This window comes from Chenopodium quinoa, unplaced genomic scaffold, assembly GCF_001683475.1.
Source record: "Chenopodium quinoa cultivar QQ74 unplaced genomic scaffold, ASM168347v1, whole genome shotgun sequence".
NCBI classification, from domain to species: Eukaryota; Viridiplantae; Streptophyta; class Magnoliopsida; order Caryophyllales; family Amaranthaceae; genus Chenopodium; species Chenopodium quinoa.
In genome coordinates, this window is record NW_018742204.1 from 13,667,711 (window position 1) to 13,739,799 (window position 72,089).

Consider the following 72,089-nt stretch of genomic DNA (forward strand, 5'->3'; position numbering starts at 1 on the left):
TCATGTTGGATCTTGTAAAAATCGTCTCAATATATATTTTACAATATCAATTTATTATATTATTATTTTGTAAATAATTAAACATATCGATCATTAAACATATGTGTTGGCAAACAAGATAAAAGAAAAATTGGTCGTAACACCCTGAAGTATGGCTTAATTAGGTGCACTAAGCACTCTGAACTTTTCGTAGTAGCCAAAACAAAACACCACCAAATATGGTGTAGGTGCAATACATGCCTTAAATGAAAATTTCCGACCACTTATTTCATCGGATTAGGTGAATCTTCACTCTACAGAACAGTTTTAAAAAATGGTGAACAACTCTCATCCACTTGGCAAGCTCGAATTCACCTCATTCGATGAAATAAGTGGTCAGAATTTTTCATTAAAAACACACATCGCACCTTATACCATAGTTGGTGGTGTGTTGGTTACTAAGCAAAGTTCAGTGTGCTCAGTGCACCTAAACCATGCTTCAGGGTGTTATAACCAATTTTGCTAAGAAATTAAACATGCCAACTAATAAAAAACAGATGATATATGTTTTTTAGACAATGTATGATCTCAAAATTTTATAAATAACCAACTAAGCCAGTTGGCTTTGTCACACTGTCTCTATGTTCTTAGGTGAAATAAAATTATTTACTCCCTTCATTTTAGATTAATTAATACAGTTCGAATAGACTCACGTGTCAATACATAAGTTTGAGCATGAACATATGAAAACATACATTATTTAAAAAAAAAAAAAAAAAAAAAACAAAAACAAATCGGGCCTCAGACTGGCTAGATGATTATGGGTTAAGTTAGATCATAAATGGGTTCTTTTGGAGGCGGTCCCGAAGGACCTTCGTAGTGCTATTTTATTAGAGGACTTGGCAGAAGTTGCTTGGCCTTGTTTGCTTCCGAATAATGCAGGGAATGAAGACTAAGAGCAGCTGAGAACAAAGGAACGTGAAGTTTTTTTTATTATTTTTTTTTTCTCTGATTAGTTTCTATTTAGGTTAAGCTTTATTTTGTTTCATTTTATGTTTTGTTCTTGTTTGCGTCGTGCTTGGGGCTGTTCCCCTCACTTTCACCTAAAAAATAATAAAATATAAAATATAGCATTATGAAAATATATATATTAATTGTAACACCATGTCCTTATCAACAGGAGATGTCGGTGCCTCGGTGGAAATAACATCGGAACGGCAATGTCACTCAAATAAAACAAGTGAAATGGGGTTGAGATAGAGAGAAACAACTAACTTGTTTAGCTCATCGCAAAAAGAAACCAACACTAGGTTCAAACAAAGCTAGGAAACTTAGTAATTCACTACAAAAATAAAAGCTTTTTAGCAACTAAGTTTGGCAACAGATTTTTAAAATGTTGCTAAATAGCAACGAATCTAAATTTTTTCATTGCCTAATTAAAAGCGACGTTTTATGCTTTAGTTTTTAATAAACAATGGCTACATATTTTTGATTTGTTGCTTTTTAAAACAAATTGTCTTACTAGTTGTTACTAGACGACGTCATATTTTTCTCTTGTTGCCAAATAGTAACAAACTATGACAACAAATATTTTATTTGTATTGATTTAGAAACAAACAAATACAATGAATTTTTGAATTGTTTCCATTAGAAACAAGTCTTCTAAATTATTGTTGCTAATTGATAACGCATTATTTTGTTTGTTGCCATTGGAAACGAGTTGTGTTACATATTGTTGTTAATTTATATGTAAGCTACTTTTTGCTGTAATGTATAAAATTATTTGTTGCTAAAATGACATCAAATAGAGACGAATTTCAATTTCGTCTCTAATTTAGAGACGGATTTTTTATTTTGTCCCTAATTTGGAGACAAATTTTTCAATTTCGTCTCTAATATTTTGTTCACTTATTACATAGAAGTAAAAAAATAGTACTTGGTATAGTTGGTAAGAGATTTACAATCTGACTTTGAGGTCGCAAGTTCAACTCCTACCAAATGCGATTCTTGAGACTAGGGATTCAAAGAGCCTTACGTGCAAAGTCGAGCCGAGTTGACCTAACCTGAGTGAGATTTCAGATTGGTAAAGGCCGAGATCGGGTTGAACTGAATTGAATTGCTAATAGGGATTGGGTTTTTGTCTCGTAGTGTTGATAGCAACCAATATTAATGATTTGTAGTTATTTTTATGAATCAACTTTAATAATTTGTTGCTATTTTTAGGAACCAACATTAATAATTTGTTACTATTTTAGGACCTAACATTAATAATTTGTTGCTAATTTTAGCAACAACCAATGGTAATCTGTTGCCAAAGTTGGCAGCAAATGCACCAAAAACAGCAACAATCATGGAAACTATATTTAAATTGATGCAATATTGCAACAAAATTGCTTTGCAACTAGTTTCCAAAATCCTATGGCAACAAGCCTTTTAGCAACAACAAATTTTTGTTTTCAACCCGTTGCTAAATAGAGTTGGCAACGGATTTTTGGTGAATTGCAACAAATTTTAGTTGATGCTATATTGATTTTTTTTTTTTGTAGTGATTTAGCATGCCTATAATACAAAGCCCATGATTGCATACAAAATTCAATGGCCTTGTTTGGTAAATAGCCTTGTTTGAACAAAATAGCTTATTTGACCAACAATAGCTTATTGGCTACGGAGTATTAAATAAGCTTACATAAGCTGTTTGGTGGAAATTGGATGGAAACCTTATTTAAAAAGCTTATTCCACTTAATAAGCTCTTTTTCAAAAAGCTTCTTTCCACTAAATAAGCTCTTTTTCAAAAAGCTTCATTTAAGAGTTTTTTCAATTAGCTTATTCAATTATTATGGTGAAATGACACTTATTATACTCTCATTTAATATAAAATCCTTTATGAACTACCGACCCCATTACTCCCTCTGTTTTTTAATACTTGCTCCATTTCTCCATGCGCGGAGTTTTAGGAGAAATTGGAGATAAAATATGGAGGTAGTGGGTTTTGTGGAAAAATAAAAATTTGTAAAAAACCATAAGTAGTGGAAAGAATTGAAGGAGAGAGAATATTGAATAATATTGTTAGGTCCACTTGGTGAGAGAAATTAATAAAATATTGTAAAAACATTCTTGAAGAAATTAATAAATTAATAACTGGCGTTTGGCGCTGATTAAATTTCTAACGCATTTTCTAAAATCAGATAAAAATTAAACGTATAGGAGGATAAAATCGTATTATCCTCAAAAACATTCTTTTATTCTGATTAAAACTCTAAAAAGTCAACAAAAGTCAATTTATCAATGCTAATTGAATTAGGAATGAAAAGAACCTTCTACAAGAATCTAGAAGACTAAAACCATTCCTAATTGCATTAGGAATGATAAATCCATATTAGGCCCTCCCCTAGATCATTGGGCCGCACATAAGGCTCAAACCGGGCCCAGTTTAGTAATTTAGCCATAACTTCCTCAATATTCAACGGAATTGGGCTTATAATATATCGTTGGAGAGCTCATTTCAAACCCTATCCAACTACACTACTATTGGACCCATATCATGGACCAACCAAACTGGATTGACTGTTTTCTTAAAATAGATTTTCAAAAATAGAGAGAAGAGAAAAGAAATTAAAACTATCCGCAACACTAGACTTTCCACACTTTCACTTCATTCGATTATGATTCAATGTGAAAGGTACTCATCACCGGGTTTGGTTTTGGGGAGACACAAATGGGTGTCTACAGAAGCCCCCACTTTGACTGAGTTTGGAGAAACGCAAGTTTCGAAAATAAAAGCCAAAGTATCGATAGGGACGGAGAATGATTAAGAACGTTCTGCGATCCTAAATTAATCTTGTAACGCCAATATCTGAAAACTAGCATAAGTTAAACAGATAAAAGAGTTAAGAAACGCGTATCTTGCACCGTCGAGCACACGTCTCTGAAGGTAACTGATTTGCTACTGTATCCTTGTTGTGACGACTTTCCACAATCTAGGGAATGCCATCTTGTTGTTTGTTTAACGATCTTCCGCAATCTAGGGAACGCCGTCGATCAATGCTGCTACATCCCGAGCCTATTTCTTGAATCATAGTGACAACCTTTCCACTCATAGCAAAAGTCGTCGAAGACCGCCTCATCACAAACCGCTCTTCTCAAATCTCGGTGACAACCTCCACAATCTTAGCGAATGCTGTCGAAGACCGCCCATCTTGTGTTATCTTCTAGAATCTTGGTGACAACCTCCACAATCTTAGCGAATGCCGTCGAAGACCGCCCATCTCGTGCTATCTTCTCAAATCTTGGGTGACAACCTCCACAATCTTAGCGAATGTCGTCGAAAATAATTTCACTTGAAGTCATCCTCAATTGTTGCGATAATATTCCGAAGAAAATCACCGAAGACCAACGCTTGTCGATCTTTAAAGCTCGCTTGAACTTTGCTTTCGCTGGTGCGTCGGCGCTTCTACTGCTTGTAAACCAGAATGTCGGTACTTTGAATTGTGAACATGTATGTCGGTGTTGTTAATCATTACATCGGTGCCTTTGTGATGAGCCAATGTTTAGGCGCTTTAAGATAAGTGAGACGATCTTTCGTCAGGTCGATCACTTAATTGCGGTGTAATCAAATCGACTACTCAATCATGTCAAATTGCTTATAGGGGATAACTGGCGTACCAAGGAACCCAAAATTGCTGTTCTGAGAGGCTTCGAGCTCTGTCGCAGCTGAAATATCTCTGGCGCTGCGATTTTGCTCTGTCGCCAGACGCTAGGATCTAGCGGCAGGCGCTAAAATTTATTGCCCGACGCTGGATGTTGTCGTCTGGCGCTGGATTCGGGTCTTCCTTATTCTTCTTTTGTTGCCACTGTTCATTGCTCGGTTTTGCTCCGAACTTTGAACTTAGTTGTTTCCTTTCAACCAAATCCGCTCAAGTCTTTAATAAATTAAAGCTCTTCATCTCCAATTTACCGATCAATGTGATTCCTCTTATCTTGGAGGAATCTCCTATGTCATATTCGCGGTTTTTTTCGAAAAAATCCGGGAATGTCCTCGCTTGCTAGGATGCACCTGCATTTATATCTTTGGCTATAGGACTTTTCTTATCTTTCTTTAGGGTTGACCTAAGACTTAGTGTTGCTTGACTCATTGACTTGACATGACTCAAGGTATAAACTTGACTCGCTGTGATTGACTCGAGGTTGACTCGACTCAAAGTGTTTGACACATGTGTTAGACTCAAATCAAGGTGATATGACACACATGACTCAATGTGTACATGACTCGTGTGTGCATTGTAATGTGATTGTGCGACTCAAAAATGCAAAAAAGCAAAAAATTTCCGTCATTTTTGTGGAGGGTACCGACTTTCTCCCGAAAAAGAAAGGCGCGAAAAAAGAATCGAAGTGAAGTTTTTTGAAGATGCATGTTGAATGAGCTTATTCAAATGTCGTGTGATACTATCTCAATTGTTGATTCCATGATGAAAGTATTTGGGTAACTTAGGCATGGAGGCTAAGCACTTCGTACTTTGTGATGCAATGATGAGTGATGAGCGATTTTGACATGACAAGGCATGCTTCAGCGTTACGTTGAGATTTCATGACAAAGGGTTCCTAAGGGAAAGTATATTTGGTCATGTATCTGTGCGGTGTCTGAAAGTGATACTAAAGTTAGGCCGCAAGGGCTAAGTGTGTGGGAAGATATTATTTTAAGAAGAGTCAACTGATGGTGACTCTTTAGGCTAGGCAAGCTAATGATGTAAGGATCAAGCCCCCAAGTCTAGCTCTAAGTAGATAGGGATGAGCATTGGAGATCCCTTGATATGATCATGGTGTGTGAGTGTGTGAATGTGAATATGAAAGCATTTTTATTACAGTCGCACCTCGATGTGAGGTTGCCTACGTATCTGATGTGTCTATTTTATATAGTATTTTACCCCCGTTCCTTGGTCATAATTAGTAGTGTTTTTGGCTCTTTAGAGCCACTTTTATTACTAATTGGTGTTTTCTAGTGTTTTCGTAGATTTGGTTGACTTTTGCAGGGATTTACACTTTTGGAGTATTTTCCCGAGATATTTTGGAGCAATCACGAACATTGGAGAAGCACGACCAGATTTTATAGCCCAGGGCCGGTTAGAGTCATCGAACCGGTGATTAAGGGCTTGGTATGTGTGATACCGGGGCATTTGGACCGAGTATTCAAGACCAGAAGAGGAACCCCAGATTTGCCCGAAGAATTGGAGCCCAATCGTAGTTCAAATTGTGGCCCAAGAGAGCCGCCCGGCCAAAAAGGTTGGCGCCCGGCCGGGCGGGAGAAGCAAAGGTCGGCGCCCGGCCAAAGAGGCTGGTGCCCGAAGGCGCGCCCGGCCGGGCGAGGGAAGCAAAGGCTGGCGCCTGAAGGCGCGCTCGATCGGGCAGTGCCTCGCCCGATCGGGCGCGTGTTATTGTTAGGAGACGATTAGCGTCGTTTAAGTTTGTTTTAGTTTAGGATTCTTAAGGAGTATAAATACTTCTCCGTAAAACGAATTTAGTACTTCTTTACCTTCTTTTTACTCTTTCTTAATTTTTCTGAGACTTTCTCTCTCTAACTCTTTTCTCTCTCCTCTTAAACTCTTAGTATTATTTTCTCTCTATATAACTCTTGGTTTAATTTTAGTAATTTATTCTCTTTCTTTGATCATGTCTCCTCTAATTGTCTTGATTAGTTTAGTTTTAATTATGTGTGAGTAGTTTTATTTCTAGGGTTTATGGGGATCCATAAATAATATGAAGGGGTAATTTATTGTTGTTAATTATCAATGCTAGATTAATTTCCTATTGATTGGTTTAATGCTCTGTGACTAGATTTGCGCAGATCTTTTATGCATGAGTTTAACAATATTGATTCGAGATTCGACATATGAGAATTGATGTTTAGGTCTAGTTTCAATAGGCAGGTTAATTTATAACTGGTTAGGTCGAGATTCGAAAGATGAGATTTAATACCGGTAAATTAATTGTGTGAGTATAATACGTAGCGAAATCCCTTTATAATCTGATTAATTTATGCATTGATGATTGATTATTATGTTTTACCCTGGAGTATTATTTATTGGTGAACCTATGCCCTAGATCCTTTTATATATTGTTTTCTCCCTATTCTCAATCTTCGTAGTTTAGTTTCTTATTCAAATATAAATATTGGTTACTTCATAATCTAGATTATTTTAGTTAATTAGGAATAGAAAGACTTGTTTCCCTGTGGAGATCGACCCTACTTCCCTATCTACTTTAGTTACAGGACTTAGGTATTTACTTTTGATTTGGGGATACGACTTTACCCTGTCAGTATCCATTAGGAATCAGGCCGAACGTAGCTCTAGCCGAACCTCGCACAAGTGTATGTATACCTCAAAAAGGTCTTTTTAAGGGTTGTAACGTGGTTAGGCTAAAGGTTGAAGAAGAAGGGGACAAAAGGCTCAAGACCCTAGATAAGCCCCTAAGGTGTGCAACTTTGCTTTTGGAATCTTTATATTTTTATGCTTGAGTTTCTATTCTTTTTTAGATCTTTTTTGCTTTAGCATTTATTTTATTTTAATAAGTGTGGGCAATCCCGATCATGCGGTCTATCACTCACTTGGCATTCATGTTTCTCAGGCACGGTACCGAGCACTCAATAAGAGACGCAATCTGAGACGTGTTCATATCAAAGACATGTTCATGTCAAAGACATTGGAACACTTACCCTTTTGTACACTTTTATTTATTATTGTTATTTATTTACTTATTTTTGTTGCTTTTTATTTTATTTTTATTTTTTTGAAATCACTCTAGATTTTGTAATTGCATAGGTTGCACACTATCCCATCCCAAGGTTAGGTAGATATAGGTTGAAAAATGACAGGTCTATCGTTAGACGAGGCTCAAAGTGGTTTATGAAGAAAGGATTGTAAATTAGAGAGGTGAAAGGCAATATGATGTGGCTACAAGGGGTGCCTCAAATCATTGGTATACCTTGTGCTTAATTCGACAATGATTTTTTTTAATGCAATAAAATGATCATATGCAAGAAAATAAATGCTCATTTTATTAAAAGGAAAAAAAGAAAGAATCTACAAAATTAATCTAAGGGAAATAAAAAGGTGCCTATGCTAGACTTATTGGGGGAAGGGTAAATAAAAAGAAATAGAAAAAGAGGCCACGAAATCTTGTCGTTGAAGTTCGCCTCTTGTCTTTGTGTCGTTTGCTTTATCATCACTCGCTCTTCTTGTTAGCTGGAGGCATGGGAAGCTTGTTATTATCAATCAAATGTTGGATAGCCTCCTTTAGCTTCCAACAGCTCTCAGTAGCATGACCCCTACCTTGATGGTACTTGCAGTGTTCATCTGGATTCCAAGTAGGAAATCTCTTTTCAGGTGCGGGATCTTGAATAGGTCCAATGGGAGTAATGAGTCCTTTAGCATTGAGTCGATCGAAGGCAGTATCGTAGCTCACCCCAATGGGGGTGAATTCAGTCCTTAGTTGCTTCTTAGATCCTTGGTTATCCATGGTTAAAACTTCACTGAGATCAAAGGTACTAACATTGTTACTAGAGTGGGCATTTTCGGAAGAAGAAGGATTGTCGTTCTTTTTTCCTTTCCAGCCACCGTGGTTACTATTGTTAGTAGCTTTTTGCTTTGCGAGGTCGTCTTCGATCTCGATACCTATGTCATAGACGGCTCTGAAAGTATTCAAGTTGTGTTGATATTTTAAGTGCTTTGAATACTTTTCTTGGAGATTCTTGATAAACATCCTCATAGACTCCTTTTCGGTGGGGACCTCAATCATCTTAGCGGAAGTTTCCCTCCACTTATTGAAGAAAGAAGTAAAGCCTTCATTCTCTTATTGTCTTAGCATTTCAAGTTGTCTATAATCAGTTTCGACTTGGATATTGCATTTATACCTATCAATGAAAGCGTTTACCATCGATTCTCAGGTACAGGTTTTCTCTTTGTCCAGGGAGAAGAACCATTGTTAACAAACGGTTTCAAGAGATAAGGAAAACAAGGAATGAAAGACTTTCTTATCAATCCCCTTAATGTTCATCATAGTTTCAAAGGCTCTTAAGTGAAGATAAGGATTATCTGTTGCCTTGAATTTCGGGATGTCGTTGGCATTGAACTTATGCGGAAGAAGTTCTTTGTCCACCAAGACCCCTTGCGAACTAATGCCTTGAAACTTGTAGTCACTAGATAACTTGCTCAAACTTTCTTGCATGAGGTCCATCTGTTGTTGCTTCATAGGGTCATTGATTTTGAGGGTTAAAACCTTCAATGCCTCAGCCACGGTAGTCAATTGATCCTTAAGTTCGTTGACTTCTTCTTGAGTTTCCATTATCCTTTTAGCTTTCCTCTTTTGACGAATCGGTTTTTCAAAAAGTAAGACTTGAATAAAGAGATTGTCCTTGATTAATCGTCCTTCTCTCCTCGACCAAGTATTGTGGAAAAGGAATTTAGGGATATTCATTGTTAATTATTTGACTCAAATCTATTCAACATGCATAGATGAAATAAGGTAGGAAGAATGAAGGTCGTGATGTGAAGAAAAATGATGTAGATGGAGAGATATGAAAAAATTAGGAATAGAATGTACCCCCAACTCGAACGACGGAAAAAACTGACTCATGCATGAACCTAAGACATGGTCATGGTGACATATACTCAAAGTGTGTGCTAAGACTAGTGAGTGTAGGTGACATGTTAAGACTCTTGCCATGACCATGTGGCTAGACTATGTGACTAGATTCAAGCAAAGACTTAACGAGGCATTATTATTAATAAAAATAATCGAATTAATTAGCAAACTATTCAATTAGACACAAAGTGATGACTCGAGTAATATACCGAACTGTCGCCAAAACGACAGGACTGGCGCCGCACTGTGTAGTGTAGCGCCAGACGACAGAGCTGTCGCCAGGCGCTACACTCCACAGAGTGGCGCTGCAGTCCAAATCTTGGCGCCAATGCTGGAACGTTGATCTGGAACTGCTTTCGGTATTATTACTCTACAGGGTATGCCCTAAGTCGTACTAAGTCAACTCTGATTAAATTATTAGACTCTAATTACCAAAATTAATTAATTAATTAATTAAGCAAAGTCTTTTTAGCCATTAAGCAGTTTATTTTGTTTTAACACAAGTCAAACAAATGGTTAGGAAAAAACACATAGAGTATGCACAAGCAATAATGCGCAATTAGTCAAGTAGGCACAATATGATGCAATGAGTTTGCAACCTAACCATGGCTCTAGTTCTCTAAACTTCGGGATATGGGTTAGTCAATAGAGGGTCCATGGTTAATTGTCCGGATGCACCGTGCGGAAGCCTAACCGTGAAGGGTTGGTGCGAGTGGATGGGACACCGCGAATTTAAAAAAAAAAAAAACTCGCTTCCATGGTTTGGTGAATTCAACATTCTCGGATGTACCCTTTGTTGCTCAAAGCGTTCAATCAGGTAGATGGATCATGAATTCCCAGAGGGTTATGTCCATATGTAGAACACATATGGGTTTCAGAAAAGTGAGAAAAACTTAATCACGAAGTAGGATCGAGCAAACAATGCTAAAAACTGGTCGAAATTAGAACGCATATTTCTGGCTCGGTATTGGAAAAACTTGGCGCCAGCCAACAGAGGCTAGCGCCACTTTTTGGCTTTAGCACCTGGCGATAGAAGTTGTCGTCTGGCGCTAAAGTCAATAAATACTGGCGCTAATCTTTGTTTGCTGACGCTAGTTCCTACATGCCTCAGCAGCTTTCTGTGCTCGATAAAATTTTCCAGTTTCGCGCAGTGTTATTTCGATCCTAGTTGTGAAAGATATTCCTCAAATTTCCTACGTGTAAAAATCCTATGTTTTAACTCATTACGGATGGTCTTTCCAATGAGATCTTTTTTATGCATATGACAATAATGTTAATCAAAATTACGCACATGAAATACTTAAAAATTTTCGAGTCTCATCCACTCATTCTAAATCATTGCCGAAATAAATTTCAGGAATTAAAATAGAAATCCTCCCCAGTGGAGTCGCCAAAAATTGTAGGGAATATTTCAAGCATTACCCCTAGCTTGAACCCCACTATGATCATACACTAAAGTACAGTGGCGTCCAAAGGGAAAGATGATAGAGAAAAAGAGTCGCCAACAAGTTTTAGGAACTTGTAAACCGTTCATAGGGTGAAGGTTACACCCCTTAACGATCCAAGAGATCGTTAACTCCAATAGGTCTGGAACCATGACTGGTGTTCGGGGATGAAGGTACAAATTCAACCTAAAAGAGATTGAACTTTCCCTAATAATAGGCCTCTACTTTATTCTGATCGTATTCATGTGCGTTTTCTGACTAACATGCAATCAATAGGTTTACCCTAAACCTGTTTAATCTATGTTGGTTGAATATTAATGCACAAATAAAACTATTATCGGCGATCACTTGAACTATAATCAAATTAACCCTAAGCAAGATTATTAATTATCTTATTAAGCGTGATTACAAATACCAATTCCCTTTAAACATGCATAAAAGGTGTGATCAAGCAATAACAATAAAAATCAAACAACATAATAATCATCATAAATTAATTATAATCATAAAATTATAATAACAATAATAATCATAATAATAATCATCATCATCATCATCATCATCATCATCATCATCATCATCATCATAATAATAATAATAATAATAATAATAATAATAATATACAATCAAGCAACATAAATAATAATAATAATAATTATTATTATTATTATAAAAATAATAATCATGTTAAAGCATAACAATAACAAGATCCTATGCATGATACTAACAAGATTAATAACAAACCCTAGCATGTCACTAAGCAATAAAAATCAAAGTTTTGGCCCTAACATGATACTAACAATCATAAATATTAGGAAGAACATAAAAGGCATCATACTTTTAATCATACTTGATATTAAAGTTACCTTAGACATGATATTAGGAATCAAAATAACAATCTAAGCATGATTTCTACATAATAACATCAATAAAAACCATTAAAGTACTTACTTGGATGTCTCGTACCTCTTTCTAATAACAAAATACACACGTTAGTAACTTCAAGGAAAATAATAATCAAATAATTAAAATAAATAATTGAAATAGAGATTTGGGATCATACCCTCAGAAATTAAAACCTTTCACGTCTAGAGCGAAAGCAACTTCGAACATGGCTAAATGTGTCTAGTGCTAATGTATTAGGAATTGTGTTTGTGAAAAGCTAGGCTAGAAAGAGAGAGATAATCAAGAATTTCTTGATGAGAGTTGGTGAGAATGGGTGAAAACTGATGATTCAAAACGGAGTTTTTAGAAGGCTATTTATAGAGAAAATCAGCCAAAAAGATAGAAAATCGAAACAGAGTTCTGACGCGCAAAAACAAGGTCAGCGTCAAACGCTGACGCTAGCGCCAGGCGCTAATAACTGGCGTTTGGCGCTGATTAAATTTCTAACGCGTTTTCTAAAATCAGATAAAAATTAACAGTACTGGAGGATAAAATCGTATTTTCCTCAAAAACATTCTTTTATTCTGATTAAAACTCCAAAAAGTCAACAAAAGTCAATTTATCAATGCTAATTGAATTAGGAATGAAAAGAACCTTCTAGAAGAATCTAGAAGACTAGAATCATTCCTAATTGCATTAGGAATGATAAATCCATATTAGGCCCTCCCCTAGATCATTGGGCCGCACATAAGGCTCAAACCGGGCCCAGTTTAGTAATTTGGCCATAACTTCCTCAATATTCATCGAAATTGGGCTTATAATATATCGTTGGAGAGCTCATTTCAAACCCTATCCAACTACACTACTATTGGACCCATATCATGGACCAACCAAACTGGATTGGCTGTTTTCTTAAAATAGATTTTCAAAAACAGAGAGAAGAGAAAAGAAATTAAAACTATCTGCAACACTAGACTTTCCACACTTTCACTTCATTCGATTATGATTCGATGTGAAAGGTACTCATCACCGGGTTTGGTTTTGGGGAGAAACAAATGGGTGTCTGCAATGGTGGATCCACTAGGTGAGAAAAATTAATTAAATATAGTACTCCCTCCGTTTCACTTTATTAGTCCCCTTTGGAATCAATCACTGAAAATAAGAGAAGGAGGAATCTTAGTAATTTGGAATTTGATTGCAACTTTGTAATTAATGTTTTGTCTCTTCTTGTTTTATTTATGTTTATTGGATATAATTAATCGCCTATTATAAATTTTGATTGGAAAATTTGCCATGTCAGCAATTCACTAGCACATACATTAACTAATCAAAATTATTTGATTCTTTAAACACCCAATTAGATTAATTGTTCATGGATTATGAAAATTATTCACTTTATAATAAGGTTAGGAAATATTCAATATGGGTACATCATTTTGAAATGCCCAAAATACTATATGGGACTAACAAATTGAAACGGAGGGAGTAAAAGTTTTCCAAATAAGGAAATGGAGCGAGTATTTAAAAACGGCCGAAAAGGGAAAGTGGAGCAAGTATTTAAAAACGGAGAGAGTATTTACCAAGCACTTTTATATAATCAACTGATAAAATAAGTTAGTCAAATCAGTTAATACAATCAGTTAGTTAAAATCAGCTAACACAAATCAGATTCAGCTTTCAGCTTTTCACCAAACACGACCAAAAAATTAAGTTATAAATATCATATATTAGATTAAAAGTGTCAAAATTTAGATAATAATGGTTATATATTAAGTTATATTTATCTGATATTAGATTAAAAGTGTTAGAAATTAGATATTATTGGTCAGATATTAGACGATATTGATTAGAAATTAGACAATATTGATCAGATATTAGACAATATTGATCAGATATTAGACAATATTGATCAGATATTAGACATATATTCGGTAAATACACAGCTAATGCAATAGAAAGCCTTACTGCATTTAGTGATCTGAAATCCAGCAGCAGAGCTCATGACCAAGGGATTACTATGCCAGGGGCGGATCTACGTTGGTGCAAGGTGAGTCACGTGACTCAGCAGTGTAAAAAAAACGAAGTATTAAGTTAAATTAAAAAAAGAAAAAAAAATTAAGAAAGACACATGATGGCGTGAATCCGTGAAGCACTAAACTGACATTATCTCTCCTCCCTTCTCACTCCTTCCTCCTTTCTCTCTCCTTCCTTCTCTCTCCTTCTTCCTTCTCACGTTTGTGACTTTGTGCCCTTAGTCCTCTCCTCAACACTAGGACATGAGAATTGAGATTCCTACGAATCTATGAAATTCTTCATCACCTACCTTTTTTTTATTCATTTTTTCTCTTCAAAGTTAACGGTTTTTTTTGTCAATCTCGACCATGAAAATTCCAGATCTGGAATTTTCATGGTTGAATTTGACCATGTAAACCCAAAAAAGGTGAAATATTTCAAGGTATGTTGATTTTTTGGGGTTGATTTGGTTTTAGGGTGGTTTAATTTTGATTTTGTTGTTTAATTTTGGTTGATTTTGTTGATTGATGTTTAATTTTTGTGGGTTTTTGGTGTGATTTTTGTGGGTTTGCATATGTAGTATTTTTACGTTTTTTCATGTTTTTTTGTATTTAGATCTGAAATTTTTATGTTTAATTTTTCAAAATTTTGGTGATTTTGGTTGGTGGTTAACGGTGGCTGGTGGTGGTAGGTGGTGGCTCAAGGTTGTTAGAGGTGAAAAGGGAGGTGGTCGGGGCAGGAGTAAGGTTTTTGGTGGTGTCAGGGGAAGGGGGTTAATATGGCTGTATGGGCTATGGTCGTATGGAGTAGGGGGTTAGTATTAGGGGTGAAAGTAGTTTGGATAAAAACCGAAAACCGATCCAAACCGAACCGAACTAGAAATTTGGTTCGATTTTTTCGGTTTTCGGTTTGGATTCAGTTCCAAAATTCTGAAACCGAATTATTTTGGTTTGGATTCGGTTCTGGGTCCTCAAAAACCGAAAACCAAAATCCAAACCGAAATGTTTAAAGCCCATATAGATTCTAGCCCAATTCCCCTACATATATATAGCAAACCCTAATTTCCTCCTTCATTTTTCTGACTTTCGGCCATCTTCACTTCTCAATTCCTCTACTTCCTCACCAAAACCCTTCATTTCCTTCACTCCGGCCACCGTATCTCACTCCGGCCACCATATATTGTCTCCTTGGTCGAATATCAGTTCCTTTCTTCAGATCTGGTGTTCGTAGACTTCGTACTCCCTCAAATTCGCGATGCACCACCACCTTCTGTCGCCACCACCTCTCTCAGTCACTCAAAGGTAAGGATTTTTTATTTACTCCTCTTTTCCTCTTTCATTTGTTTTTTTGAATTGGGAATTTGAATTATGTTCGAATTGGGAATTTTGAGTTATTTCTGGGTAATTAATTTATTATGTTCGAATTGTGAAATTGGGTTATTAATTTATTATGTTCGAATTAGGAATTTTGAGTTATCTCTGGGTTATTATTTTTGAATTGATTTCATTCAAATTGGTGATGTTTTGTTCAATCTTTATAGTGATGTTTTGTTCTGTTATGTTCAAATTGGTGAGTACTTATGTTATTTTTGATAGATTTATTATTTTATGAGCCTTATTTTTGTAGTATAATGATTAATTATCATATGTTTTTTTTTCATTATGTCATATATATTATGTAACTTGTTTATTTTTTGAATGTTAGACTTGAAAAACATGAAAATTAATGATCCAATCAACCCAGACTTGGTTGAGCTTGATTGAATGCATGAAGAGTACGCTGCCAAGAAGAAGAAGCTACTGCCAGATTTGAATGAAGCTGCTGCCAATCTGCCATACTGTCATTTTATGTTTAAGACTATTGTTGTGTTTGATTGTCTGTAATTTTTATTTTGGCTGGACAAACTTAAGTGTTGTAATTCATGACATTAATTATGGTGGTGGAATCTTTGTCTAAAAATTTATGTTTTGTTCAAGAACAGGTACAAAAATTAGGTCTTTAAAAGGCCCAAAACTATTTGTCCAATAACAGCCCAGAATTTAAGGCCCAAAAAAACAGCCCAAAGAAATTCGGTTCGGTTTGGATTCAATATCCAAAACGAATTATTTCGGTTTGGATTCAATATCCAAAACCGAATTATTTCGGTTTGGATTGGATTGGATTGAATCCAAATTCGGTTTGGATTCGGTTTCAAAAATCCAAAACCAAAATAATTCGGTTTGGGGTATAATCCAAACTGAATACCGAACTTTCACCCCTAGTTAGTATGGTTTTTGGTATGTATGACCATCGGTTTACGGCTCATTTCTTATAGTGTGTTAGGCTACATCGGTGGCATTGGATTAATAATTTAGGGTGACTCACAAGCTTAGAAATCCTAGATCCGCCACTTCTATGCACTGTGAAATCAAGTGATGAGCAAATGACAGTCACACTACCATCTCAACCACGTTTGCAGTTTGCACGAAGGACTAAGAGAAAATGAACATCTTTGAAATTAAAATTTTCCATCAACAATCAAATACAGAGCATAAACCAAGGCAATAAAACAGATTAAACAAGGGTGTACATCAATAATTGAACAGAAAGAATTAACATTTGAAGCAAGGGTGGAGTAGCGACTAAGAGTTGTTCGATTGGTGCGTGCTGTGTGCGATGGATGGAGCAGTGAGTAGGGGTTTTGGCTAGGCGAGTGGTGGACAATACTACGGGTAAGGAGTTGGGGATGGGAGGGGGAGGGTGGTCGTCGGCCGCCGACAAATGGCTAGATAGATAGTGGTAGTGGCAGTGGTTGAGGAATGGGTGTATGCATTATAAACCGAACTCACGTAAAACGGTCTCAAGCAAAACCTCCTCTAAATTTATGCCTTGTACTATATAAATAACTTGTTAGCCATATGATAGCCCAACAGTGCCTCGCTCCTTGAATAGCTCAAACACATCTTTCGGTTTAAATGAGGGAGAGGTTATAGTTGGGATCTTTTATGGTGTTTTGAAAGCTTGTAATACTTATTATTCATCATCTAATTATTTCTTTATTGTGTGTGTGTTGCTGGATCTGATTTTCTCCTACCACTCATGTTCCCATCTTTCCTTTTTTTCTATTGTTATATTAGTTTAATCACACTCGTTAATTATAATGTTAATTATTTGGTATTTTGATAAAGTGGTCAACACAATTCTAATTTCCCATCTTAACATCGATGTTACCGAGTAATATTTTTTTCATCTATTATAAAGAAAAAATCTAAACATCAAAAAAAAATTATGAAGAAAAAATATGGTCAACATATACATACAATTGACCACATGTCATTTGCCAAATGATGGTGACACGTGACATAATGAAACGCCGTAGTGTAGAATTTCAATTTCTTTTTGATTACTTAAATAGATGTCTTTATTAAGCATTATTAGTTTAGCCCTATTATTCGTCATTAATATGTGACTGCACAAGTAGATTTGGGTTGATTACAACTATATCCACTAGCAATTTCCATGCATCTACCATTAATCCCACACTCTTACAAGTCTCACAATCATCCTCTTTCAACATCAATTTAAGGATATGTTTGCTAACACCCTAAGTTATCATTGATTTGAATTCCTATTACAAGTTGGGCTGTCATGAATTGTAAGTGGAATGAAAAAATAATAGGGCCCGGATAATGGAAAAGGGAATTGAGCAACTTTCATTATTGTAATTTTGGATTATGCGTGTGCTTCTTGTTCTTATGCTTTTCATAAACCCATTTTTTGTACCCAAAATATATGAAAATTAGAAGGAAAAAAAAAAGGGAATTGAGCAACTTGATATGGTAATGTGACAATAATAATTTTTATAATAAATAAAATAATTAATGAATTTGAATTATTATTATTGACTAATTTCTAGGAAAAATTAAATTTTAATTAATAGTATTAATAATTCAGTTTAATTCCCGGTCATTTCAGTCCGTTCAACTCAAAAGAATGGGAACTAATTAAATAAATTAGAAGTTGAGAGTATAGGGAGGAGATAAGAGAATCTCATACTCCCTAGTATAAGTAGATAATAAAGCTTGATTTTATAAACTCAATATCATATGTTGGGTTTTCCAAAAAAAATTACCAAGTATTATATTTTGGTATGAACTGTATCAAATTTTTAAAATTTTTTACTAGAAGAATAATTTCATTAATAATTAGCAATACAACATCTATAATAATATGATAATAAATCTGTAAACCACATATTAAGAAAAAGAAAACATTGATGTTACAATCAAAATCGGAATTTTTCTGCAATTTCGATACAACACATAATACTCCACTGCTTGAAAATTGGGCGGATCGATGTCTTTGCATCTTTCTTTTATTGTATGCATCCATGCTGATGTTGTGATTGTAGAGTTGATGACGAAACCTAAACTCATGTACATCAATCCAGGTTATCTTCGTAGGGCCTGTTCACTTCAGCTTAATTTCAATTCAGTTCAGTTCAGCTCCTAATTTCCTTCTATCATAAAATATTCATTTCAGCTCAGTGTAGTTCAGTTAAGCTCCAATCAGTTCAGTTCAGTTCATTTCAGTAAATGTGAACAGACCCTTAATTATAAAAAACCTAGAATAAAAATCGCATCCATATATATAGAATAGAAAAAAAATAAAAATAAAAAATAAATAAACTATATATGGGAAGGAAACTCTCAAAGATGAAGAGAACAAAGCAAAATAAATAAATGGATTGAATAAAATTAAAAGGGTTGAAATTAATTTAATTTTTGAAGAAGTTAGACGATTTTTTTTACTAAACGGTTAAATGAAACTAAAACCCTAGAAGAAAAAAGAGAGGAGAAAAAAGGGAGAATAGATAAAAAAAAATTAAAAAAAAGCCATCCAAACAATTTTAACAAACAACTTCAAAGAAATTTAGAATTCCACGAGGGCGAATCCAGGATTTTCGAGATGGTGAGTCACCATCAATTATTGATCACTTGTGAAGTACAATTTTTTTCCCCCAGATTTAGTTCATATTAATTTCAAGCCAAAAATTATAAATAACCAAATTGATTTCAGTCTAGAAAAGGAAATCCATACTACAACCAAATAGTAAATAATAAAAATTCCAACTTACAAGCCGAAAGTAGTACAAATGACATATTACAAACAAATGGTACTATAAAACTATTACTTAACTTTATGATTTTTTTTTTAACTTAATTGAGAAACTTTACGGATAAATTTAAAAATTAGTGGCACACATAAAAGATATAAATAGAATCAAGAAAAAGAAAAGGAAAAAATAAAGAAAAATAAAGAAGGAGATAACTTAAGAGAACGGTTATAAAGATAGTTGTTCTCTTTAATTATAAAATGATCAAAGAGACCGCTTATTACAGATGACCAGTCTCTTTGATATTGCTACTATACTTTCAGAGTTTCAGTGCAAGTTTTATGCTTGTAGCCTAAATTTTTTTTTTTTAAAAAAAAAAGAAAAAAAAACTGAATTTATTTTTATTTATTTTCTTGTGATGCACGTGCACCACCATGCACACATATAGATCCACCAATAGAATTCCAACACAAGTACATAACAAATTAGAATTAAAACTAATTATATCGCAGATTCAATCAACGATCGCCTTAAAATAAACTTTAAATGCATAGTCGTTCGGTAAATATACTCAAGTTTCTATTGATTCTTACATTAATAAAAGGCAATAATAACAAAGTCCCAGTATAATTAGATAAAAGAGCTATAAATGAAAATATTAGGGTAAAATAAAAATTAATTACATTGATGAACACATTGATTTTTGATATGCGTCCCAAATTTGATAATCGTATTATTTCAATACTTTCTCTGTCCCCTAAGACTAGGGTTGTTCAGAGTGCGGTTTGGACCACACCAAATCGCAAACCAAACCACAATTTTGCAGTTTGGTGCATTTCTTGTTTGAAAATTGCGGTTCGATTTCTGAAAATGATCAAATTGCACTTTTGCGGTTTCGTGCAGTTTCCCAAATATTTTACACCAAACCGCACCGCCACTTTGATGCGGTTTGCAGTTTGGACCATCAAATCGCAAACCGTTATTACAATTTTATAATGTTTCTATTAAAAAGTATATAAAATAGCTTAGAAATATGATGTAATTTTTTACTATTAGCTAATTAAAAGTTTACAAAAAAAAAGTTAATGATAATATTATATAATAATAATCGCAAAATAACATAAAAAGTCTTTTTTTTTAACAAAATATTTACAATTTTTTAAAAAATGTAGCTAAATCGCACCGCCAAATCGCAATTTGCGGTGCGGTTTGGTTATAAGTGCGGTTTGAAAAAAATGCAAACCGCAAGTTTGCGGTTTACCGCACCGTGAACACCCCTACCTTTTAATACCCCTCATGATTGCTTTAAAGAGATTTGATATACTACTTATATCAACAAGGTGCATATTCCATTTAGGGAGCTCATATACTAAGATACTCCATTGTTAAGCGTGCTTGGCTGGCAGTAGTCTTGGGGTGGGTGACCTCGTGGGAAGTTCTCCCAGGTTGCGCAGGAGTGAGGACAAAATGCACCGGAAGGAATCGTGTTGATCTGTAAGAACAGTTGTTGGCCCTTGATGTGCATTTCGTGACAATAGAGGGTCAGAGAGAGAGATAGAAAGAAAAAGTAGTTGGGAATTATAAAAAAGATAGAGAGAGAAGCGTTGAAAATTGATGTTAAAAGTACAAAAATTAAAGGAAAAAAAAATGATAACTCATAAAAAGAAAGTAATAAAATGTAAAAAAATACAACCTTTAAATAAAAAGAGGCATTATATTTTGATTTACCTAAAAAGATTTGAGACTTTGTAATAGGGGAGGGAGGGAGTACTAATTACTTATCTAATACAACAGGATCAAGCTACTCCCCCCCCCCCCCCGGTTCATATTAATCGCAATAGTACGCTTTGCACAAAGTTATAGGAAATTTATAAGGTAGGGATCATAGGGTGAATTTTATAATATAAGTATAGTTTGTAGGAATATATTGTATTTTATTATTAGTATGAAAGAGAAATAATGGAAAATGTTATATATACGTGTCTCTTAGGGCTACATATAAGCATTAAATTATACTTTAGAAAATTGTTTAAATTTAGGAAATCATGACAAAAACACACTAATTACACTGATTTACGCGTGTATTTATCATGAATTTCTAATTTTTTACATTTTCCAATAATATATTTAATGCTTATATATAATTGTATAGTATTACACTAAAAATAGTACAAGTGGGGTTTATAAGAGAGAGAAATAATTAATTAAATTTTTGTGCAAGTGGGTAAGTGAGAGAAATAATGCTCGTACTTTGTAGAATAGTAGTGAGTCTTTACTAAAATAGGAAGTGTTGCAACTTTTATGAATTCAAAAGTTAGTACTACGGAAAATTAAAAATAAATAAGGGTAAGTGGTGCCGCACACAAGACATACTGGGACAACCGCACACAACTATACAAGACATACTGGAGCATTAATTACATTGATGAACGCGTGATTTTTGACATGCATTTCAAATTTGATATACTCGAATTATTTAATATTTTTTACAAAAATGACTAATTTTACAAAAATATTTACTAAAACGGCTAATTATAAATTTTAATTCCCAAACTAGCTAATTTATCAACTTGGAAGGAATTTATCTACTCCGTATTTTCTTATATTTCTTTGAACTGGTTTGCTTCACTTTATGGTTTTTTTTTTGGGTTTAATTTAAAATATGATAAGTTTTTTTTATATAAATTTTGGTTTTTTCCCATTAATTTGAACAATAACATTCAACATAGTATTTTTGCAACAATTATCAATTTTTTTTTTAAAAAAAAGTTACACAAAATAAACAATCACTCAAAAAATTGATCCAAACTTCCGGTTAAAAAAAATATATTTTTTTTAACACATAAAGATAGAAATATATTAATATCTAAAGACCCAAAGTTTCTAATGCATTTAGCGGGAGAAAAAGGTGCATTGCAATTAGATAAAAGCCTAAAATTAGAAAGTAAGGGCATGTTCACATTTACTGAACCGAGCTGAACTGAGCTGAACTGATTGAAGCTGAACTGAACTGAGCTAAAATGAATATTTTATGAGAGAGAGAATTGAGAACTGAATTGAGCTAAAACTGAACTGAACTGAACTGAAATTAAGTAAATGTGAACAGGCCCTAAGAAGGAATAATCCAGTCTTGTATATAAATAACTAGAGTTGTACAACTATTAAACATAGAATCATTTTATTTGCTCCGAAAACAACAAAAATCAAAGTTTCTTCTAAAAGATTGAAGATAAGGCACCCAAATAGGAATGGCAACGGATCGGATTCCGGTCGGATGTGGCTAAATCCGAATCCGATCCATTTAGTAAACGGACCCTGGACTTGGATCCGAATCTGAAAAATCCGAGTCCGAATCCGATCCGACTCATAAATTTTCAGATCCGAATCCGGTCCGTTTATACGGACCTCCGAAATGATCCGAATATTTTTTTAATTTTTATTTTTTATAATGTCATATACCTATAATTGCTTGTATTGTCAGACCAATTAAAGTATAATTAAACATAACATATTTAAATTATAAACTAAGTCACATAACAAAATTTTGCTACAAAACAAGCAAATAATTGCCGTCCCAAGTTATAGAGCATATGCTTGTACTCTCGGATTCAGACTCGAATCGGACTCCGTCGGACTTCGCGTAGGGTCCAAGTCCGATCCACCTCCTATTCGGATTCAGATGTATTTTATCGGATTCGGACTAATTTTAAACGGATTCGAATCAATTTTTTTTTCCTTCAGATCGGATCGGATTCGAATCGAACTCAGATTAAATTGTCATCCCTACACCCAAATCAAGCTGCAAATCCAAGCTAATAGTGTATTTATAATTATGCATATACCTCTAAAATAAGTAGTAATTAGCTAAATATATAGCTAATAATTTTTTATTTTTTTTGTTTTATTTTAAAAAAAATCTTTAAGAAAATTAAAATGAAACAAAAAAACAAATAAAAAAAATTAATAAAGTGAACCAAACTGGTTCAAAGAAAAATAATAAATAGATAAATTAATTTCTTCAAAATTAATAAACTAGCTAGTTTGGGAATTAAATTTTATAATTAGCTATTTTGGCAAATACTTTTGTCAAATTAGTCATATTGGTAAAAGATCTACTCCGTAATTATTTCAATACTGCACTAATTACTTATCTAACACAACTAGCAAGTTAATTAATTCAGTTTTTTTTTAAGACAATTAATTCAGAAGTTAGTACTACATACGGATATTAAAAAAAATAAAAAAAATAAATAAATAAGAGTAAGTGGTGTACTTTTTTTTTTTTGAGTAAGTGGTGTACTGACTACACCGTCCCCACATGAACGTAAAAACAACAACCGCTGCAGTCTTTGCCATTAATTTATTTGATGCTACAAGTGGATGCCAAAATAATCCCGAAGTCTCGCAATCCACACCACTTGTTCCATCTCCACGTGTCTGGCTTTGCATGGATAGACCGTCAACTGCATCAATGCCACAAATTTTTTTGGCTTTTGTTCCGTCAATGCCACACCAGCAGTAATTTTTTTTTTTTTGGACAACATATTTATTTCTATTTCAATTGTACAAATATTTCAGCTCAATTCAAAGCATAATTGTGAAGTACAGTATTTTAAATTGAAATACCTTTTCCATTTCCTTTTCTAAGAGTAATCTAGGAGTTTTTTCATTTGTAAATGCATATTTTATATTTTGCCTTATAATTTAAACATTTTAAATTCTGTTGTAATAAAAATTACTACTCTGTATTAAAAGTTGATATTAATAAAGTGTATTTCAAGACGAATTTTGAAAAAATTGATTGTATATTTTTCAATGTATAAATGATAAAAGACGACTAAAGGAATGTGTATGAATTGTGTAAAATACCACACATTAGGATTTATATTAAAAGAGTAATAAACAGAGCAAGTAATGAATCAATTTTAAAAAGTACTCATAGATAGAAAATTAATGTTTGAAGAAAACTCAGATATAAATTGTTGATGAAAAGAGTATTTAATTTCTGACGCAGCATTGTCAGCATCAATGGCGTCTTTATCTTTCACCAAAAAGGCCGCCAAGCTAGGCCTTTTCCGACGTGTAGCAACATAAATCATTAACCCCTTTCTTAATGATTATCCTAATATCCTACGCCTCACCCAGTCACCCCTTAAGTCTTACCCACAAGCCCTTTCAATTCAATTCGTGGTTTAGATGGTTCTTTTTTTATGTACTTGATAGTCGCAACTTGCCACCGTCTAAGATTTTCCCATGGAATCATATTTGCTTTTTTGTAAATTTTTTATACTTTCAAATAAAAATTTATGAGTTTTAAGAGGGGAGGGGTATTTTGAAGACAAATTAAACTTGGTTTTTTTGTTTGCTAGAGTGACTATGCATGGAATCCATCCATGCCACTTTGAGAGTCTATAGAAGAGAAAAAGTAAGCTACCTCGGATGATCCTAAAAACATCCTTCAAAGATTTAAAGTGAAAATAGAGAAAAAAAAAAGGTCCAAAGAATTAGAAAAGGTTGTATGTATATTTAGGGTTCGTTCACTTCTTCTTAATTTCAGTTCAATTCAGCTCCTAATTTCCTTTTCTCATAAAATATTAATTTCATTTTAATATTTTTTTTATAATACTATGATGACAAAAATGTACTTTATGATAAACCACAAGATTCAATTAAAACAATACTAAAAAAATAACCCAATTTTAGTTTACCAATGACAATTGCTGTTTTGAAAAGTCTTTTAATTTTTTTATCAATTGCACATCTATAATATGAGCAACTTAGGGCAACGCTCGGACTACTCACTAGTAACAACATTACAAGCTGGTTTAGGAGTAAATGTGCTTGATTATGTAAATTTTCGTCATTTCACGTAGTAATTGGGCTTAAACCTAAGCTAGGCCCAACAATCTCTCAATTTAGGGATGGGCTCAAACAAAATGGTTTGATCTAAAATGCTTGATAGCAAAAATGACACTGTATATGGAAAGTCAAGTCGAACTCGTAATGACATATCAATATATTAAGAACCTAGATCGAGCTAACTCTAACATATATGACTTGAGTGAATAGAGGCCAAACAAGGCACAAGCTAATAAACAAGTTGAATTACCACAACTTGACCCAATAGAATCAATCGTCTTGTTTCGACTCTACCCGCCACAAGTCAATCCAAAACTATATGTCCATATGAGAACCTAAATTGACACACTTATAGCTACACAAATCTTTAAACAACTTTATCTTTCTTACTTACCTACAAATCCAAAAAGGGAATACACTTTCCACTATCCTAACTTGCATTAATCTCCATTACAATAATTAGAAAGGTGTTTGAAGAACATAGGCACTATACTAGCTCCACTACAATAGTAATTAAAATAAATGGTTGGTTACAAAAAAAAAAAAGTGGAATCTTTACAAATTCTTTTTAATACCTTATTATATCACTATACTCTTGTACTAAATTATTATATATAGTTGGAAAGACATTTTTTTTAGTACATCATACAAATTAATATTCTTAAATTCCAATTATTTTATAAAATTGATTGCTTGGAAAAGTCTTATCTCCTAACAACCACCAAGGTGGCAAAGGCACCAAGTAAGCAAGACCAATTCTCCAACCCTCCTATCAATTATATAAACTCATCTTCTCCTTTACTCAATCCTCCTCTTCTTTTTCCCTTCATTTTTTCCCTCAAATTCACCTTTTTTTTCTCTCTCTCCTATTTATACCCACAAATTCTCAAATCTTCCTAACCCAAATCTCATTTTTCTCTCTCCTCCCCAAAAAAATATGGAATTCCCAGTAATTAATTTTGAAGCTGGTATTAATTCATTACATAATCCTTCATTAATTTATCGAATTTTCTCAAATTTTGAGCTGGGTAAATTGTCATATGCTAATAGAATATGGAAATGGGGTGCCCTTTTTCTTGCTTTAGCTTATGCATTTAGTAGTCTTGTTAATAAAATCAAGATTATAATCTTATATTACCACAATAAATCCAGATCTTTATTAGCTGCTTCTGAACCTTTATTATCTCACTTATACGATGAATTTGATAGTGATTTTTCTGATAACGAAAACGACGACGTTTCCTCTTCTTGGGAATCCACATCCGATGAAGAAGACGACGACATCGACATCGACGAAGACGACGAAATCGAGGATCTATGGAACGCATCGTTTGGTGACGATGATTACAATGTAAAGGGTAGTTTCGGAAATTTCAATGAAAGTTCAAGGCAAAAGGGTAAATTCAAGCTTCTTCGCCGAAGACGGAGTTTTGTTGACAATTTCTCATTGTCTGATTTTGTTAATGGAAACGGCGTCGTTAAGCTTTGGGATGGATTAAGTTTAGGAGTTGTAGATGTCGATAATGCCTTTTCATTCCTAGATTATGAAAATAACAAAAACTCAGAAAATCAAGATTTATTCTTCGCCGGAGTTCCGGCGGTTTCCTCGTCGCCGGCGGTGTTCATCTCCGGCGGAAAATTAGGGTTAGACATTTGGGATTTCCGAGCCGGTGGTTCATCACCGGTCGTTAAATCCGATTGGCGGCGGTCGGAGAGGCGGGGAAAGGTAATCGGGATGGATTCCGGTCGAACCGGAAAAGTATACGTCAGAGATGACGAGAACATGAGGTTAGCAGTTGGTGACGTAAGAAAGGCTGATGTGGCGTTAACGGAGGAGTATGAGGAGGAGATGTGGTGGGATGCTGACGGTGTAACTGAGTCAACTCACGAGTAAGACCGAGGTGGTGGTGGTGGGATCAGGTGCGACGCGGTCTTTCGGGAAAACAGGTGGATTTTCATTAAAGTGAAAATGTGTTTCACGCGTGAGAAGTGAAAGGAAGACCACTAATGTTATTTGAATAATTTTAATTAGTTCTTAAAAATGATGTATTATTAACTATTTCTAGTGAAAAAACGTTTTCAAAAAAAAAAAAATTAGTGAAAAAAATATTTAAGTTGAATAATGATTGTTCTAGATTAGGGGAGAAGGGGAGAGTTGTAAAGATGATGAACTCTTTGAACCATTGATTTGTATATACTAGAAATGATGAATTTTCTTTTCGATTGAAAAGACCTCATTTGGGAATAGTCTCCTAATTGGATTGTTTTTGTATTTTATGTACATGAATTTTATGTTTGGATATAATTAGAATGGTATGGACTATGGATGGATTAGATAAAAGATTGAAAACTCTAATACTCTATCTACGTGCAATTTTTTTTGGCATTTTTCTAGATAAAAATACCTTTTTACTTCAATGCAAAAACTTTGACAGGTAATTAATCAAAGTGAAGTTTCACTAATGTTAGAGTATTAGTAAATGGAATGACTGAGAAAAAATAGTTATTAACTAGAAATAGTTATTAATATTCCATACTAGAAATAGTTTCACTAATTAATCAAAGTAGTGCCAAACCTAAATGGAATGACTGAGAAAAAATAGCGGATTAGAGGCTTTGGAGGCTTGGAGAGTTGGAGCTGCTTTAGCTGTTAGAGTATTAGTATCCAAGTATCTAAGGTTTGTTCTCATACGTTAAAATTCAGTTCAGTTCAGTTCAGCTCGTAATTTCCTTCTCTTATAAAATATTCATTTCAGTTTAGTTCAGTTCAGTTCAGTTCAGTTCAGTTTAATTCAGCTGAATTCAATCAATGAGAACAGACCCTAACATTGTTTGGTGTAAATAACAAAACCCGGGCTTACATACTTGCATTAGCATAATTGACTTTAACCACTAAAAATGTGAGAAGTTGCTAAAAGTGGGTTTCCTAAAGAGTGGGTTTCATCATTTGCATTAGGATATAGACTCGCTAAATTAGACCATTATTAACAATGAGGAAAAATTTCCTGATGAGGAAAATTGATGACGAAAAATTTCCTTTATTTCCTCGTGAACATCTCATCAATGAGGAAATGCAATTATCCTGGTGAGGAAAACCGAATTTCCTCATGGCCCGAGGAAAGAAATTGATGAATAGTAGCAAGTGGGGTCTCCCATCACTTGCTGCTCATTACTTCCTCAGTTTTTTTTAGTTGACACATTTCTTTAGTCATGTTTGCCAATGCACTTATTCAATCATTAATATCTTTAATTATCAATAAGCAAAAATTACGAAAAGTTGATATTTTGAAAGTATATAACGTGACAAATATAACAAGATCCCATATAATTATATTTTTCATTACGTAGAAAACACAAAACACAATCAAAGGGAGGTGTGTGAATAGTGCTAAAGTCAAAACGTGTCAACTAAATAAAAACGGATGTAGTATTTATTTTGGCTTACTGCTCTTCTAAACGACGTGTTTTGTGCGTCGTTGTTAATTACAACACCCCAAAATTCGTCGTTTTGAAGGCGCTATCAGCAAAAATTACTGTTAAATAATAATAATTACTATCAAATAATAATAATTATTGTCAAATAATAATAATTATTGTCAAATAATTAATTAAACTAATAATTACTGTCAAATAATTAAACTAATATCAACAAAAACTCGTCGTGTAAATTCATAATTAAAATAATAATTACTGTTAAATAATTAGTTAATTATAATTTAATTTTTTTTATAACAAATTAATTATAATTACATTTAGTTGTTTCATAATCGTTATTCTATAAAAGTATAAATTGTAATAAAAACATAAATCTATAAAATATGGTGATTTGTACGAGAGAGAAAACATAAGTGGGGTATTGAAAAAAGTAAGAGAGAGAGAGAGAGAATTTTTTTTTTTTTTTTATCATTGGTGGGATAAAATTTCCTTACTAAATCTGCTCACGAGGAAATGAGGATTTTAGATAGAGATGGCAATGGATCGGAGGTGGGTCAGGTGATGCTTCATCCGCCTCCATCCGCCAACGATCCATCCATCACCCGACCCATCCATCACCTGATTTTTCTACATCCACATCTGATCCATTCCTCATCTATGGATGAATCGGGTGATTATTTGGGTGAAATAAATATATAAATACAAATTTGCACTTTCATGATTAAAATCTAGATTTGAAAAAAAAGTAATCATTTTATTAAAACTTTGATCCATTCTTCTAATACTTGTTCCTTTTTACTAAATTCAAAACAAATGTCAATTCCTAACATTACAATAGACATTAAATTATTAGAAAAGATATTTTTATTTTTACATATATATAAATTTAACGGGTGGATGGATGGGTCGGGTGATAGGTTGGATTAGAGGTGTCTAAAGCACACCTGACCCGACCCGATCCGAAACCGACCCGAAAAATATGCAATTCAGATTTGGACTCGCGTGGACATAATAATTTAGTATAACTCAACTTTAAAAATTTACCCGACCCGATCCGATTATCTGAATTGACACCCCTAGGTTGGATGTATATCATCCTCCGAATCCGACCCGATCCGTCACCTGACCCATCCATCATCCATCTGTCACCCGCTTAAGTTCGGGTTTTTATCCATATATTTGAATCGGTTGGATGGTTATCCATCGGGTTTGGATAATATTGCCACCCTTAATTTTAGAGAGAGAAAGTGGATAGAGAGAGAATGTTCCTTATTGTTGATCCGCGAGGAGCTTGAGTTGCTTACAATTAGGGGTGTACATGAACAGGACCGGACCTGAAAACCGACCTGACCCGGACCTGTTGGGACCGGACCTGACCCGGACCTGTAGATTCAGGTCCGGTCCCGGTCCTTGAAAATCAAGGTTTCCGGTCCCGGTCCGGATCAGGTCCAAACCCGGGGTTTTCAGGTCTGGACCTGAAACCCGTTAAAAATGCGTTTTTTATAAAAAAAAAAAAAAAAAAAAAAAAAAAAATCCCAAATTTCAAAAGAAGTCCGTTTCATTTTTGTTAACACACTAACCCTAACTCACTTCTCTCTCTCTCTCTCTCTCTCTCTCTCTCTCTCTCTCTCTCTCTCTCTCTCTCTCTCTCTCTCTCTCTCTCTCTCTCTCAGCCGACAAGCAAACACGGCAACACCCACTCCCTCCAGACCACCGCCCACCAGACGTCCAGACCAGCAGTGACTACACGCTGTACATCCTGCAACGACGAGTCGACGACTACACCCTGCATCTGCATCTCACTGTAAGTTCTTTTTTTTTTTTAATTAAATCTAATTATATTTGAATTGGGTATTTTGTATTTCAATTGCTTATAATGATTGTTTGATGTTTGCATGTTTGTAAGTTCTGTTTTTTAGTTAATTTTTTTTCGAATTCATGATTTTTTTTGAGGTTTTTTTTTATTTATTTTAAGTAACTGTTTTTGAATTATTTTAGTTCATTTGTTTCGAATGCATGTTGAATTTTGGTATCCTGTAAGTTCTTTTTTTTTTTTAAATTAAATCTAATTATATTTGAATTGGGTATTTTGTATTTCAATTGCTTATTATGATTGTTTGATGTTTGCAAGTTCTGTTTTTTAGTTCATTTTTTTCGAATTCATGATTTTTTTTTGAGGTTTTTTTTTTATTTATTTTAAGTAACTGTTTTTGAATTATTTTAGTTCATTTGTTTCGAATGCATGTTGAATTTTGGTATCCTGTAAGTTCTTTTTTTTTTTAAATTAAATCTAATTATATTTGAATTGGGTATTTTGTATTTCAATTGCTTATTATGATTGTTTGATGTTTGCAAGTTCTGTTTTTTAGTTCATTTTTTTCGAATTCATGATTTTTTTTGAGGTTTTTTTATTTATTTTAAGTAACTGTTTTTGAATTATTTTAGTTCATTTGTTTCGAATGCATGTTGAATTTTGGTATCCTGTAAGTTCTTTTTTTTTTTTAAATTAAATCTAATTATATTTGAATTGGGTATTTTGTATTTCAATTGCTTATTATGATTGTTTGATGTTTGCAAGTTCTGTTTTTTAGTTCATTTTTTTTCGAATTCATGATTTTTTTTGAGGTTTTTTTATTTATTTTAAGTAACTGTTTTTTAATTATTTTAGTTCATTTGTTTCGAATGCATGTTGAATTTTGGTTTCTTTCGATTTGTGTGTTTAAAATCTGTTTATTCCGTGAATTTGCTGGGAGTAGATTGATAAATCAGAAAAGATTGATAAATCTGTTTAAAGTAGATTGATAAATCTGTTTAAAATCTGTTTCTTTCGAATTTAGTTCATATTGTAGAATTTGCTGCCTTGTTGGTGTATTGTATATTTGTATGTATTCTGTTTATTTTGTGAATTCAATTTGAATTGTAATTGAATTCTATCGTTTTATATGTTTAGGATCAACAAGAACCACGGATTCTTACTCTTGCAATGTAAGTTGTTCTCACATTTTTTTATAAAATGTTATGTGTTTATAATTGTTACTTAAAAATTACTTATATTGTGTATAATTATATTGAAGATTGTGTATAATTATATTGAAGATGGAGAGCTCTCAATCCAAAAGATCTGCTGCTTTTTCTTAAGAAATGTCACAGCCACTTTTTGAAAAGGATATGGAAGAATTGCAATCTACTTTGCCTCCAGATAAGAAGTTAAAAGCGGGGCGGGAATACATATGGAACAGAAAAAGTAAGAGGATATGGAAGAAAATTTGAAAGAGTTACAAGAAATGGAGAAAGGTAGTATTAATTTTATGTACTTGTAATTTTGTTAACCAAATTTATTATTTCATTGTTATCATTCATTAATATATTCTATAATGTTTTTTTATTTAGAGGTGCAACATAATGTATCTAACGATGGAGACGATGAAGTTGTTTTCGTTGACTCATTAGTGTGAATCACGCAATCAAAGGGAAAGCAACTCGCCAAAATTCAAGTTGTCTTTGGATAATTTATGTATTTCTAGTATTTGAGACTTAGAGACTTTATGTAATTTAATGAATTATTTGTTATATTTGAGACTTATAGATTTTATGTAGTTTTTGTCATTGATATTTTAAGATTTTATGTAAACAGGTCTATAATTAGGTCCAACAGGTTATTTATTTTCTTTAAAAAAAACAAAAAAAAAAAACACACAAAACAGGTCTGTTCAGGTCTGGACCTGACCCGGACCTGATTGCTCAGGTCTGGACCTGACCCGGACCTGCTGAATCAGGTCCGGTCCCCGGTCCTCAGAATTGGCTGATTCAGGTCCCGGTCCTAACAGGTCCGGTCCAGGTCCGGTCCGGTTTTGGACCGGTGTACAGCCCTACTTACAATAATCAGACAAGCCCAATACAAATATTGAGTGGATTATTGGAGTTTGTGCATGAGGCCGGTGCTATACTCATTTTATAAAACCTATGGTCATTTTATAGGAAAAATTGTGAGGAACTACACGTTTAATAGGGGTATTTGGAAACAACTACCCACTAAAAATTTTTATCAAAAAAACTACCCTCTAAATTTAAAAAGTTAGAGTAGCACTACCCATTTGCATTTTCCGGCGAGAAAGTCCAGCGTGTGGGGCCCACTTTTTCAATTTTTCTTCTGAAAATCCCTAATTAAAGAAGTCAAAACAAGTAGGGTATGCAATTCATAGGTTATTCTTCTCTTTTAATCCATTAATTATGAATTTTGATGTTAGGGTGTAATGATTATTAGAAAAATTGGGGTTCTTAGAAATTGGGGATAATTTGAAATTGGTTGAATTTGCTGCTTTTAATTCAAATTGGTTATCCTAGGGTTACGAATTAAGGTCCAATTTGTCATTGCATCGTGTCTTTTCGGGAAAAAATTGAAAAAGTCGGCCCACGCACGGACATTCTCGCCGGAAAATGCAAATGGGTAGTGCTACTCTAACTTTTTAAATTTAGGGGGTAGTTTTTTTGATAAAATTTTTTAGTGGGTAGTTGTTTCCAAATACCCCTATTAAGCGTGTAGTTCCTGACAAATTTTCCCATTTTATATGAAATACTTCGTACTGTAGTATGCCATATGAAACACAAATATAAAATTATTTTTTTAGTAATATTTTTTTTTTCAGGGATTTTTTTTTTTTTGCAAATATTTAATTTAAGATAATTACATTTAAAAATATATTCAGATAAATGTGAATGTATCAACTAATATGAAACAGATCAAGTACAAATTACACACAGAGTAATATATTATCTTTTTATGCATGAAAGCATGATTGTGAAGGGTGTTACATCTAAAGTATCAAGTCGAGTTGTGGATTACATGTAGGCCTTTTAGGGTTTAGTCTAACATTATTTTTTAGTTTGCATTTATATCCTAATGCCCTAACACGCTGATCACTTATTATGATGTAGATTGAGGATGGTACCCAAGCATATAACTTCGACTTTAAGTGGTGGTTGTTTTTTAGGGACGCCTTCTTTGTAATTGAAGTGTGAAGATATTTTTTTTTTTGGGTCAAGTGTTGAAGCAAAATTAGCTAATGTTATAATGTATTACGTATTTATTGAGGCATGTTAGCTCAGTAATTTCTTACTTGAGCTACATTGTCCTCTTTATTATGTCACTATTGTTTACTATAATTATGTCACACATTGATGGAGTAATGAAAGAGGAAGAGTTTAACTAAGCGTAAATAGGATATTCTGGAGCAAAATCAATGTGGACTACTGTACTCCGTATTTAACAGCTTATTTTTATTGTACTGGTTCCTGTTTTAACCCAAAACTATATTTCAGTGGAATATACTTTCTAACCAAGTAGATTTAGGTATACAATACAACATAAACAATAAGGGTTTGTTCATTTCAGCTTAATTTCAGTTCATTTAAGCTCCAATATGTTCAGTTCAGCTCCTAATTCCCTTCACTCATAAAATATACGTTTCTGCTCAATTCAGTTCAATTTGGCTCCAATCAGTTCAGTTCACCTCAATTCAATAAATGTGAACAACCCCTAAGAAAATTAAACCACTTTTACACTATTGCTAGGCCAAAGAAGGTCCGATCCTATAATAGATTAACAATAAGAACAATGACCCCAAAAGTCTAAAACTAAAAATATTTAAAAATTCTCTCAATCTCAAATACCAGACAATATACAATTTGACTAGCAAGTCAAGTCAAACATCGTTGAAAAAACCTCTGTTTAAAAAATCCTCAGCCTTCTCTCATCAAACAGAGCCTCAGCCCACCTCCGTATTTTTCCCCTGCCTCCGGTGACCTAAGGGTTGCTGCTCTTACAGGGTTGCCGGCGAGCAGTCTTCGAAGGTTCTATGCTTGAATAGACTTCGTCATCTCCAAAGTCTATTCCATAGGTTTCAATTTTTCAGAGTATAGGTAGGTTAGGGTTTCAATTGGGGGATTTGTCTTTGGTTTCCTCAAGCAACGAACAACATCTTTTATCAGCCTCCAATAACCTCTTTTGTCCCGTTGGTGAAGCCGTAGCGGACTACGAGTTTCCTTCATCGACGTCATTATTTTCTTCTTAGTATGGTAAGTTCTTTTGTGCAGTTAAGGAAAGCTTGTGGTTTAGTTTCAGCTTTGTCTTTGGTGTGTTACTCTGCTAGTTTTAAGTTAGTATGGCTAGCTTTGAATAACTAAGGGGGATGTTGTGTATTTCACATGTTGAAGAGAACGATGTCTCTTCTCATGGGTTGGAGTTTACAGTTGGGCATTTGGAGAATCCTTATGGTATTCTCAATTTTGTTAATAGTCTAAAAGATGAGGGAAACAGTTCTACAAACAGAATCAAATAGGATTTACTATAGCAAAATACTCTCTTGCTCTTAAGATATTGTCCTTTGCTTCGGTTTGTAGTGATGAGGATAAATTGATGTTTTTGGGCATATAGCTGTGTCCCTTAATCTGAACTTGGGTGCTTGCTTCATTAAGATAAAAGACTATGATAGAGTGGGTCAATTATGTTCAGCGGTTTTGTGTTTTGATACTACAAATGTGAAAGCGTACTACAGAAGAGAGATTGCGCTAGATTTTAATAAACCCACCTTAGCTTTCATGGATCTTGCACAAGCCCTAAAATTATATCCCACTAATTGTGAATTCCAGCAAAAACTAAAGGAGGTGACCTCCTTGTTAGGTTGGTCTCCGGAGTTCGTTGATGAGGCACTTGCAGTAACAAGGGAGAATGAGAAGTTTCGAGATTATGTTCATTATGGTAAGGAAGATAATGGTAGGAAGTTAGGAAAAGAAGGAAAAAGAAAGGAAGGAGATGGTCATGGTGATGGCCATGTTCGAAAGTGTATAGGTGTGAATGACAACACCAAAATGGAAAAGTATGTTGATGGCAATTCTTTGGATTTGGAGGGTAAAGTCAACCCTATCGACCAAGATCTTAGGCCCAACATTATTGATACCAATTGTGTCATGTAGGAAACTTCAGAAACAAAAAACCCAAATATGAAAGGGTCAAGTTTTTTCTAGAGGGCGAACAATACACTACTATTGTTCTCTCCAAAAGAATTTCATCACCATCCGAGTAGCCAATCCTTTAAAGAAGATAAATAGTGGTGAATCTCAAGAAGTTTCTACACCAATGGAGTTTAGTCACCCCCCTGTGGAAGGGCACGATAGGTGAGAAATAACTCCAGATTTGATGCAAGAAGATCCAACCATAGGTATGGCAAGTCTCGAGTCATCTTGTGAAGCTACATCAACGCTCCTACTGATTCAGCCGGTTTCTTAGCTTCCCTTCTGCAGACTTCCTTTCACCTAACAACGTCCTCCTCTGAAATATTGTTGGGTTTTGTCTCGTCTTCCAATCCCAAGTTTAGAAGGAAATATGCCACTCTGCAAAGTAGGTCTTCTGGATTTACCTACTCTTTGTTTTGCAGGTTAAGCGGCTCTAAAAGAATAGCATTATGTCCTACTGGGTATACTTGGTTTCCTAATCATAAGAAGTTGTATGGTCCGACCCCCAATGTTCTATCGTGTAATTATGCTTTATTTACTTAGTTTAGGTTGTAATCATGCTTTTCTTTTATAGAATTCTTTGTCAAAAGGAAAAAAAAAAAAGTACCAGGCAATATTTCCTATCACAAATGCATTAGTTTTTAACAATCAACACTATTGTACTTCTGTATCAGGTAAAAAGAAATATAGAGGCATTTACTAGAAATATTATTTTTCCAAGGATCTTGCTAACGAACGCTCTCGAGGCGTTGGATAAACATTTAAAATATTATCTAAAATGGTATTAATTTGGAAACGCATGACAAAATTACGCGTCTATCGGTGTAATTAATGTTCATTTTAATTTAATCTTTCTATTTTTAGCTAGTTTATTCAACACCCCTGAGGCGTTTGTTAGCTTTTGTCTTTTTCCAATATATCAACAACAAACTCTGTTTTAATTTAGATCAAATTAACACAATGTCAACTTTTCAGTTAATCGTTGGAACGTACGGAATAACTAGCTATAATTTTCAAATTAACACCGAACATCGTTATTATATTGTTAAATTTTGAACGGGATAATGGTAATAGTCATTAAATACAACAAGCCGTTGTGGAGGATTAGAGGAGCATTTATAACATTTATGCATTTAAAAATATATACAAGTACTTCATATATGTTGTTTTTATGTCTAATTCGTAATTAATGGATCTCATATTTTATCAAATCTAATTAGTATGAGTAACTATTAATTTTGTTATTCTATATTGAAGAAGATAGATAATCTAACATCCCTCAAAAAAATAAAGTTAATCAACATCTAGACATATTAGTATTGTTATACATCACGAAATACACGTACATTGTTATTACATGCAGGCCTTGTTTGGCAAATGGTTGTTGGCGGCTGGTTGTTGACTGGTTCATTTGGCTTGTTTGATCGGCTGGAATGTTTGGATGTTTATAATGACTTTTGAAATTGGCTGTTTATAAAAGTGTTTGGTAAATTAATTGTTGGTTGTTGGCTGTTTATTAGATAATTTGTGGACCAACAAGCCAAAAGCCAATAAAAAACTAATCAAAGCAGCTTTTTCATTTTAGCTTAAATGCCAACTTTTTCGCTGACTAAAAAGCCAACACATTTTTTGGCTGTTTGACCACCTAAAAAAGCCAAAAGTCAAAAGCTAACCAAAAATCCATTAAAAAGCCAATTACCAAACACGGCCGCAATATTTTAAAGTTTTTTTTTTTTTTTTTTTTTTTTTTTTTTTTTTTTTGGGTAGGCAAGAAGAAGGCATCCTGCTACACGTTAATTTGGTTCGTGTATGCGGGCAATACCCTTGGGATTTGGTAGTAGGGTTAGCTAGGGTAAGGAAATCCCACCCTAAGTTAAGGTAATCGTTAATCAATCTTACAACTTTTTTGTTTTTGATGCAAATAAAGAAGTTAAGAAGGGGCTAGACCCCGAGAAAAGATCAATCTCACAATTTTATGATTGTGAGATAACAATTGTTTCCATTAGACCAAAAATACTTGGTCATATACAATGTATAATATTTCAAAGGTGTACTCGTAGTATATATCATTTCCCTTATTAATACATACTAGTATACTATTATTATTATTATATATATATATATATATATAAGGAGAATTTCCTTGCAAGTTGTGGGGGGGGGGGGATAAGGGATCCAACTTGCTTGGGGTGAGAATCGAACCTCTCTCACAGGGGTGAAAGGAGGGCCTCCAACCACTAGGCCAACCTTGATTCTCAGAATACCATGTATTTGTTTCTCCATATTTTGAAAGTGTATAGTAGGTGAAAATGACTTGCAATGTATAGTAGCTAGTAGCCAGCTGCAATGACAGTATTAATATTGGACTATTGATACTTATTTAAATTGCAGTGATGGTAAGCCTCCTCTCTCTTTTCTCTCTCCTAAACTTTAGCCTCCACTGTCAATTTTGAAGGGCCTTCCATCGGATTTCACTGGTGAAAAGCCCCAAATTCTATTTCCTTTCAAGTTTTTTAATTTGTTCTAGGTTACAATAAGGGATCCAACTTGCTTGGGGTGAGAATCGAACCTCTCTCACAGGGGTGAAAGGAGGGCCTCCAACCACTAGGCCAACCTTGATTCTCAGAATACCATGTATTTGTTTCTCCATATTTTGAAAGTGTATAGTAGGTGAAAATGACTTGCAATGTATAGTAGCTAGTAGCCAGCTGCAATGACAGTATTAATATTGGACTATTGATACTTATTTAAATTGCAGTGATGGTAAGCCTCCTCTCTCTCTTCTCTCTCCTAAACTTTAGCCTCCACTGTCAATTTTGAAGGGCCTTCTATCGGATTTCACCGGTGGAAAGCCCCAAATTCTATTTCCTTTCAAGTTTTTTAATTTGTTCTAGGTTACAATAATGTCTCCCTCGAAAGAAAGGGTTTATCTCCTTCGAAAGACAAGGTTTTTTCGATCTCCTTCGAAAGACAAGGTTTTTCGGACTCCTTCGAAAGACAAGGTTTTATTTGTGTTTAATTTGGTCTCTGGTTGTGCGGGGCTACTATTGATTATGGCTCGGATTCGGGTTACGGAATCAACACAAGAATTTTCTTTCTCACAAAATTGCGAAGCGGCGACGGATTCACTAAAAAAGTTGTATGAGACAACGAACCGAGAATGTGCCGAATTGTTATATTTATGTATTTGGATTCTTAGCCCTTCCCCGATTAATTCTTGTTTGATTTTGCTAAATTCGTTTTCATTATCGTTAATTGTCAATTGTAAATGTCGTATGACTATTATTAATGAAATTTAATGTCCGCTAGGACTTCTTTAAAAAAAAAAAACAAAAAAAAAAAAAAATATTGCAGTGATGGTAGGATATTATTGTTCTCCAATACTAGACTGTAGCCACATTGAATACACCCGCGCGCATTTAATTTGCTAAATCTCGACGCTGGCTTGCATGGTTGGCCGTTTCTAGTTTGTTTGCTAGGCTTAATTGGAGAAGATACTACATATCTGATATCTGACCAATTCTTTGTTCCATCACTAGAATGTCTTCCATTAATTTCACAAAATAGATATTTTTCTTTCTTTTTGTGTGTGTAAACAAAATAGATATTTCAATTACAAAATATAATATTATATTACAGCATGACAATTGACAACCTATATTTAATATTTATGTATCCAATTTATATTTTCCTCCATATTTAATGCCCCTATGTTCCTGGTCTAAATAAAAAAAAAAAAAAAAAAACCTATGTTCCAATTTTTTTGGTTCCCAACTTTTAATGGTCTCTCTTGTGCCTATTAACGTATATACGAGTATTTTTATTTTCATGTACGTAAAAATTATAAAAACATGGTATTAATAAAATGTACAATATGACAAATTCAACCCGAAAAATGACAATGAAGCAAAAATAAAGAGTCAAAAGGAGCATTATACAATATCACAGATTCACAGTGGAGGAGTATAGAAATTGAAATAGCACGAGTTACAAAAAAGTTACAATGGTTCATAAAAGTGGTCTTATGATGATAAGTCATCATAAATGCCTTTACTAGACAAAATAATAAGATTTCTCTTGATTTTTTTTTGAACTCAGAGCCTTTTTAAGTGCTCATTAATACCCTTTTCTCTTCAGCAAAATTTCAGTTCAGTTTAACTCTAATCAGTTCAGTTTAATTCCTAATTTCGTTCTCTCATAAATAATTTATTTAAGTTTAGTTTAGTTCAGCTTCAATCAGTTCAGTTTATTTCGGTTCAATAAATAGAAAAGGCCCTTACAAATGCAACCAATGTCATAAGAAATAAAGGGAGCGTTTGGTTAGAACATTGGAAATGAAGTGAAAAGGAAACAAATATGAGGAGAGAAAGAAATCATTTAACATTTTTTTTTTTTGATATTTGGTTTCACTTGGAAAAGAATCACTTTGTGTTTGAGGTTGGTAAGGGTATTTGTTACCTTAATTAGGTTTTAGAGAGGTATTAGGTATGTAACAAATAGGTGAAATACCTTATCTTTGGCTAAAGATAATTATTACCAAACTTTCTAACCAAACATTCGATAACGGTAATGATTTAACATAATCAGTTACGAACCCAAAATATGTACTAACAAAACATGCTTAAAGTATATACGTAGTATATCGATGGTTGAATGTATAGACCGAGTAGTCGAGTACCAATGTAAGAAATTGTACGAACAAGGAGAGTAGTTGACTGGTTGTGAACTACCCTCCTTGTGATCATGTAAAGAAACGATCGATAGCTATCCTGCAGTATTTAATAATTTTTCCAAACTAATTACAGTACTTATTAAGGAGTAACTTAATTAAAATTATTGCAAAAGATTATAAAACTTTAATCCTAATTAAATTATACAGTACATCAACTTTTTTGTCGGTGAGTCTGAGCTTTTACTCCTAATTCATTTTAACGTAAATAACATTCACAAGTTTCTAATTGCCATCAAATGGTAATAAATTTTAACATCAGACATTGACCATTTTAAGTTTGTGGACGCAACTAATTAATATAATCAATATGGTAGGGATAAAGAGCATAATAAAATAATTGAAATAAAACTTTGGTAGGTATAAAGAGAAATTAAATTAAAATAAAACCTTGTTGCCTCCAAACCGCCGATTAATTGTACCAGAAAATTAGGAAATTGTAACTCATAACAAAATTCAGTTGCCCTTTTTTGAAGTATCTTCCAAAAATTAAGTATTGTACACAATTATATGTTTGTTGGGTATTTGATGTCGTTAAGAAACAGGTCGCCTTCTATTCTAGATGATAGCAATGAGCAAAATTCGCTTAAAAACTGATTCTTCTATGAGGGGTTAATTTTTTTTTTTTAAAAAAATATGCTTATGTGTATGTTAAATTTGGATATATGTCACCCATAAATCAAGAGAGAGAGTTCCCAAACTAAGACCAAAAGAGGTTCATTCTAAAATCATACTATATGTGTTATTTTTTTTAATAGCCATAGTATTAGAGTTGAGATTCCGAATGTGTTATTTTAATTGATGGTTGAGCCTCTCATACCCGGCGCGAATTAATTCCACTTTGAAGGAGGTGTGGATGAGATTCGAGCGCGCGACCTTATGTTACGGCTCTGATACCAAGTTAAAGATCAACTCAACCAAAAACATTAATTGATGGTTGAGGTCCAGAAATATATTTTATACTCTATCAGTCCATAACAATTAAATGTCATTTACAAGTCCCTCCTCAAGCATTGGAACAAGGTTTATTGAGTCTTTTGGATAGATACCAACTCCATAGATGATGTGGCCGATTAAATTCCTCGTTGACAAGCTTATGCCTCTAGTTTTGTCAACGAGGAATTTAATCGGCCACAACATCATCTATAGTCATACTAGTTTTGGGTCTTAGCGATACCCCAAATTATCATATGCAATCCACTTTTCACTTCTAATTGCCATTTATTATATTTTGTTTTGAAATTAAGTCATGTAATACGTAGATTATTTAACAAGTCTATAATTATGTAATTTGTGGTTGCAGGTTCATACCTGGTGGTAGGTACCAGTACCACTATTTTCCTGCCAAAGTATAGAAATCGTATAAGGCTCAATTTGGGCTTGGTAAATTGAGCGTGTAGGCTTTAAAGAGATCAATCTAGCTCATATATGGGCTTATCTACTATTGTTTTAATGGTTTGTTGCTATAATTTTCCCTTTTTTTTTTTTTGACAGGATTGCTATAATTTTCCTTGAAGCTCTATTTTTAATAAAATTTGTGATAAAGGGAGTACCAAATTTTTTGTTATCCCATTTTTCTTATAATGCCTATAATAAGCATTAGTAATTTTAACTATGCACATTATAAAAGTTTGTGAAAAGCTAGCCGAAATTTTCAAAATCAAACATGGACATGTATCATCTTAAATTTCTAAAAATTCTTCGTAGTTAAAGTTTCTCTTTCCTTATATAAGATCTCAATCTCAAATAAGACATATTTTTAATTAAAAAAAAATTAAGTAAACTTTTGTTGTTGTTGTTGTTGTGTGTGTTGGGGGGTGGGGGGGGGGGGGGGGGGGGGGGGGGGGGGGAGGAAGGTCGCTTAAAATTGAATAATGATTTTCACTTAGGGCATGTTCCCCGTAGATTATTTCAGTTTAGTTTAGTTTAGTTTAGCTTCAATAAGTTCAGTTCAGTTCATTTTTAATTTCCTTCTCTCGTAAAATATTTAGTTCAGTTCAATTCAATTCAATTCAATTAATTAGAATAGGCCCTTACTTAGCTGTGTAAGAGCCCTTAAACAGTTTGTATATGCGAAGCACATAGGTAGCTTACAATTGAATGGTATGGAGGAAAAATTTACTTGCAATTAAACAAACCAGGCCACTGAACTACTAAAATTGTATGTAAATTACTTACTTACAGGGGTTTGCAATTGTACACTGTATGTCTTGAAAGCATTGTTACTTGAACATATTACACGGCTAAAATGCATTGAACATGCTCTAGGAGTGCATTACTTTAGAACGGAGGAAGTATATGTAAGGGACTTCCATGCAAATCTTACACTTCCTCCATTCGTTTTTTTACTGGACCATGAGAGGTTTCATGCTTTTCAATGCACTACTTTGACTAGTACGGAGTAATATCTTTAATTATACTATTGCAAAAATTATATAAAGTTGATATTTGAAAATTAGATTTTGAGATTAATTTAGCTAGCTCCCACATGACTACGTTTAACCTAATGGATAAATCACAAAAGATGGTCAAAGAAATTAAATGAATAGTGTAAAAGTCCTTATGGTGCAATAAACGAAAAACGGAGGAAATACAAAGTATGAATTATATAATTTAAGACATGGTCCAACTTTAATTCACAACACTCCAAATTCCCATCCTTGCAATTCTAGCCCTTTTATTTTTTTTTTTTTTTAAGAAAAAAAACCAATAATCACCCTTTTTACTCATAACTACCCATATCACTCAATTAAAATCTAGCCCTTCTATTTTTGTTAACAAAAATAACTCATAACCACCCTTTTTACTCATAACTACCCATATTACTTTTTTTTTCTTTTTTTTTTTAAAAAAAAACATTTTTTTCCCTGCTTAACCATACATACTACATATGTCCCAGTCCACTCTAGTTTTTAGAATTATCAAACTGGTAGCTTTCATTAAAGCTGATAATTGTCTACGTCGTTAGGATTGGTGTTGTCTTAAAATTAAAAGAATCACTTTTAGGGACGTTTGGTAAGATTAATGGAAATGGAGTGGAAAGGAAACAAATAAGTGGGAGAAAGGAATCATTTAACTCTTAACTTTTCATTTGTTTGGTTTAATCATGGAAAGGATTAACTTAAACTTGTATTTCTTTATTTTTGTTTGAGGAGAGTAACGGTGTATTTGGCTGAAGAAATGGGAAAGAAAAGAAGGGGAAGGAAGTGAAGAGGAGGGAAGAGAAAGGGAAATAAAAGACGAGTTTTTCTTCCAAATCTCTCCATAATAGGCGATCAATTTTTTACAATTTAATCCCTTCATTTCTCCCCCTTCCAACTGTTCTTTCCCCATTTGTTATCCAAATGAAAGATAATCTTTCCTTCCATTTCTCTTCCCTTTATTTCCCTCCATTTCCTTCAATCCAAACATAGTGTAAGGGCAATTGTTACCTTAGGTAATTCCAAGTTTATCTTCTTGATAAACATGAAATGTATCTCAATGGGCTAAATTAGTATTTTTACGCTGGAAATTGAGGGTATGTAGGTCTTTCTGCATATCTGACAATTATCACATGATCAATTTGGATAACGGGGTTAAGAAACGGTGAATTGAGAATTTAGGGTAAGGAATTAACCTCACTTCACTACAAGAAAAAGGGAAATTAGCAACTGATTTTTGCAACTACCATAATAATTAGTCGCAAAAAATATTTTTGCGACTGAAAAAGACGAGTAGTTGCAAATTTTGCAACCGATTTTGCAGTAGTTGCTATGCGGTCACTAATTAGCGACTGATTTTTGCGACTACCATAATAATCAGTCGCTAAAAGTATTTTTGCAACTGAAATAGACGAGTAGTCGCAAAAAATTGCAATCGATTTTATAATAGTTGCTATGCAGTCGCTAATTTACGACACTCTTCTAATAATTTGCGACTAAAATGTAGTTGCCAGTGTTAATAATTTTGAAATCATTTTTTTTCTAAAAATTTCACTACTATTGCAACTAACATGGTTGTCGCTACTTTTTTTTTTTTAATTTATTAAGAAAGAATTAAAGAAAACCCTTAGTATAATAAAGTTGTTGCCGCCAAAAAAAAAAAAAGAACTATAACTCCTTATTGTAGTGCAGTTTATCCCTATTTCTCTTTACATACTCTTCTCTTTACTGCTCTTCATAAAAAAATATCAAATTTATAGCTATTTTCGTGCGCTGAATCTCTATTGTAGTGCAATTTACGTTCTCCACTGATCATCAATTTAAGGTTTGTTTTCTAATTCATAAGCTTAATTTTGCTTTTGATATATTAGGTTTTTACTCATGCTTTTAATTAGTGAAATCGTGGTGGTAGAATTCCGTTTTGTCGAGATTGGGTTCAATTATGTGTGCTTAATTAAGGCTTATTTGGATCCTTTTCTGAAATTTCAATCGAGCTACTTTAGTTTTTCTTGGTAACGAATAATTGAATCATGTGTGGCTAGTTTTTTTCACAATTGGACTAACCTTATTTCGTGAAATTTGGTTAATGATTATGCAAATTGTGAGTAAATTTTGCTTAATTGAGGGGCCGAATTGCTTAATTGTTGCTGGTTGTTGACGGTGGTGTTGGTGAGGGGCTGCTGTGGTGATTTTAGTTTGGTTTGGGTGGCTGCTGGTGTTGGTGAGGGTGAGCAGGGGCTGTTGCGAGGTGAATTGGAGCAGGGGATAATTGGGTTGTTGTTGCGGTTGCGTGTGAAGGTGGTGGTGCGGCTGCAATTGGGTGATGGTGGTAGAATTGAGGTGTGATTGCGTGGCTAGTTTGGGTTGTGGTGGTGCGGCTGCTGTTGCTGTAGCAGTTGGGGTTGCTCTGGTGGATGATGGATGAAATTGGTGGGCTGAAAAGTGCGTGGCTAATTAGTTTTAGGAGATGCTGGCAGTTTTGGCGGTGGTTGGTGCTGGTGTGTGTGGTGTTGTTGGTGGTAAGGCTGGAATGCGTGGTGGTTGATGGCTTGATGCGTGAGTGAAGGAGAGGGAGCAGGGGATGTTGATTGGTTTTGGTGGGCTGATGTGGTTGGTAGTTGCAGCAAGGTTTTGGTGGGCTGCTGTGTGCGAGAGGGAGCAGGGGAATTGGTGTGGTGGAGGTTAAGAAGGTGGGGTGATGGATAAGAGGTGGGAAACAACCATCAAAGTAAAGAATTGCACACACTTTCACTCGTCCCCGATCTCCAAACTCACTTGACATGAAACCCGGGACCCTAAACACAAAACCGAGGAGAAATCAAGACAAATAAAAATGAAATAAATAAATTAGGAATAAAATAAAGTGAAATAGAAAAAGAGAAATAACACTAAACTAATAAAAATTAAATAAAACTATACAAGTAAATAAATCAAATAAATAACAAAATAAATAAATTAGGAATAAAATAAAGTGAAATAGAAACTGTTTTTCTGCAATTTTCCCAATTTTATTTGGGAATTTGGGAATATATTTTGATTTTTGTCAACAATAACCAAACCCTTAACAATCTGAATATTGGCCCTGCTGCTAATTCTTTTGTAAATATGAATTTGTTGGATGAAATTTTGTAATTGGTCTGCGAATTATGGTGGGTATTTCATTGCTAAATCTGTTGTGTGTGACTGATAAGTGATAAGTCATGCTGAAAATCTTTGTATGCAAGGCTATAAATCATACAATTTGTAATTTGTGTTCATGGTCCTTTGCTTTAGTTTTCTATGTAATTGTATATGAATCTGACTTGAATTTACTCATAATTAATGGTCCTACACCATAGATTTGAGTGTGAGATTGAAAATGAAATGTCCACCTTTGATTGTAGTGCTTTACATAGTCAAATTATATTATCAGCAAAACAAACGGGGCATCAGATTAAATATGTGTTTCTCAGATAATAATTTATCATATCAAGTGATTTTAGCGTGCCCATGTTACCAAATTCTCCATTGGAGAATTTTTTTTTTTTGAGAGTGAGAGAGAGAGAGAGAGATCAACAAAAAATGAGGTGTCAGTACGTAGTATAATAGTTATAGAAATATATATATTTCTCATGATTTTAATTTAAAAGAGTAGACCTGTATAGAAAAATGTTGAAACTCAAAAATGTAATTAGAAAAGACACTGTCAACTCCTTACTAGCATACCATGTTTTTCAGATTTTCCAGCTGTACCACTTGACAAAAACTGACTTAAAACCTTATATAATATTTTTAGATTATTTTTCTAATATTTTTCCTTAACACTAGATATCCTATTCTCATATTTATGCTGCTTCATATTTTGATGTATGTAGTTTCCGCTGTTATGAAATTTTGTTCCATGAGTTGGTAAAATATATTGAGTTGTACCTGTCATAGTTTTGTTCTGCTTGTTTCACTATAAGCATATGCAAATCGTGGATATCATACACCGATGCATTAAGTTTCTTTTTTTTTGTTCCTATTAAGTTTCTTTTTTTGGTTTCTCTATATTTATGTTGTCCCACCCAATGAATATGTGTGTATGATTAACAATGTCATTTAGCAGTTAGGATCATGGAGAAATTGAATCGAAAATGGATGTATGAGAGATTAGAAGGTCGACTACTAAAAAAAGAGTTCACAATTGGCGTGCGAGGGTTTATTGAGTTTGCTAAACAACACCGTGATTTTCAAGAATCTTCAAAGATTATATGCCCTTGTTCAAAGTGTAAAAATGTTCCTTTTTTAGATGTTGAAAGTGTTAGAGAGCATTTGTATAAAAAAGGATTTCTTAATGACTACTATGAATGGGTTTGTCATGGAGAGGATTTTGATTCTTTAAAAGCACCTGATGAGCCATCGGATCCGTATGTTGACATGATTATTGATGCATTTGGTCAAGTTGATGGTGATCCAATGCATGAAGATATTCGGAATGTTGAAGAAGAACCTAATCCTCAAGTTAAGAAGTTTTTTGAGATGTTAGCGGCCGCACAAAAACCATTGTATGAAGGAAGTCGATTATCTGTTTTAGAGATGGCTTCAAGGATTACGAGCTTGAAGTGTGAATACAACTTGCCCCATAGATGTGTCGATAGTATTTCATCGCTCATTAGTGAAGTAATTCCTGATGAGAATTCAATGTCCAAGACGTACTATGACACTAAAAATGTGGTAAAGGGCCTTGAACTTCCTCATGAGAAGATACATGCATGCCCTAAAGGATGCATGTTATTTTGGAAGGATAAAGCTCACTTTGAAAAGTGTTCGAAATGCGGGGGGGGGGGGGGGGGGGGGAGCGTTATAAGAAGACTTCTCGTGGAAAATGTGTGCCGGCCAAAGTGTTATTCTACTTCCCGATCGCGCCAAGGTTGCAAAGGCTCTATGCGACTAAAGACCTTGCACATGAAATGTAGTGGCATTCACAAAATCCTAGGGTAAGTGGAACACTCGCCCATCCAAGTGGTAGTGAAGCATGGAAACATCTTGATAACACATACAAGGATTGTGCAAGTGAGCCCCGAAATGTTAGATTGGGTCTATGCACAGATGGTTTCTCAGCATATGGAAAATTTGGAAGGCAATATTCTTGTTGGCCAGTAATTGTTACCCCATATAACTTGCCTCCATGGTTATGTATGAAGAAGCCGTTTATGTTTTTATCCTTGCTCATTCCGGGTCCTAAAAACCCAAAAGGGAACTTGGATGTGTACATGCAACCCTTGATTGACGAACTGAAATCTTTATGGGAAGTAGGTACAATGACATATGATGTATCCACAAAGAAAAATTTCAAGTTACGAGCTGCCCTTTTATGGACGGTTAGTGACTTTCCTGCGTTTGGGATGTTATCTGGTTGGACTACATTGGGAAAGATGGCTTATCCATACTGCATGGATAAGCATAGATCTTTTTGGCTAGACAACGACTCTAAAGTATCATGGTTTGATAGTCACCGTCAATTTCTCCCACCTACACATCCTTATAGAAAAAACCGCACTGCTTTTTTCAAAAAAAGAGCAGAAACTCGATTGCCTCCTCCAATATTGACGGGCCATCAACTATGGGAGCAGGTTAAGGAGATTCCAAAGTCCATTGATCCAAAAATCCATTCGACAAAATAAAAAAAGGTTAAGACAGGTGGCATAAGCAAAGCATCTTTTGGGAGCTTCCTTGTTGGAAAGATTTGTTGATTCGACATAATTTAGATGTTATGTTGAAAAGAATTTTTTTGATCAACTCATCCACACAATAATGAATGTGAAAGATACCGCAGTTGATACAGATAAGGCTCGCCTAGATGTTCAGCGATATTGTAAGCGGAGTAGCTTAGAGCCTATTGAATCTGATGATGGGAGCTTGATATTCCCAAAAGCACCATACACTCTTGATAAAGCACAACGTAGAGTGTTGTGTGAATGGATAAAAGATCTTAAGTTTCCAGATGGATATGCTTCTGATTTTGGTAGATGTGTGGATTTGCAAGCCTGTAAGATACATGGAATGAAAAGCCATGATTGTCATGTGTTCATGGAAAGGTTGTTGCCCGTTGCAATGAGAGAACTTCTTCCTGATAATGTTTGGAAAGCAGTCACTGAAATCAGCCAATTTTTTCGCGATCTATGCTCTTACACTATTAAAGTTGATGATGTGACTCGTTTAGAAAAAAACATTCCAGAAATCTTATGCAAGTTGGAGAAAATATTCCTACCTGCATTTTTCAATTCAATGGAGCATTACCCGTTCATTTGCCACATGAAGTAAAAGTGGGTGGTCCTGTGCAATGCAGATGGATGTATCCATTTGAGAGGTAATATAAATTTTCCTAATCCACTCCATTGTTTTCAAGTTTCTTCTATATGATTTATAATTTTACATGTGAATGAGTCAATTTAACTTATTTTGTAGATTTCTTAATCATCTGAAGAAGAAAATTGGTAATAAGGCACGAGTGGAAGGCTCGATTTGCAAGGCTTATCTTGCAGAAGAGATTTCTAACTTTTGTTCTTATTACTTTCAACCTCATGTTGATACGAAATCTAGAGATCTAGGACGCAATGTTGTTGATGATGATGATCTAGATTCAACTATACCAGAATTATTCCAATTTAGCAAAGGTCGAGGCAAAGGTGTCCAAACAAGGTTTTTAGATTCGAAAGAAGTCAAGCATGCACACCACTATGTTCTTTCCAATTGTGGGGTGTTAGGAGGATATGAAAGGTACAAATTTCTATAATTGGTAGTTGTTTTATGCAATTTGCTAGATAGTTAACGTTTTAAGGTTTATAGGAAGTTTGAAGAGTCGATGATGCAAAAATATCCTGGTATTGACCTACATGATATTTGGAGCAAGTTTTCACATGAATTTTCCAAATGGTTTCAGGATTTTGTAAGTTTTTACAATCAAGTTTCGATATATCATTCGCTAAATATGACTAAGGTTATATATTTTATTAATTAATGGCTTGAATTTGAAATTAGGTTATCGAATCTAATGAGACTGATGAAGTGATTCGAGCACTTGCCATGGGTCCGTCTAGACAAGTCAAAACATGGAGGCAATTTGACATCAATGGCTTTAAGTTTCACACTTTTGATTATGGAAAGCACAAGGCAACTATGAATTATGGTGTGGTGTAATAAGTGAGGAGGAAATTGATTACTTCGGCATTTTAGAAGTCATTGAGCTGGTCTACTTGGGGACCGTAAATGTCTTCAAAACTGTCTTGTTTAAATGTAATTGGATGGATTCAGTGAATGGCATGAATATTCATGAGCAGTATAGATTAGTTGATGTAAACCACTCTAAGAAATACCCTGCATATGATCCTTTTGTTCTAGCACATCAGGTTTATCAAGTGTATTTTACCTCTTATCCAAGCTTAAAGAAAGATAAGAGTCAATGGTGGGCTGTTTTTAAGACTAAAGCTAGGTCAAGTGTGGATGCTCCAATCGATGAGTCAATTTTCCAAGTAGACATTGCTGAGACCCCAACCCTTTGTTCGTCGGATGATGATGATGGTGTTATGTACGAGGATATGGATGAAATGGAGGAGGACGGCTCAGGTGGTGAAGAGGAAGAACAACATGAAGAAGATGAATGGGAAGATACTGAATCTGAATCTGAAGAAGAGGTTGATGGAGAGATAGGATATACTGATAGCGATGACGAGGATGATGATGATGATGATGTGGATGAAGAAGAAGAATAATTTCTAAGCTTGTAGTTTTCAATGTGTTTTCTTTGTTATGGGCTTATTTGTTTGATAGACAATGTGTTTATCTTATTTGTTTGATATATGATAAATGTTTTAAAATTTGTTGATCATATTTGTAAGCTTACTTTTTTAATTTTTTTTTTATTTTTTATTATGGGTTATTATGTATAAATTAATTATTGTGCTTGATCTTTCTAGTTCTTTGGAAATGAAATCCTTCATGAAAAATTCAAAATTTGGTCGGGGAGGTAATCAAGGCGGTGTCCGAGCGAATAATCAATCGGTTGACCAAGAAAATCCTGTGGTCACACGACCGACACCACCACCTTCTAATGAACAAGTACAAGTAAATTCTAATGCTGATGTTGTTGTTGAGAATGATGTGTCACCACAAAATTTGAAAGGAGTGGAACAAGGAAAGATTGAGCTCTCACCACATGGGCTATGGTCAGTTATATTTATCTATGTATTATATTTGTTGTATTAGTAGCTTATTATCATTATTTATGCTTGTGCTTAATCTTTCTTGCATCTGGTTTGATTACCATACCGTTAGTGGAAATGTCACAAAATCTTGGAAGGCACACTACAACCACCCATACATGAATTTTACTGAGGTGCCACTTATGGTTAGGGATTGTTGGTTCACTGAGTTTAAGGTACGTTTAGAATTTAGTTGTCATCTTAGATATTTTTATAGTTTTAGTTATATTACCCTTGGAGTTGGAATTTTCAAAGAGGTGGTTATGATATCTTTGTTATGTATATATTGTTTATAGTTATATTTATTACGGAGTCTAGAAAAAATGGAGAAATTTGATTTAAGGCTAGAGATGACTCAATCTTGATAGGTGTCTTTCACATGCTATGAATATTACACCCTTTGACAGCCTATCTCAGTAGCCAAAACCACCCCCATTCGTGATGCGAAAGCCTCTGCCATAGCCACACGGACCTGAGCACTCACATGACGAACCATCACAGCCATAATGCTGCCATCAGAGTCCCTAATCACAGCCCCCAAGCTCACAACCCACCCTTCCAACACCGTTGCATCAGCGTTGATGTGCACAGTGCCAGCAGCAGGGCACCTCCAACAGCCACAATCCACAGCAGCAGCACTTCTAACCCCACCAGAGACAACATTCGTGTATTCCAACAGCCATGCCAGGTTTGTTTTAAGAAATTTTAAGTACCAATCCAAATGTGTAACCTCTAAATTTTATGGTAGGGCACGCTCTTTCGAATTTTGTTGTAGGATCTTGCTGAAAACTCTGTCTTTCTTGCTCCTATTTGCTGCATCATTGCTAACTGTTTGAAAACTCTGGTGGTTGTGTTCTAGGGTTCGCTTGATTTTCTAAAATTGCTGTAGGGCAAGCGGGGGTTGCCTATACACTAGAAGTGTTTTGAATTTTCTGACTGTATAAGAAGTGTTCATTGTTTTGCTCTGAATGTAATATGGGTTGTTGCTGATTTAATCTGTTATATGAGGAGAATGCTTCAATTTTATGTCTTGATTAGGTTACTTATTTATTTGCATTGAATAAGCAGCATTACGTACTCTAGTTTTTCTAGCTATTTATGAGTGCAGTGTTGTGAATTTGACATAAAATTCTGAAGAATATTTTTCTTCTTGGCTGTAGTTCAGTTTGGAGTCATAGTGAATGATCTGGATGGCTCATTCGTCTTCCTATTCTAAGTTTATGATAAATTGTGAAAACAGGTGAGAAAGAATAGATCGAGTAGTGGGTAACTCAACAAAATATGTTTTAGCCAAAGAGAAACCTTTTCCTAGTTACTTTCTTCTGGCTTTTATTTCAAATTAATTGTCATGCAAGCAAACGCTTCAAATTTTCATTTTCATACTAATATTAATCTGCTGTAGCTTCAGGTGAGTTCAGTTTTTTCTGCATGTATGCTTGTAAAATATGCCACTTGTGCAGAAGACTGGGCAGCTTGAAACCTGTGTGTTTGGAAACTAGGCTAGAAGTCTGAGAAGCATGGCCATTTTAGTGTACCGTAGAATAGGAAAAAATACAACCGTTTCAAATCCTGGGATTTAGTTTCTTAAGGGTAGCTTACAGTTGAGTTGCAACCAGGTTTGATGACAATGCTGTCTTCACGGCGTTGATTTCTGGGTTTCGTTAATTAGTTGCATTGGATAAGCTTTAGTTAACGGTCCCTTTCTGCACCCTGCTTTCCTTACACCAATGCAACCATCGTGAGCTAATATTTGCTGTAATTTCCTTGTTGCTCACATTAAAACCCCATGTTTGTTACTGCTAGCTAAGGGTTTACTGGTAGCTTGAGGTAATGATTTGAAACTCTTGTATAATGAGGTTGCTTATGCTGTTGAATCAGATTCTCTTAGAAGTTAGATAGAAATCCTAAGAACAATGCTTTTGCAAGCTGCTTAGCCCTCACAACTTAGTAATAAGTTTGATCAATTTCAAAAGTTTATCTTCCCGTTTTAGTTTGTATTGTTATGGTATGATGGGCACTATATTTGTTTCCCATCAAGTGGTTTTCTAATCAGTATTTTACAGTTCTTTTCCAGTTTCCTTTCCAAGGGAACAAAAATAATTCAGGTGCCTAACTACATCTACGTTGTTACTAATGAGCATGTCTGGCATGCATGAGTCTATATAAAGATGTTGTAGCTTACTGGATACAGGAAGTTGTATGCTGGCTCTTTGCTGCTTGTTTATATATGTAGAAGTGTCTTCTTTTGTTATAGACTGTTTTTGTATCAAAATCTTAAACTCTCCATAAGCTTAAACTCTCCCATCAAAATCTTGTTTATAAATTAGAAATAAAATTATATATGTATAATATGCTATTTTGAGTTAAAATTATAAGCTTTACATGTTAATTATGTGCAGCGTACATATACTTGGAGAACTGAGTTCGATGCTAAGGCTAGGAGAGAATTTGACAAAAAAGCTGGGGACCGACTTAGGGGCACATTGAACCAAGTTTACAAAATGCCTCTCCATAAGGAAGTTAGTTTCATGATTGACACTGTTCGAGCTGAATTCATAAATAAGCGTAAGCATCCTGATTTTCTGAAACGTTCTAACCAAGCAAGAGATAATCGGTTATCTGGCCAAACATTAGAGAAGTTTGACCCTGGCCATCGCCAAGGTAGCGTATCTACTCCTCAAGTGGTTAAAAAAATGGTAAGTGTATGATTTTAGTAGCTAACTTGTGATTTTATATAAGATTGAAGCAAGTAGAAAATATTTAGCCACTAAGAGATGACAATAGCTAGTCTTTATTACAATTGCTCTGTAGTCTATGTCCCCTATTTTTTGTTGTATTTTTTTTAGTGCTAACAACTTCTTCTAATACAAGGCAAAGAAAAAGGATGGAATTTTACCAACTGCTGCTGAAGTATATGAGAGCACTCATTCTGTTTGTGTGGGCAATGATGAAGTTGAATTGATGGGTGACAAGTCTCAAAAAGTCATGGTATGAGTATACTTCTATATTTTGCTAAGATTACAAAAAAAAAAATGTGGTAGTTAATGTTTGGAGATATTATAGATTATTTATTTGTTTGTGTGATTGAGTTGGAGGATGAGAATGATTTTCCGGCATTAATCATATGGTTAATGTGGTATGGCACAATGTGAATTGAGACAGGTTTATTTTGAAGCCATACCCTATAGGAGGGGATTCTTCAATTTACAAAGGAGACTTTGTCGAAATTTTTACTAATAACTGCTTACATAAATTATTTTGCTATAAGTGTTACCTTTTTTATTTAAAAAAACAACTATAATAAAAATACCCATGATACTATGTTCCCAATAGTTGTACCTTTGTAATCTGGAACATCTATTAAGAGGTAACTCTGACTGTACTTGTATTCATGTTCTTGCATCATTGATGGGTAATACTCTATTAGCTGCTCTAAAGCAATTAAATTAAATTGTGTTTCAGAAGTCCAAACAAGTTTTTATCCGGGACGATGTCCCGAGTCATTGCTTGTATTTTTATTATAGTTGTTTATTTTTAAAATGTATTTAGTTTATTAAAGTTTTAACATTTGAGATCATAGTTACTAATACATATCTTAATGCAGGGAGAATATATGGAAAAACTTGAGGAATATAAGAACAAAGGAATTGAGATAAACCCCGACAAAGTCTACTTGGAGGTTGTAGGTGGGCAAAAGAAAGGAAAAGTCTACGGTTTAGGGAGTGCTTCACAAATGTATTACAAGAGTGATCCTACTTCTCAATCTACTGCATCATCTTACACTCCTTCCATGATTTCTCAATTAAGTTCTCAAGTTGAAGAACTAAAGAAGATGGCGGAAGAAAACCATAACAAGGTAGAAGAAAGCCAAAAAATAGCGGCAGAGAGCTTAAAATATGCTAAGGAATTCGTCGAAAATCATGAGATCGAAAAAGCTACATGGAAGAAGGAAAAATTAGCTATGCAAAAAACATTGCAGGAAATGGTATCACTTGTAAAACAAGTTTACCGTCCTTATAAGCCTCCTACGCCTGCAGTCACCCGCTCTCGTGATACAACTAAGTGATTTTTATTTTCTTGGTGGTAATTTTATGAACAACTGGTCTTTTACATTGTCATTAATTCTTGTTTGAAGTAGCTTTTTTTTTATATGGGAGGTGACTTTTGGAACAATTAGTCTTATAAGTTAAATATTGTTTTTTAATACATTGATACAAAATTGATTGATATTTTGGATATTTGAATAAAGTTAACATTTTGGTTATTTGAATTTATGCGTGGGTACCTTTTTTACTTTGTGATTAATATTGGTTGTCGCTTAATTATGGTCTCAAATATTGATAGTTAGTCGCAAATATTTAGTGACTGCAAATTTGGTTTAGAGACTAATTGGTTAGTTGCAAAATCATTAGTCGCTAATCTGTCACAAATAATTAGTTTTGTAGTCGCAAAAAATTTGGTCTCGTATGTAGTTGCTAATCCGTCGCAAAAAACATTAGTCTCAATAGTCGCAAATCCGTCGCAATTAAACTAGTCTCTGTAGTCGCAAAAGTTTAGTCTCGTAGTCGCAAAAGTTTGGTCTTGTAGTCACTAATCCGTCGCAAAAGTAGTCCTAAAACATTGGTCTAAGTAGTTGCTAATCCGTCGCAAATATTTTACGACGGACAATAATTTAGTTGCTAAAATTTGAAAGTTAGTCGCTAAATGGTAGTTGCAAAGGCGTTGCAAATCCGTCGCTAAATTTGCGACTGTCCAAAAATTAGTCGCAAAAATGGATTTGCGACGAGGTCTTTGGCAACGAACCAAAGTACTCGCAAATCCGTCGCAAATCCATTTTTGCGACGAATTTGCGACTACATTGGCCGTCGCTAATTACCCTTTTTCTTGTAGTGCTTTCTTTCTCCTCATCTTAACCCATCGCCCTTTTCCTTCATGGAAATACCACCACCACCAAATTCTCTCTCCTTCCCTGATTCTCCGCCCTCTATCTATCCACCTCACCACAACTTCCACCTTTCCTATAATCAATGCAAGGCAAAGTCGTGTGCGCCACCAACATCCATGGGCTTCTTCTTCTTCCTTCATTCTCTCACCTTCATTAATGGAAATCAAAATCTTCAATACAGAAATTGCAACGCATGAACAACCTAGGAGGAAGACAAACCTTGCCCTTAAGGGTTAACCATGCCATAATTTCTCCATTTTTTAGGGTTTTTCGTTTGATTTTTGCGGCTGAAAAGGCAAAGGAGAGTGAAGAAGATTGGGGCAATGAAGGTGTGATAAGGGAGGATTTGGTGTATGATGATAATACCAGAAGAACAGGGGAAAATGGAAGAAAAAGGGGAAACTTGAGGAAGAAGAAGATTAGAGTGAGAAGGGAGAGAAGATTAGAAGAGAGAGATAGAGAGATAAGATTGTAATTACCATTATGATTTTGATATTACAACCACTAATTATTTATAACAACTCAACTAGTAACAAACTCAGACAAAAAGCATATTTCTGTAACAAATTAGGAAACGACAAAACCAAAGCTATTAACCAACTTTCCCGCCAAAAATAACAACTTGCATAAAATGAATTTATTTAGGTAAAAGAGGAAGGGGCATTAGTTAAGCCAAAAGGAATAACTAGGAATTCATAATGCCCCTCATGAGTCTTAAAAGAAGTTTTAAAGACATCATTAGGGTGAACCCTCAATTGATGATAACCTACCCTGAGATCAAGCTTGCTAAAGACCATAGCTCTAGCCAATTCATCAACCAACTCCTCCAAAACAGGAATTGGGAATTTGTTCTTAACTGTCCTATTGTTTGACTCCCTGTAATCCACACATAATCTCCAAGAGCCATCCTTCTTTCCCACCAAAACCACAGGATAAGCAAAGGGACTAGAGCTAGATTGAATGATTCCTCTATCAAGCATTTCATGGACTAACTGTTCAATAATATCCTTCTGTTTCAAAGGATACCTATAAGGCTTGATATTGACAGCAGTACTCCCAGGTTCTAAGGGAATTATATGGTCAAATATTCCTCTATTAGGAGGTAGATCAATTGGATCTTCAAAAATACTAGCAAATTTTGCTTTCAAAGCAAATAGGACTTCAGGTTCTGCAATTTCCTCAAAAACTTGCATAAAACAAGTAGGGACATCAGCTGACATCATTATTACTCACTTGCAACAAGCAAATATGGGTTGCATTAGTAAGACACTTGACAGGTGGGACCCCTTCAATTACCTTAACTTTCTAGAGTGGAGTACCTTTCAATTCAATATCTCTGCCCCTAGAGCAGAATCTCATAGGCAAATGCTTCAAATCCAAGAAATAGAGCCCAGAGTATTAAGCCATTGAACACCTAACACCATGTCACATCTTCCCAGAGAAATTAACATCACATCAGTATGAAATTCATGGCCACCTAGCTGCCATTTAAAGTTTCTGCAAATAGACTAACAAAGCAAGTGATTCCCATCAGCTACCAGAATAGATTAACATGCAATCTGCTCAGTCACACACCCTAATTTAGCAGAAAGATGCAAATCCAAGAAGTTATGAGTACTCCCTGAATCTATTAAAGTATGCAGAGCTAAACCCTTTACCAGAGTTGTCACCCTCATAGTATTGAAATTCTGACTGCCAGATAAAGCACACAAAGAGATCTTAGGGTCCAAAAGACACTCATCCTCCATATCCTCCAACTGAACTACAATAGCATAGTGTCATCCAATCCTGGAATCTCAATAGTAAACAGCTGTGGCTATTTGAATTTACAGACATGGGTCATTGGGGCATCACAATAGTAACACAACCCTTTTGCAATTTTCTCAGCTCTCATAGCAGCAGGGACATATTTGGGTTTAGAAAAGGGTGGTTTAGTGTTTGAAGCAGGAAGGGTTAAAGGAGGGATTGGTGGTGTTGGTAACAAAGCTGGCTTAGAAAAATTGGAAGAAAAATTGGTTTGGGTGTAAAAGATTTTGTAGGTTTAGGTGAATTTGCAGCAATAGATTCATCCTGTAAACAAGCATATTCAACTGTCGCCATCACAGTCTGAGGCTTAGAAGCTCGCACAAATGGCCTGATACCAGGTTTAAGCCCACCTATAAAGCTTTCTAACAGGTACTTCTCAGGCAGAGAAAAAGAATTTTGCAGCATAATAGCTTTCAGATTTTTGAATTCATCAATGTAAGACTCAATACTACTAGTTTGTTAAAGTTTATTAAAATCCTCAACCACATTAACACCTACCTCATCCTTAAACCTCCCATTCACATCAATCACAAAGTCATTCTAATCCACAACAATACGAGTAGACAAATAGCTAGACACCTAATTTTCAGCTTTATCAGTCATATTAAGGGAAGCCAAATCAACTTTCTGATCATCAGGAATCTTACAAAGAGTGAAATATTTGCAACATTTCTTAATCCACAATCTCAGGTTACTACCATCAAACTTAGGGAAATCGAGTTTAGGAATATACCCTAGTTTAGGTTGATTGAAACGATCATCAGATCATCAGATCTAGGTGATCTAGGTGATCTAGGTCCTCAAACTTCCGATTAGAAGTCAAGGTCAAGTCATCCAGCCTCTGATTTGAAGTGAGTGACTGAGCTTCGAGACGCTTCTCCAAAGCCTGCAACTGAGCTTCCATCCTTGATACTCGAGTAGTAAGTGAAGGTGCCAGATTGTGCAGAGTAAACAGCAGCGGCTCTGATACCACTGATAAGGGAGGATTTGGTGTGTGATGATAATACCAGAAGAACAGGGGAAAAATGGAAGAAAAAGGGGAAACGTGAAGAAGAAGAAGAAGATAGAGAGAAAATGGAGAGAAGATTAGAAGAGAGAGATAAGATTGTAATTATTATTATGATTTTGATATTACAACCACTAATTCCTTATAACAACTTAGCTTGTAACAAACTCAGACAAAAAGCATCTTTCTGTAACAAACTAGGAAACGACAAAAACAAAGCTGCTAACCAACTTTCCCGCCAAAAAATAACAACTTGCATAAAATGAATTTATTTAAGCTTCTTATATCAAGGTGCTGGTGGTTTGCGAGCAAATCGATGACGGAAAAAATGGCAATTCGTACCTGTTTGGTGGTTGTAACTATAAATTGGACGGATGTTGAAGAATAACATTAACGGCAGTAAATTCTCATTTCACACCGTCTAACCTCACCACATCACAAATTTGAGTCAATACTTCTTTTGTTATAATATTATTACTTTACAATTCCCAATGCACTATAATTTCATAAATGCCATTAGAGAAACACTCTCTGTTTCTCAATAAGAGAAAGTGGGGCACACCCTTGTTACCTTAGGGTTTAGAGAGGTAACAAATTAGTGGAAACCATTACCCAAGGGTAATGGTAATTAATTATTGCTATCCAAACCGTTCAATAAAACACTTGATAACGATAATGGTTTATTTGAATCTTTTCCATTAAAAAAATAAAAAATAACTCCAACCAAGCATGCTCTTAAAAAAATTAAATGGGTTTCACTAAAGTGGACCATGAATCCGTACACTAGTAGAAAATATTAAAAAGACACCCCTTAATTGCCACTGGTTCACTCCAAACCGTTGGCAAAAATGGGCTAAAAAATGCGCGGTTTAATGAACCAGCACAAAAGGCACCGGTTTGAACAGGTGCCTTTGTGAACCGGTGGCAATTTCCAAAAAAAAAAAAGGCTGCTCTTTTTTCTCCTTCCTTCCCTCTCCTTTCTTCCTTCTCTTTCCTTAGCTTTTTCATTTTCATTCGTTCAGCCACTGTTTCATTCGAGCCAAAACCCACAAAAACCCGACTGTCCGGGCTCCCCTTTTCCTTCCACCACAGTTGCCACCTTGAACGGAGGTTCAAAAACCCTCCACCACACCCTTCTGTTTCTCCCCTGTCCTTCTCTTTTCTTCTGTTCGAAGACGCCGCGCCACCTCTCTTCTCTGCTGTTCAAAAACCCCTCCACCTCTCTTCTTTTCTGTTCGAAGACGCTGCGCCACCGCACCACCGACCACGGCCCTAAAGTTCGCCGCCACACCACCGCACCACCGACCACGGAGCTGCTCCATCTCTCCTTCCCTTCAAGCTACATTAAACCACAATTCCAAGGTTTTAGGTATAATTTTTTTTCTTTATTCATAGTTATTTTCCAATTATGTACTTATATTATTAATTTCTTTTGCATGTTTAACAATTATTAGGCAAATTAAAATTTAGGTTTGAATATAATTTTACTTCAATTTTTATCAATTTTTGGTTTTTTATTGGGAAATTGTGAAAATATTAGAGATTAGTAACCTTGTTACTCAATTAGTTGGATTTTAGTATGTTTTAATGGTTAATTTAATTTGTTTTGATGTGTAATATTGAATGAAGTAGAGAATATTAACCTTGTTATTACTTAATTAGTTCAAATTTGGTATGTTTTAATGGTTAGTTTTAAGTTATTTTGATTGGTAATTTTGAATAAATTAGAGATTAGAAACTTTGGTATTAAATTAGTTGAATTTTGGAATGTTTAAATGGATAATTTTAAGTTGTTTTGATGGGTATATTTGAATAAATTAGAGATTAAATTAGTAACCTTGCTACTAAATTAGTTGAATTTTGGAATGGTTTAATGGTTAATTTTAAGTTGTTTTGATGGGTAATTTTGAATAAATTAGAGATTAGTAACCTTGTTAGTTTAGCAATTTTGAATAAATTAGATGAATTTTAACAAATTAGTGAATACATAGTTTAGCAATTGTTAGTTTGATGAATGATGTATTTCAAATTTTGAAAGGTACAAAAGGATGGTCCGTTGACAATCAAGGAACTTAATGAAGTTCGTGACATGTTGGCTTCTTTTATCACCTTCAACATGTAAATGTCATTTTTATTGTAAATTTATGTTAACTTTTTAACTATATTATTATTCATAAATTACTTACTATCCTTTGTATATATATATAACACTTTTTTTTTTATTGTATTGCATTTGGGAATATTTATATCTATACATATATGAATTCTAAATTTTTAATATTTGTATCTTATTATAATATTTAATAATATTATTATTATTAGTAATTATAATAATAATATTATTAATTATTTTATTTAATATTATTGCTAGAATTACAGGTTATTATTGCTGGAATAACAGGGGTTTTTTTTTTATATTATTGCAAGGAAAAAGGAATAAATAATAATAAAAAAATTATACTAAAATGGCACCGATTAACCGGTGCCAAAAACTGCTGCCACCAAAAACAAAGCGCGGGTCTATTTTTGGCATTGGTTAACCGGTGGCCTAAATAAATAAAGGCACCGGTTAACCGGTGCCAAAACCGGTTTATGGCACCGGTGACAAAGTGGGGAGTAATCGACACCCCCCACATTGTAACCGGTTCAAACCGGTGCCTTAAGCCGGGTTTGAACCGGTGCCTTTATGCTTTATTCTACTAGTGGTAGTGGGCAGATCATTAAACTGTAAGAAAAAAATCCGGTAATTTTTTTTTTTTTTAATATATAAATGCACACTAAAAGACCTCTTATTTAGTACGAGTACTTCATATTACACCCTATCTTCATTAAAAAAAAAAGTATTAATTTGACTAGGGCATTTGCCTATTTTCAACTTTAGCTATCAATTTATTTAATTATGTATTAAAAAATTAAATTATATAAAGTTAATACTCAGTAGGTAGTACGAAAATATATATTGAGACGACTAATTCATTTTTTTATATTACATAATATAGAGTACTATAATTTATTTTCGACTAACATTTTACCTATTACAGTATTACGTCAAAGTTAATAAATGAATATTAAATCATGCAAAAGTCAAAAGTTATAATTTTATTTACAGTACGAGTATTAAATACTTTGTGTTGTATACGTAGAAGTTATAAGAGGTTGTAATTATATAGTAAGAACTTTATAATAATGATGTGTAACCTAAATTACCAGCGGAGAAGTAATACAAATAATTGCGGAGTACCACAATCCATTGATAAATGAGAAATTACATTAATTTACATTAAGAACTTATTCACAACGAAGTATGTATATATATTCAACAACAAAATATACGGACCTTAAACAAACAAATGAAATACATAATTTACATGTGATGGAAAATAAACAATGTTGTTTCGGATGAAAACAATCGAATCTCGGAAGATCCTTTTATCTTGAGGGAACTTGGTCTCGGTCCGAACGACGCAGGAGCCGAGGGTTTCCTGCACAACAAATACACGTAAACTAGCCTCGGGGGGGACGCCGAGGAAGGCCCCTCCGATGCTTAAGTCAGTATATTAGAGAGAGAAAGCTGTGCAAGAGTTTAGTTGCTTGAGGCTTTATTGTCTTACCAAGAATTGACCAAATTGTTGGCTTTTATACCTTGGCTAATGAAGGAGGCGGATTGGGCCCGGAAGTCAGTTGGGCTGGGCCAAGCTGATTGGGCCGTTGACTGACCTTGACATGGCTTTGAGGATGTTGATTTTTGACTTTAGCACATTTGGAGAGTTGAACCTTAACCTTGGGCTTTTAATTGGATCATTCAGTGACCAGGCCCAATTGGACTAAATTGGACCCAAACAACTTGCCCCCCAGACCCGATTTGGAAGGATGACGGGTCGGGTTTGATTTAATCAGAAAAGGAGGGAAGTGAATGATTTGTTAATCCAAAAATGTGAATTTAAACCGTAATTAACCCATGATTAATGAGATAACAACAGTTAATGTGGATAATTGCGGAAGTTGGATGGGTAGTGGGCGATTTAACTGCAAGGTCGTGTGTTTAACGGTTACTTAGTGGGGTGCTTGAGAGAAATTGAAACGCAGACTCCTTGAATTCCCATTTCTGGAGATATAAATAGAGGCGCGTCTTCTCTCCCCACTCACTCATCAACACAAACCCAGAATTCTCAAGAACGCTCAAGAGCCCGCATCAAAACTTCGCAAATTCCCCGAGCATTAAGCTTAGAAGCTGAGACTTGTCACTACCAATTCGTAAATCGGCGGCTTTTGCTTCAGATCAAGGTAAATTCCTTTGATTTTGTTTCATTTTTCTTCGACTTTGCACTCTTTCCCCTTTTTCGACTTTTTCCTTCGAAATTCGTCAATGGTGAGGGGAGTTAGAGGTGGAGCCCGTGCTCCAAGAAGAGCAAGGCTAATCCCCGATCCCAGGGACAGGATTGGGACCTGGAATGGACGAAGGACAGAGTCTGACCCTGCTGAAGGGGTTAGGGCGACTCCCATTTCTTCGGCTCCTCCTCAGAGAACGGATGAGCCGAGTGCTTCTGGACGGGACGATGAAATTCCCGCTGTCCTTTGGGATATCCTCCCTGGGTTTTCAGAGTGGGAGAATGCCGAAGTCGCTTCGGCCATGATAAAGAACCGCCCCTACTCATGGTGGGTAGAGAACGCCGATCAATATCGATTTGCCGAGCAAATTGAGTTGCACTACGGCATTTTTGAAGCTGATGGATATTGGTGCCGAATGCCCTCAGCATCCGATAGAATCCATCGTCCACCCCCGGGGTATGTGGGGGTGTACACGAGACAGCTTCAGTATGGGCTGAGGTTCCCTTTGGACGTTTTCGTCCGAGACTTGCTGATCCATTACAACATTTCCCTGTGCCAGCTGACCCCCACCAGCATCCGAAGGGTAATGACGTACTTATGGGTCTGCAAGTTCTTCAGATACGTGCCGAACCTGCACTGCTTCAGAAAGCTCCATCGGCTAGTGCCAAATATTCAGAGTGGGCACGGAAGCCATGGTTCTGGGTGGTATCGGATTGAGTCCCGGCCCCAATACTTGACCATGTGGCCAAATGACTCTTCAGACAAGGACTGGAGAGGTCAATGGATTTGGGTTAGGGCACCCACGGAGCCGAGCCACCCTTACGTTTTCAGCGCTCCCCGGTATCTTGCCGAGCCGGATCCTGATATGGGAAGTTTAGGTCCTCCCGAAGATAGCGGGCCAGACCCGAACCTTAATCAGCAGAACATCTTCGGCAAGCTGCCGAACCGGGGAGGCAGCGGCCGAATGCAGCATATCCCGGAGACTTGGCTCCCCGATACGCACTATGTTTTCCAAGAGAATATGCTGGCAGCTGTCGGCCTCAGCCGAAAGTTTAGGGATGGTAATCTTCTTCGGCTGGGGCCGAGGCCTTTTAATTATCTCTTTTCTTCTTTCATTTTGCTTTCTTGTGATGTGCCGAACTAACTGAATTGACTTCTCCCCTTTTCTTTTTCAGAACGGGACGAGACCAACGTCGGCATTGATTACGCTCGCCTTGGCGTCAACCGAGAACGAGTCGTAACTGATCGGGCTCCCCCTATCACTGAACCAAGGCGCCGAAAGGTTCACCTAGACTCTTCCCACTTCCAAATTGAGGCTGTTGCTCTGTATCAGAGGCAGAAGCCTTGGTGGAAGAAGAGAGATCCCTTGTTTCAGCTGCTGGAAGAAGAAGCTGAAGCTGCCCGTACAGCCGAAGAGGTTGCACGGGTTATTGAAGCTTGTGAAGGTGGAGAAGGGTCCTCCAGAGTTGCTGAAGAAGCTGCGGCTAGGGCAGCTGAAGAAGACGAGGCTTTGCTGAAGACCTCGGTGAGCCTTTAGACTTAACTTTGTCTTTCTTCTTTTTTTTTTTTTTTTTTTTTTTACTCACACTCTTCTTCCCCCCTGTCTGTTACAGTCTGAAGAGAGTAACAGACACAGAGAAGGCAAAGCTCCTGTTCGTCCCGAAGATCAAATACAAGAGTCTTCAGACTCAGATATGGACGAGCAGCCCCTTCTGAAAAGGCGCCGAAGGATGGCCATCATCGGCCCTCATGACTTTCAGCAGAGGCCGATGACCATCGGCGTCGCAATAAGGGAACCTGAGGAAGGCAATGGATCGCCGAGGGTTCCCCAGCCAACACCCCAATCTCTTCAAAAGACCCCTCCGCCACCTCCTGAGATGGAGGTGGATCAGAGAACTCCCGAACCTAAGGGAGGGGTCCAAGAAGAAATCAAGGAGAGTGCTGCTGAGCACGAAAATAAAGATGCCGTGATGTCAAGTGCTGAAGGCTTCACGGCAGATATCGCAAGAGAGGTTGAGGCTTTCGTCCTGCTGCTATTGAGAGCCGAATTCAAGAAGGAACTGCTGCACAAGCTGAAGTGCAGCAGCGTCTAGAGGCTCTTGAAGCCAGCCGAATGGCTGCTGAAGAGTTGCTCTTGGCCAAAGACGTCCAACTCTCAGAGGCTGCTGCTGCTGCTGAAGCTCAAAGAGCTAAATTCCAAGAGGCTGAGGATCAACTGCTGATCCAGAAAGTTGAAGTGGCCCAAGCTCAGACAAAGGCTTTCCAAATTCAGCAAGAGCTGAATGAGCTGAAGGGGTCCTCCTCCAAAGTCGCTGAACAGCTGAAGAAATCCAAGGAGGACTTGGAGGAGACCCAGAAGAAGCTGGCTGATGCTGAGGCTTTACTCAAAGTCCGTGTTTACACCCAAGAGGAATATGAGATGGGTTTCAGAAACGGATTCCGAGTATGCCGAAGACTCTGCCTTCATGCTGAGCCGAAGCTGGACTGGTCTAAATGTGCTGAGTGGGTCCAGAATCCCGAAGACCCTCACATGAAGTATGCAACTCCAGCTGAAGCTGAAATTCTTAAGGCTGAGGAAGCCGAAGAGGAAGCTGAAAGACTGGAGTTGGAAGCTGAGCAGAGGGAAAGGGAGGCTCGGCAAAATGCAAAGCCCGCCTCTTCTGCTGCTGGGGCTGAGGCCACCATGGGACTCAACGCTGATCAGTCTGATCCCCCGGCTGAAGCATAGGAACTCGGGCAGTCGTCTTCAGAATCTTGCGGTTCATCATGTGCTTAACTTTAGACTCGCCGCTTTCTGAGTTTTTTGCCTTGTTTTTTGCTTCAGCTTGCCTTGTCGTACAGCAGTTTTATTTTTTGCTTATGTACGTATTTCGGCAGCTGTTATTTTCCGCTTGTGGGCGGCTGCCGACTATTTTTGTAATTCAACATTTTTATTTCAAAGAAGTTCACTTTCTCAGCTTTCTTGTGTATATTTTTTTTTTCTTCGCTTTACCAGTCTTCGCACTTTACTGCTTTCTTTGAATGATCTTTCAAATATTTGCTAAGTGCAGAACTTCGGCTAGCGAGAATCATTTCTGCTGAGACTTCTTTTTGCCGTTTGTACTCGGATGTTTTCAACTTGTGAAAAAACTGACATAAGTATCAAACTTCGGCTGAGCTGAAGGGTATTAGATCAGTTGTGCCATTTCTCTATTTCCCTCTGCCCCCCCAGAAATCTGAAGATGAGGTCTTCTGAATTCTGGAATGGCTGATAATTTTTCTCGGCTAAGCCGAGGATCTTTGAACACTTTGCTTTATTTTCTACATCTGTTTTTAAAGTACTGATTTCCCACCTGAGAGTTTTCACTCTAGAGATGGTACTCTTGTGACACTTTCTTCAATTCATCCAAGGGAACAACTATCCGAAACACCATGCCGGGGCAGCAGTTTATCTGAAGTACGAGGCATCATCATGCAATACTTCAGAGTTGCAACTACCACCCGGAACTGATTCATCCGAAGTACAAGGCATCACTATGCAATACTTCGGGGCTTTATCAGTTCCTATTTTTTAGGCTATGTTTCGGATAAGTCTATGGCCTTTTTGCCCAAAGGAACAGCTTCTCCGAAGTACAAGGCATCACTATGCAATACTTCGGGCTTGTATCCTTTTTTGGCAGGTTTTACGGCTTGCCGAGGTACAAGGCATCATTATGCAATACCCCGGACAGCGCCGAATGAAACCTTGAATTTTTGAAAAACCGTAGAAAGCATAAAGACTTAAAGAATACACGCAATCTGAATGAATACTGGCTCGATGGCCTTTTTGTAAACAGAATCAGTGTACTTACATAGATTGTACTATCCGAAGGATTTACACATAGTATTTTTTGAGCACATCGGCATTCCAATGGTTTTTCAGCTCGGTGCCATCCATTTGTTTGAGTCTGAAGGTACCGGGCTGAAGCTCTTGATAAATTTCATAAGGTCCCTCCCAAGATGCTGAGAGTTTGCCATGAATGTGACTTTTTTGAACAGCTGCAGCATTCCTCAAAACTAAATCCCCAACTCTGAGAGGTCGTTGATAGACTCTTCGGTTGTAGGACTTGCTCATTCTGAGCTTGTGTGCAGCCATCCTTTCTCGGGCTAGATCTCTAATCTCGTCAAGGAAGTCGAGGGACTCTTTCATGAGCTGCTCATTTTCCTCGGCTGAGAAGAGATTCACTCGTAGGCTTTCTGAGCCCACTTCCACTGGAAGCACTGCTTCGGATCCATACACCAGCTGAAAAGGTGAATGCCCCGTTGCCTCCTTCTCGGTTGTCCGGAGTGACCAGAGGGTTCCCGGAAGTTCCTCTACCCACTTGGACTTTTGATCCTCTACTCTTTTTCTGAGAGCGTTAAGGATCTGTTTATTTGCGGCTTCGGCTTGGCCATTACTCTGAGGGTGGCAAACCGCGGAGTAAGCCAATTTTATCCCGAATTGATCAGTGTATCGGCGCAAGGGCAGGTTGTCAAACTGTCTGCCGTGGTCGAACACAAAAACTTTCGGGATGCCGAACCGAGTTATTATGTTCTGCCAGATGAACTGTCTGACAGTTTGCTCAGATATGCTTGAAGCAGCTTCCGCTTCAATCCATTTGCTGAAATAGTCGATTCCGACTATCAGCCACTTTCTTTTGTATGGGGCCTCGGGAAAGGGTCCCAGAATATCCAACCCCCATTGTGCAAATGGAAGAGGATTAAGAATTGGCTGGAGATCTAGGCATGGCCGATGGATTACCGGTGCAAATTTTTGGCATTTCTCGCATTTTCTGACCATGTTCTTTGCATCCGAGATCATTGTAGGCCAAAAATACCCTGCCCTGAGAGCTTTGTGGGCTAAGGTTCTCCCTCCTATGTGGTTTCCGCAGATGCCGAGGTGAATCTCTCGGAGAATATAGTCGGCATCCGTTGGACCCACGCATTTCAATAATGGAGCGGAGAAGGATTTTCTGAGGAGTTGGCCGCCGAAGACGAGGAATCGTGAACTGATCCGCTTTATCTTGGAGGCCGAATTCCTATCCTCGGGGAGCTCTTCCCTGAGTTTATAAGCCAGGATGTCATCCATCCAGCTCGGCTCGAGTGCAGCGCAGCAGATTGATATTGCTTCGGCTACACTCTTTTCTCGGCGCACCTCCACATAGACAGAACGGCTTAACTCAGTCAGAGTTGAGCTTGCAAGTTTGGAGAGTGCGTCTGCTTGAGCATTTTGACCCCTTGGGATCAGCTCTACTTCGAAAGATCTCAGCTTCGCAATTGTCGATTTGATCCTTGTGAGGTAAGCTGCCATTGAAGGCTCTTTAGCCTCATACTCCCCCCGGATCTGATTGGCGACCAGCTGAGAATCTGTCTTGAGGTAGACATGCTCGGCTTCCAACGATATGCACAGGTCTAAGCCAGCAATGGCTGCTTCATATTCGGCCTCGTTGTTAGAGGCTTTGAATGAAAATTTTAGTGCATACTCGAAGGTTTTGCCTTCGGGAGAGGTAATGACGACCCCTGCCCCCGAACCGTTCACGGTGGAGGACCCATCCGTGAAGACGGTCCAGATTTTCCTCCTTGCATCCAGAGTCTCCTGATAGGAGCACTCGGCCAAGAAGTCTGCCAAGGCTTGCGCCTTGATGGCTGTTCTCGGCTGATAACCGATACTGAACTCGGTGAGCTCGAAAGCCCACTTTGCTAGTCTACCGGATTTTTCAACCTTGCCGAGGACTTTCTCTAACGGCTGATCAGTTAGAACCGCTATTTGATGAGAATCAAAATAGGGTCGCAACTTCCGAGCAGCCACCACCACTGCATAAGCCACTTTTTCTAACAATGGGTAGCGCGTCTCGGCATCCGTCAGGGTGTGGCTGACGAAATAGATCGGCTGTTGAACTTTTTCTTCTTCCCTTAGCAGCACCGCGCTTACCGTGGCTGGACTGACCGCCACGTATAAGTATAGGATGTCTCCTACGACTGGCCTTGCCAGTGTTGGGAGTTGAGCCAGGTGTTCACGGAGCTGCTGAAAGGCTGACTTTTGTTCGTCTCCCCATTCAATGCCTTTTGAATTTTGGAGCTTCAGCGCCTTGAAGAAAGGGAGCCCTTTGTCTGAGGCTCGTGAGATGAACCTGGACAAGGCAGCCATTCTCCCGGCTAGACGCTGAATATCCCTTTTTGTCTTCGGCTCGGGGAGGTCTAAAGCAGCTTGTACTTTGGCGGGGTTTGCATCAATCCCCCTCTTGCTGACCATGAAGCCGAGGAACTTGCCTGACTTCACGCCGAAGACACATTTCTTCGGATTCAGCTTCATTTTGTATTTTCTGAGGGTGGCGAAGGTTTCGGCTAGGTCCGTGACATGATCTTTTTCTTTTATGCTTTTGACGATTGAGTCGTCAACATAAACCTCCATGTTTCGGCCTTTTTGCTCGGCGAAAACCTGATCAACCAACCTCTGATATGTTGCCCCCGCATTTTTCAATCCGAAGGGCATCATTCTGTAATTGTACAACCCGGAACTTGTTATGAACGCTGTTTTAGCTCGGTCCTCGGGGTGCATGAAGATCTGATGGTATCCCGAGAATGCGTCCATGAAACTGAGCAGAGCATGCCCGCTTGTCGAGTCGACCAGTTGGTCGATCCTCGGCAGCGGATAGGAGTCCTTGGGACATGCCCTATTCAGGTCCGTGAAGTCAACGCACATCCTCCAGTTACCATTTGCCTTCTGAACCATTACAACATTGGCCAGCCACTCCGGATACTGACAGGGTTCAATGAACCCAGCATCTAGGAGCTTATCGACCTCAGCTGCGATGTTCTGGTTCTTTTCGGCGGAGTAGTTCCGCTTTTTCTGCTTAATGGGTCGACTGGAGGGGTCGACATTAAGCCTATGGGAGACGAAGTCCGGATCAATCCCGGGCATTTCTGCGGCTGAGAAGGCGAACACGTCTCCACTGGCCCGTAGGAGTTGGACGAGTGCCGCACGGGTGTTTGGCTCCAGTGACGACCCGATGCTAACACATCTGTTCGGATCTCCTACGGTCAGTTCTATTGACTCGGTCAGGTCATCCGTTTCCATGCTCTTAGAGTTGGATTCCTCGAATTCCGGCCTGCTATCAATATTAGCAGACTTTCCTGACCGCGGCTGGCCATCAGAGTCGTTCGGCTCTGAGGCGGAGTCAGCCTTTTGGCCCCCATCAGATTTGTCGTTGTCTGGGGCTTCATTAGCCGAAACGTCTGAGCCTCTCAGCTTTTTAGCGTTTCGGTCCCGGTGCTTTTCCTCCCCATCGCCACGGTCGCCTCGGCGAGACGTGGATGGCTTGAGGTGATTGCATCGGCGGGCTTCTTTTTGACTGCCCTTTATTTTCTCGGAGCGTCCCTCGTCTGAAACGTATATCATGATTTGATGATACGTGGAGACGACTCCTTGAATGCCGTGAATGAGGGGTCTCCCCATGATCACGTTGTATGCAGATGGAGCATCTACGACCAAAAATTCGGCCATGATATTCCTAGCTGCTCGGCCTTCGCCGATGGTGACAGGAAGTGTAATCTTCCCGTCAGGATACGAGGAAGAGCCGTTGAATCCAGACACCGGGTAGGGTGCGGGGGCCAGGTGCTCGGCTCCCATCCTCAGCTGGTCGAACGCTCCTCGGAAGAGGATGTTCGCCCCGCTACCGCCGTCGACGAGGGTCCGCCAGACGTTGCGGTTGGCGATGCCCAGAATGATTACTAGTGGGTCATCGTGGGGGTATACCACCCCCTCACAGTCTTCGGCTGTGAACAGGATGTTCGGCGCCGGTGACTGGGACTGCCGAAGCTCAGCCAGATGAATCTGATGGGTTAGACCCCTCAGTTGGCGTTTGGCTGTGCCTCGCGAGATTCCCCCGGAAATAACTAGGATGTCGAGGGACTCCTTGCCCTGAGGTCCCTTATCCTTCTTCCGAGCGAAGTTGAGGTCCTGCCGAGAATCTTTTTCATCTTTTTTCTCCTCGCGCCTGTCCGCGAGGTATTGGCTCAAGTACCCCTTGCGGACCAGATCCTCAATCTGGTCCTTCAGCTGGACGCAGTCCTCGGTGCGATGTCCGGGTGAGTCATGGAACTCGCACCACTGGTCCTTTCCCCTCGTCTGATGCCAGGGAGGCAACGGACGAGGTTTTTTGAATCTCCCCTCGTCCTTCGTCGTGCTGAAAATCTTAGCACGGGGAAGGGAGAGTGGAGTGTATGAATCGTACCTTCCCGTGTAGGGAAAGTGTCTTTCCTTCTTCGGCTCGGCAGCAGAGGACGGTTCTGAGGCCTTAGCCTTCCCTTTCCTCTGCGCCGAGACTTCGGGCTGCTGCCCTTTCGGCTTCTCAATTCTCGGACGAGACTGAGACCTGGATCTGTTCCACTCCTCGGCTCGGATGAACCTATCCGATGCTTCCAAGGCTTCCTCCAGGGTCTGCGGGGGATGCATGACCATGAAGTCCAGGAACTTTCCAGCTTGGAGGCCGTTCCGTAGCGCGAACACGGCCAGGCCTTGATCCAGGCTTGTGATTCCGGATGACTCGTTGCTGAAGCGAGTCAGATAGTCGCGGAGGCTCTCGTCCTCCGCCTGCTGCAGACTCATTAGCTCTGCAGTGGTCTTCTCTCGGCGGTTGGCCGTAGAGAATTTGCTCTTGAACTTGTTGGAGAGGTCGTTCCAACCGGTTATGGAGCCTTCCTTGAGCCCTTTGGTGATCCAGGATTGGGCAACACCTTTGAGGGTCGTAGGAAAGTATTTACACCAGGTAGCCTCAGACCTCGGGTTCAGATACATGTGCCCCTCGTAAGAGGCAATGTGATCCTTAGGATCTGAGGTACCATCGTAAGTAATATGTGCCGGGATTTTGACCGTTGGCACATGCTCTTCCAGAATCCACTTCTGGAAGGGCGAGTTCGATGGAACCATGACCGCCTTCCCCTTGTACCCGGCCTCAGGGACCTCGCTCCCTCCTCTCTCAGAGGTGGAAGTGGTTTTCGTCCCCGGCTGAGACAAGGTTGGGTGGGGTCCGGTATCCTCTGGGAAGGTGAGGCGGCTATGCACACTCACCTCCCTCGAACCCAAGCGTTCGTGAACGCTTTGGCGGGCGAATTCCGGGTCCTTGGAGGGCCCCATGGAATTCTGAGCTTCAGAGTGGTCAGAGGGTTGAGGGTTCCTCCTCCTCTCCTTACTGGAGTTTCGGGTGTCCCCTCGCCACCTCTGACCGAGCTGTCTATGTGGTGGAACTTGTCCACCATCATCCTGACCGATCCTCC

At 36.6% G+C, this 72,089-nt stretch overlaps 3 protein-coding genes and 2 long non-coding RNA genes across 7 annotated transcripts; all 5 read left to right on the plus strand.

Moving 5' to 3' along the window:
- The first annotated feature begins 14,482 nt into the window (after nt 1–14,482).
- On the plus strand, nt 14,483–15,918 carry LOC110719082. The gene is made up of 2 exons (XR_002511024.1): nt 14,483–15,260; nt 15,664–15,918. It is a non-coding gene; the product is annotated as an uncharacterized LOC110719082 (long non-coding RNA).
- Nucleotides 15,919–25,850: 9,932 nt separating this feature from the next.
- Nucleotides 25,851–26,807, plus strand: LOC110730521. The gene has a single exon (XM_021910358.1). It carries the CDS (start codon nt 25,851–25,853, stop codon nt 26,805–26,807), a length of 957 nt encoding a protein of 318 aa, XP_021766050.1.
- Nucleotides 26,808–29,946: 3,139 nt separating this feature from the next.
- LOC110719089 lies at nt 29,947–32,000 on the plus strand. 3 transcript variants are annotated; one of them, XR_002511034.1, is made up of 4 exons: nt 29,947–30,152; nt 31,299–31,333; nt 31,423–31,642; nt 31,739–32,000. It is a non-coding gene; the product is annotated as an uncharacterized LOC110719089 (long non-coding RNA). The 3 variants fall into 3 exon arrangements; XR_002511036.1 differs by having other exon boundaries at nt 31,445–31,642; XR_002511029.1 differs by lacking the exon at nt 29,947–30,152 and having other exon boundaries at nt 30,968–31,642.
- A 17,315-nt stretch (nt 32,001–49,315) lies between these two features.
- LOC110719110 (glutamic acid-rich protein-like) lies at nt 49,316–50,357 on the plus strand. Its single transcript, XM_021898012.1, has 2 exons — nt 49,316–49,418; nt 49,511–50,357. The coding sequence occupies exon 2, from the start codon at nt 49,774–49,776 to the stop codon at nt 50,239–50,241; it is 468 nt and encodes a 155-aa protein (XP_021753704.1). The 5' UTR covers nt 49,316–49,418; nt 49,511–49,773; the 3' UTR covers nt 50,242–50,357.
- Nucleotides 50,358–50,892: 535 nt separating this feature from the next.
- Nucleotides 50,893–55,000, plus strand: LOC110719101. Its single transcript, XM_021898001.1, has 4 exons — nt 50,893–50,906; nt 53,130–53,426; nt 53,602–53,718; nt 54,335–55,000. The coding sequence occupies exons 2-4, from the start codon at nt 53,232–53,234 to the stop codon at nt 54,794–54,796; spliced, it is 774 nt and encodes a 257-aa protein (XP_021753693.1). The 5' UTR covers nt 50,893–50,906; nt 53,130–53,231; the 3' UTR covers nt 54,797–55,000.
- The last annotated feature ends 17,089 nt before the right edge of the window (nt 55,001–72,089 follow it).

Bases quoted from the DNA above. Each gene is read 5' to 3' on its own strand.
- LOC110730521 (XM_021910358.1), top strand. From the start codon at position 25,851: ATGGAATTCCCAGTAATTAATTTTGAAGCTGGTATTAATTCATTACAT.
- LOC110719110 (XM_021898012.1), top strand. From the start codon at position 49,774: ATGGATTCAGTGAATGGCATGAATATTCATGAGCAGTATAGATTAGTT.
- LOC110719101 (XM_021898001.1), top strand. From the start codon at position 53,232: ATGCCTCTCCATAAGGAAGTTAGTTTCATGATTGACACTGTTCGAGCT. The intron at 53,427-53,601 runs GTAAGTGTATGA...TTCTAATACAAG, and splicing joins CTCAAGTGGTTAAAAAAATG to GCAAAGAAAAAGGATGGAAT. The intron at 53,719-54,334 runs GTATGAGTATAC...ATCTTAATGCAG, and splicing joins ACAAGTCTCAAAAAGTCATG to GGAGAATATATGGAAAAACT.